General features: G+C 40.8%; 2 protein-coding genes and 2 long non-coding RNA genes across 5 annotated transcripts; 1 reads left to right on the forward strand and 3 right to left on the reverse strand.

Annotated features, from left to right (window-relative positions):
- Nucleotides 1-3260: 3260 nt before the first annotated feature.
- LOC139471218 (kielin/chordin-like protein) lies at nucleotides 3261-13816 on the reverse strand. Its single transcript, XM_071253509.1, has 5 exons — nucleotides 13759-13816; nucleotides 11606-11719; nucleotides 7176-7438; nucleotides 5600-5922; nucleotides 3261-3522 (listed from the first exon to the last, which is right to left on the reverse strand). The coding sequence occupies exons 1-5, from the start codon at nucleotides 13814-13816 to the stop codon at nucleotides 3261-3263; spliced, it is 1020 nt and encodes a 339-aa protein (XP_071109610.1).
- Nucleotides 13817-29178: 15362 nt separating this feature from the next.
- LOC139471365 (uncharacterized) lies at nucleotides 29179-33243 on the reverse strand. The gene is made up of 4 exons (XR_011653831.1): nucleotides 33154-33243; nucleotides 31381-31510; nucleotides 30471-30494; nucleotides 29179-29599 (listed from the first exon to the last, which is right to left on the reverse strand). It is a non-coding gene; the product is annotated as an uncharacterized lncRNA (long non-coding RNA).
- Nucleotides 33244-55500: 22257 nt separating this feature from the next.
- Nucleotides 55501-61550, reverse strand: LOC139471393 (uncharacterized). Of its 2 annotated transcripts, XR_011653838.1 has the most exons (4): nucleotides 61465-61524; nucleotides 60857-60998; nucleotides 59178-59307; nucleotides 55501-55522 (listed from the first exon to the last, which is right to left on the reverse strand). It is a non-coding gene; the product is annotated as an uncharacterized lncRNA (long non-coding RNA). The 2 variants fall into 2 exon arrangements; XR_011653837.1 differs by lacking the exon at nucleotides 60857-60998 and having other exon boundaries at nucleotides 61465-61550.
- LOC139471398 (E3 SUMO-protein ligase ZBED1-like) lies at nucleotides 57185-58504 on the forward strand. Its single transcript, XM_071253766.1, has 3 exons — nucleotides 57185-57483; nucleotides 57664-57820; nucleotides 57974-58504. The coding sequence occupies exons 1-3, from the start codon at nucleotides 57185-57187 to the stop codon at nucleotides 58502-58504; spliced, it is 987 nt and encodes a 328-aa protein (XP_071109867.1).
- Nucleotides 61551-69844: the final 8294 nt, after the last annotated feature.

Genomic DNA, 69844 nt, shown 5'->3' on the forward strand with positions numbered 1-69844 from the left:
TAACCCCAGGCAAACATACCAACACGAAGCCCAACCACTACCAAACAACCTATCCCTTCCATTATTGACCATTACATGGAGTGAGTGAATATGGTTTTACGCCCTTTTAGCAATATTCCAGCAATATGACTAACATGACAAACTTAAGGAAAAACTTTCAATCCTTGATCCATGGGCTTTTGTTACAAAACGTGGTGACCATATGTAGTGTTACATATCTATTTTCAGAGGTTAAAGTCAATTTGTCGAAAATGAAAGCAAATGTCATTTACTGAGAAAACGGACCGCCTCCGTGATCTAGTGGTAGAGCGTCCGCCCGGAGAGCGGAAGGTCAGGGGTTCGATCCCCGGCTGCGTCATACCAAAAGACGTTAAAGGATGGTACTTGTTGTTACCCTGTCTGGCGCTCGGCATTAAGGGGCTAAAACAAGGACTGGTCGGCTCGGAGTCAGTATACTGTGTCTGAGTGGGGTATTCATGTTCAACTGCGGCATGGTATCTCAGTGGGCTAGCACTTCAAATCGGTCATGTTTTTAAAATGGATTTCAGTGGGATGTGGTTATATTCACAAGGTACATCTTTCTTTAAAATTAGTTTTATTTGGATGTAAACTAGATGTAGTGACTGTATTGGGTTTTCTTTTCTTATTGGGTAAATGTTATATCTGCAAATGTATATGAAAGAAAGACCATCCTCACATAATTAGTTATAGAGAGGACCCGTGACGATCCGGGTTAGAATAGGTCTTCGGCAACCCATGCCGTTAAAGGCAACTATGCTTGTCGTAAGAGGCGACTAACGGGATCGGGTGGTCAGGCTCGCTGACTTGGTTGATGCATGTCATCGATCCCAAATGCGTGGATCGATGCTCATGATGTCAATCACTAGATTGTCCGGTCCAGACTCGATTATTTTACAGACCGCCGTCATATAGCTTGAATATTGCTTAGTGCGGCGTTAAAGAACAAACAAACAAACACTTATAAGGAGAGTTAAAATTAGGTTACGAAATTGAGTCAAGTAAAAACCGTGTATCAGAGCTTTATGTCAAGTGGCCGCGTATCATTCGTTGTTTGATAATTAACAATAATAGTAAATACTTTTGATTTTAAGTTTAACAGAACTAACTGTATACAAACATAAAAAGCATGAGTGTGTGAATGACTTCTTTTGTCTTTGTTACGTAACTAAATTTTATATATTGTTTTAATAATTTGTAGATGGGACTCCTGCTAGCCTTGGCAGGGGTGCTTCTCTGTACAAGGGATGTTTGGAATAGAAATGTGAATTAAAAAAACGATAATTTCCACCTCTTCCCACGCTTACGAAAGGATTGTCTAAAAAGCATTATGCAAATGATGATGACTTCACTTCTGCTGTAGCATACTGTTTAACTACCACGAGGAAGCCTTCTACACCGGCGGGATGGCACTACAGTATCGCTGGCAGAAGTGTGTGGACCTCGGAGGAGATCATGTAGAAAAAATAACTGACAGCCAACTCCACCAACGCAGGCCATCATAGGTAAGTTCAGAGCTGTTCAGCCTACGCCGACGATGAAGCAAGTTGCTGAACGGGCCTCCGCAATGGGAACATTAATATTGCCCCTTGGTCCCGGTGTTCGTTCTGTCACGTGCTCACTAACTTGTACCCCTCGGCCTAAAGCCTCCCCCTTGGGTTTCGTCTTTCATCTTCCGTTTGAGATTCATCTCCTTTTACTGGGAATCCGGATTAGAATAGGTCTCTAGCAACCCATATGTGTCATGGACTAAATGGATCGGGTGGTGACTTGGCTGACTGCGTTTCATCCTACCCCGATTAATCGTTATATGTCTGATCCAGGCTCAAATCATCTTCCCGAGGCAAGAGTATGGAATACTGTAAGGGACATTCTCGCGATGGCGAGAACGCGAGATATTGGCCAAATCTCGCGTTCTCGCAATCTCGCAATCTCGCATTCTCGTGTTTGGGGTATATTTACCTCGTTTCCAAAGGTCGGGATCGCGAGAATGTCCCTTACAGTATTCCATACAAGAGAGGTAACTGACTTTAAAAGTCCAGTTTCCACCCTTGCCGAACTAGGCTGGAATTCCTGGGCTTGGTCGTAGCGTTACCAGTGGCTATTACCATTTATGTCCCTTCTAAGCCCATCCTATGGACCAATCAGATTCCACCTCTCGTATCACTTTGCTTCAAACAAATTGGCAGCGCCAAGTCAGGACGATCTGCTCGATAATCAAGATTTATATTGTGCTAAAATGGGTCTTTCATGGCGAAATGCATCAAATGAAGTGAGCACCTTGATTAAAACATGAAAAGATTTAAAATATCTGTTGACAACGAGTTGGCGGTGCACATGCTTTGCAAATCCTGGAATCGACCGAAATCCGCACGACAGTTTACGGACAGGATTTCGATTTCGGTGCGCGATTTTGATTGGACTATGCATAGACTCGTGACTCCAGCCAAATTGTAACTCCATAATACCAGCCTAGTTCGGCAAGGGTGGAAACTGGACTTTTGTAGTCAGTTAACTCTCTTGCCTCGGGAAGATGGGCTCAAATATGTAGAGACCACTGTCATGTAGTCGGAATATTGCTGAGTGCGACGTTAAACAACAACTATAAAACAATATCTGGCAACTGTTTTGTCTTAATGGAGCCCCGAATGCGCAGGTCAGTGCTCAGATCTGTTTGTCTGGTCCAAACACGTAGTTGCGACAAAAAGTTCTCACTTCATAACACAGACGTCAACTGGCGTTTATGCAGTGTTCCATCAGTAATCAACATTTTGTAAATCTGAATCTTTGAACTGTTAGGTAGTAACAGAAAGGGGTGGCCTAACGGTTAAAGTAAATTAGCTCGTCACACTGTAGGCCCGGGTTCCATTTCCCACATGTGTTCAATGTTTGAAAGCCCATTTCTGTGTGGCCGTCGTGATATCGCAGGAATAATGCTAAAAGCGTCGTTAAACCTTACTCACTCATTCAACAATTACTGATAGAAGCAGAAATGAAAGACATTTTCAAAATGGCTGCCATGGTGACAATTAGGTCGGACCACGCAACTAGCTAATCGCGGTTCGAATCCGCTTGTATTGGTGGCTTTATCTCCTTTGTAAGCTGAAACGCCGTATATTACTGACATACTGGCGTGTACAAATCCACACACTTCTAAACTAATTGAAAGAAACCACTTGTAGTGAATTCGGACGCTCTGCTGGGTTCATTACAAGATAACTTACTGGAAACTTTAATATCACTCAACACTTGACATCAACAACCGGCACGCACTGACGTCCATACTCCACTTTAATGCTACACGCAGAACTGAAATCACCTGCGCAGTGAGCCGAAACACACCGGGCCAGCGCCCCCAACGTCACTTCCGGCGTCTCCTTAGCTCCGAGACAATGCCGGAACACCCCCGTACGGTCGGTAAAATCGACACATGCCTCCGCTGCAAGAACAATGGCCCTCTCTGTTTTACATCTCAGGGTCGATCTTGAAATGTTGCTGCATAACCTGTTATAACAAAATACAAAAACACTTTCAACAATCATAAGAGTGAGTGAGTGAGTTTTTAACATTAACTTTAACATTATTCCAGTTATATCACGGCGTGTCAGCTTAATGTGGGAGGAAAGCCCGAAGTGATGCAGGTCTCAGACGTTTACCACTTCGGCGAAACCCACGAGCACGGGTATGGTGCTGACAAACCTAGAAACATAATCGGGGCGAATTGGGATTCGAACCCACAATCATAGGTTTCTGGCGTGCCCAAGGGACGCAACTCTGTACAGCGAATCGCGGCGCCTTAGACGACTGGGCCCCCCGTGCCCCCCAATAATAATCATAAGAAATCTCTGCTTAGAACAGTGTCCGTTTTAAGATTGCTACTGTACATGTACCATAAGCATGTGTTTGATCACTATCAAATAATCATGATACATTATGTTCACGAAACGATGAGGGTATCCTGCTCCACTGGTTGCACCCTTCACAAACACATGCAAAGGCAAGTCAATTGTTCATCCGTAAAGAAACAACGGAACCATATCATCAATACGGACAACGCTTCGAAAAATACTCATTTTCATTAAGGTCGTTGTTTACGTACCTGTTTTTGTGGATGAGTCTGAAAAAATATCTGCTACATTGTTAGCTTGAAGTTTTGGTAAAAGATGTGTTATTTATTGATTTTGTGAAAAGCTGTCACATTTAAATGTCTGTAGTCGTTTAACACCTCACTCAACAATAATCCAACTATATTCATTATATATCATATGCTTGCGACCTGTTTCGTTGTTTAACCACCTAGTTTCATGTCCACTGAAACAGAATTATTTCTCAGTTTTGTGTTTTTCTACTTTTCAATAAACCCAAAAAACAACATATGGCATGCGTTTAAAGGTGGTCTGTGTGTGTCAACAATGAATGGAAGCATTAACCAAATGCGAAAAGATCGCGTTTCCTTCCATACAGATATATTGTGTAAATCATTCGTAAAATCCCACAATCCCGTATGTATGCCTGTCACGTTCTTGAGTGTCGCCTTGTGGTCCCCGGGGCCAAACACACTTAAATATATAATGGAACCCCAGAGAACGTTCGGATCTCTTGATTTAGAGTTGAACGTTGATGTGTTTAGGCTGCTACAACTGAAAGTTTATAAGTATATGTTGCTTAAGCTCAAAGTTGATGTGTTTAGGTTGCTACAACTGAAAGTTTATAAGTATATGTTGCTTGAGCTGAAAGTTGATGTGTTTAGGCTGCTACAACTGAAGGTTGGTAAGTATATGTTGCTTGAGCTGAAAGTTGATGTGTTTAGGCTGCTACAACTGAAAGTTTATAAGTATATGTTGCTTGAGCTGAAAGTTGATGTGTTTAGGCTGCTACAACTGAAGGTTGGTAAGTATATGTTGCTTGAGCTGAAAGTTGATGTGTTTAGGCTGCTAGAGTGAGTGAGTGAGTGAGTGAGTGAGTTTGGTTTAACATTCCTTTTAACTGTATTTTAGTCATATCACGACGTGTCAGCTTAATGTGGGAGGAAAGCCCGAAGTGATGTTTACCACTTCGGTGAAACCCAAGAGCGCGGGGGAGGTGCTGACAAACCTAGAAACATTATCGGGGCGAACCGGGATTCGAACAATCATAAGTTTCTGGCGTGCACAAGGGACGAGACTGCTTGAGCTGAAAGTCGATGGGTCGAGGCTGCTTGGGTGAGTGAGTGTAGTTTTACGCCGCTTTTAGCAATATTCCAGCAATATACCGGCGGGGAACACCAGAAATGGGCTTTACACATTGTACCCATGTCGGGAATCGAACCCGGGTTCGAGCTGAAAGTCGATGGATATAGGCTGCTTGAGCTGAAAGTCGATGGATATAGGCTCACATTGACCTCAGCAGTCCAGTTAGTTATAATTGTTATTCCCCAAAACGAACTTAAGGTGGAGACACGTCTCTATATTTATCTACATCTGCCATTAAAGGCTCCACGCATGCGCACTTATTACCATTTCGGCTTCCGCCTGTTGCCTAAAAGCGTTGACCTTGCCGCGCGACCCAACAGTGAAACCAGTTTATAAAGATTCAAACTTACGAGTTGTCGCTGTCAACCGTCGTCACAAGCTCATTGGTCAGATCTAAAGCCCGTTTCTGTCGAACACTGAAGTTGGAAGTCCCGAATACCTTCTTCCCCAACTCCACGAGCGCCGACCCGCTTCCCCCACACGTACCGCACGTGCTGTGCCCATAACTCGTTTGACTCCGGGGTGCGGCTAGCGTGATGACCCCCTGCCAGTGGAAGGCGACTTGGGTGTGGCACTGGGGGGAGGAGACGGTATAATACCACCGTCTGTCCTGGGAGAGATGCACTGAGAGGTTAGAATCACCAAGCGTCGCTGGCAAGGCGATAGGTGAGTCCTAAAATTCAAGATAGTCACACATATACAGTAAATCTCGGTTATAACGAACATGCTTATCACGAACTGACGGATATAACGAACTTACTTTTTTGGTCCCAACTATTTGCTGTAGTTATGATGTATATGTACTTATAACGAACTACGGTTATAACGAACTAAAATTAGTAGTCCCTTTCAGTTCGCTATAACCGTAATTTACTGTATATATATATATGCGTTGAAGTCAACACAAGCATTCATCATTAATCATGACACATTTGAAGTAGTTTTTTTAATCGAACGAAGCATGATTTGTGGCATGATAGATTCCTTTCATATGTTTTTTTTTATTTCTTCTTGTTATATTTTAATCATGTCATGTCATCAATAACATGCGTCAAATTCACACACGGCTGTATATCTGATGACTGATGAAGGCACATATGTTTTAAATTCAACGAAATATGTTAGTTCGCTGGAAGTTTTGTTCGAAACAGATTATTTTCTCAATCAGCCCTTTAAAACGTAACCCAATTATTATTTTTGTACCCACAGCACATAATTTTGCAGAACATCAACATGACAAATGAAGGCCTTTTGTCTTAGGAAAAATCAGATGACAAGGTTTTTTCCAGCATTTTGGGGAATATATTGTATTTCAAAGCAATCCCAGTTTTAACGCCGATTTGAAACCGAAGCGCTTTGTCACGACGTGTCAGCATAGTCGTCTAAAGTGCCACAATTTGTTGTCCAGAATAGGTCCCTTAAGCGTCCCAGAAACCACTAATCATGAGATCGAATCCCATATTAGCCCCGATTATGTTTCTAGGTTTGTATGCACCATACTGCTCGTAGGTTTCACCGAAGTGGTAAACGTCTGAGACCTGCATCACTTCGGGCTTTCCTCCCACATTAACCTGACACGCCGTGATAACTGAAACACTGTTCGACCCATGAAGATCCGGGGTAGAATAGGTCTTCAGCAACCCATGCTCGCCGTAAAAGGCGACTATGCTTGTCGTAAAAGGCGACTAACGGGATCGGGTGGTCAGGCTCGCTGACTTGGTTGATGCATGTCATCGATCCCAATTGCGTGGATCGATGCTCATAATATTAATCACTGGATTGTCAGGTCCAGACTCGATTATTTACAGACCGCCGTCATATAGCTGGAATATTGCTGAGTGCGGCGTTAAACAACAAACCAAACAAACCAATGAAACACTGTTCAAAGCGGTGTTACATCAAACTCACTCACTCAATAAAACCTACCGAGTCTACAAATATTCCATCCCCGGAAATACGGCCGCTGAATGACGTTGTTCCCCTCTGAATAAACCAGAACACCTCCGACTCGTACACTGCCGACACACCCGTACCCCTCCGTACGCTCGTACCGTACACAACCACAGGGCCACACGTATCCGTACCGTACTGTGCCAGCACGTGCGTACAGGGAAATACGGCATTCAGCTGGTCTCCCTGGAACGTACGGATATGCGGGTCCCCGTAGCTCGCGCACGCACATGACGTAGCTGAAAATATCAGAGTGAGTGAGTGAATTAGGTTTGGCGCCGCTAGCATTATTTGAATATATCACTTTTTAGGAAAGCCCTACATCTTGGGTCAAACGCCTGCTTATGATTAAATATGATGAAAAATCTCCCTAAAACCTGTAAAATCAGCCTTTTCGCACACGTTACCCTTGCATAATAGCCACGTGTTGAAATGAGCAAACTGTATTGATAATTCGTATGAATAATCATGTAACTATCATGACGATTTCTAAATGTTTAGTTCATTTTCCAACACATGCTCATGTAAACAGACCCGTTTGGCTCCAAATGAGAACGATGGATTGCAAAATCAAAATCAAAATCGGGAATAGTCTATTCCCTGTCAATATGGTATACGGCAATGAATACGCTGTACCCATCAATATCTGCTGTTTGTTATTTTTATTCCCATCACTGGAACAAGTTGTTAAGAAACTATTATATTGTTATGTGTACAAGCATTCGTCACCACTCGCCCCTTTCCGTAACATGCAAGAAGACTCGTTCTACATTCGCCACCACTCGTCCCTTTCCGTAACCTGCAAGAAGACTCGTCCCCCTATCGATGAAGTTATGTGCGAAGATGCGACAAACCAAATCATTATGCGTGTATGATTTCAAGTTCTTCGTCAAAGAATCCCTCAGAAATAATTTTTGATTTTACATATGCCTTGCATCTAAAAATATACCCAAGACACAGTTACATGTGTTCAATCATACTGTATAATTCCGCACGTCCCAATGTGCTTTAAATTGCATCTGAAATATATATAATACATGGGGAAATAATATGAGCACCATTACGCAACGAGTTGACAATTGTTTTAGGTATGCCCGTTTGCGCTAAGACGGAACCCGGTCGCACAAATGGCCATGAGAGGGGCACGAGTCGCTATTCGGCTTGTCCCGGAATAACACGAGTTGGTCACGAATGGTGTACAAGTTGACCTCTTCAACGGAGGGGTGCACATCGGTAGGAGGAACGGCGCAACGGCCAAACTGACTGTCGTACAATCTCATTAAAATCAGACCTTAGTTCTTGCTACCGAACAAAGCTTTGTTTAGCGGTAGCAAGAACTAAGGTCTGATTTTAATGAGATTGACTGTCGTAAAATCGTCTCTTTCGTCGAATTTATTTAAATACGGTCGCCGTGAACGAATAAAATACCTCGTCGAATAAAGACGCTCCTTCGACTACTTTGGCACAAAACACTACTAAAATGACCGCCTCCTATAGGGGTCAACGGTTCTTAGAGAGTCGATGGCAAGTAAATGCTAAATATGAAAATGACAAATAAAATATTTTATTAATATTTAGTATGCCGAACCCAAATGTCCAACCAAAGTGTAACACAAACGTTGTCCTTGAGACGTTTCCTCAGGCTACTATTCATTTCGAGTTGATGATGATACAGAGGATGACAAGCCACTGGCAACATTTCCTCCATCTCATTGACATTAATAACACGTGCAGTGTCAGTTTGGACACCAGTGTCCGAATACATTTCGTCGACTATTGTTATACTTCAAAGAAAACATTACCAATATTTATCTTTCATATGAAGGCCTTTGATGCCGACTCCTCGTCAGTGTGTCTATCATATTAAGAGGATATTAAAACCATTAGTACAGGTGCACTTTGCTGTTAATGGGCGTGTGAGTGGAATTTCCTGGAGTAGTTGTTAGGGAAGTAGTGTCGTTAGTGGTGGAGAAAGTAGTATAGGTAATGGTTTTGATGACACGTGATCGTGTCTGTACTGGCAGTAAGATTAAAAGGAAACGGTTTTCAATATGCGGAGGATTGACTTTTCGAACTCAAGAAATATGTCTTTGTCGGAGTGGAACTACACCTTGACTGGTGCACTGTGGAAGGTTTTCTCAAGGCAGAGTCCTTTTTTTCGTATTCTTACACAAAATCACAACTGAACTTTCATGAATAAAACCATGAATAAATATAGTTATAAAGGCTGACAATCCTTAAGTATCGCAATAATGTCTTGTATTTACGATGACCGCCTCCGTGGTCTAGTGGTGGAGCGTCCGCCCGGAGAGCTGAAGGTGCGGGGTTCGATCCCAGGCCGCGTCATACCAAATGACGTTAAAAGATGGTACTGGCTGGCTCGGTATTAAGTGGCTAAAACAAGGACTAGTCTCGGAATCAGCATACAGTGTCCAAGTGGGTTATTCATGTTAAACTATGACATGGTATCTCAGTGGCCTAACAATAAAATCGGCATTAGTCGGGACTATAGACTGACATTTAGTCTCTGAAATCTTATATTACACAATATCCTTCTTGACTCTAAAAATAATAAAAAAATCTCTCTGCTGTGGAATAGAGCTAGCTTGAGCTGGCTAGACTTGCTTTTGTATATATTTTTCTAGATTATTATTTTCATAAAATAAATATATTCCCCGGTCATGGGAGCAGGACTATCGGGACTAGTACAAACAGCCACGCACACACGTACGTGCACGTCAATTTGTTAGTGAAATAATCTTGAACGCGACATTTGACTTCATCTCACTTTATTAACAATGATCAGAATACATCTAACGGGAAATGCTTCTTTCAAAATGAGAATCTTGTGAAAAAATAGTACTTGATCGTTTTGAACGCTATGCTTCTGATGAGACGCGCAGCGAACAGGTTCACGCGACACACTCTACTTGGCATGAGAGGAGAAATTAGCACAGAAAAAATAAGTATATATCGTCAGCGTCGAGACGTTTTTTCACGGCAATGATTCAAGTTAATCAACCGTTGTACATAACTAATACATCTTACCTGACAGGCGACCTAGGACTGACATAAACGCCATTGTCACTTGATTGATATTCATCTCACCATCTGATAATTATCTTTATCGGTTTAAATTTCCAAGGTTAAGAGAAATTTATCGTAATCATCATTCTTCTGAGTGCGCGAGTTGTTTTACACCGCTTTTAGCAATATCACCTCGGGGCACACCTGAAATGGGCTTTTAGGCATTGTACCCATGTGAGGAATCGATCCCGGGACTTCGGCGTGACGAGCAAACGCTTTCACCACAAGGCTACCCCACCGCTCTTAATCGTTTGAATATTAAAGTAGGTCAAACGAATGAGAATGTATTCGAGTGTATGTAGTAAATAAGTAATGTTTTCGTCATATTACTTTTTCCAGCCATATTATGACAGTCCACACCAAACAAGGCATTCACACATTGCATCGATATAGGGAATCGAACCCGGGCCTTCGGCGTAACGAGAGAACGCATTATACTCACTGGGCTAACCAAGCGGTCCCCCATGCGTATGCGGTTATCCTGGTAGTAGTAGCAGTAGTAGTTGTAGTAGTTGGGTTGGTTGGTTTGTTTGTTGTTTTAACGCACCACTCAGCAATATTCCAGCTATATGACGGTGGTCTGTAAATAATCGAGTCTGGGCCAGACAATCCAGTGATTAATGTCATGAGCATCGATCCAAGCAATTGGGATCGATGACATGCATCAACCAAGTCAGCGAGGCTGACCACCCGATCCCGATAGTCGCCTCTTACGACAAGCAGAGTAGCCTAGTAGTAGTTCACGCGACGTTCACGTTTCGCACTGCACATAACTACATGTATAACGCCGAAATGTATTCATACCATTCGATCCCGAACAATCTACCAACTTTGAAAAGAACCCCAAGAACTAAAGAGTAACATCCATTTTAAAAGATTACATTTGTCTTTTTTTCTAATTTCTTTTGTAGCATGTCCTTTCTTGTGTAGCCTCGAGTCAGCACCAGCTATTGGGGTGGCCTCATGGTTAAAGCGTCACACCGAAAGGCCGGGATCGACACCCCACATGGATACAATGTGGGGAGCCCATTTCTGGTGTAAGCGGGACGGTCGGGTAGCCTAGTGGTTAAAGCGTTCGCTCGTCACGCCGAAGACCCGGGTTCGATTCCCGACATGGGAACAATGTGTGAAGCCCATTTCTGGTGTCGCCTTACCTTGATATTGCTGGAATATTGCTAAAAGCGGCGTAAAACCATACTCACTCACTCATTCTGGTGAAAGCCATTGTGATAATCTTAAATGGGGCATAATCACTCAGTCAGTCAGTCATTCACTCACTCACTCACTCACTCACTCACAAGCTCACAGCAGATACCCACCGTCAGGTTGGCACAGGTACTTTCCGTGTCCAACGTGTTCGTCGTCGCAGACACAGTGGTCGTCGTCACAGTGTGCGTTGTCAGCGCAGTCCTTGTTCGTGCTGCACGTGCAGGCTGTAAACGAGTGACATCGTGATAAATACAATTGTGGTCAACAAACATGCGTGGTTAGAATTGATTTTTTCACAAATGGAGAATTATAAGTGTCTTGGCAAACCTGTGCCTGAAAACTTCATAAACGAACCATGCCCTCGTATCGGGACATCAAACTAACCAACCAGCCGAGTCACAGAACCCGACTACCAGATGACTAGTAGTGGACTGAAGCCAGTATACTGTATCTGAGTGGGGTATTCATGTTAAACTGCGGCATGGAATCTCGGTGGGCTAGCACTATAAATCGGCATTAGTCCGGACTAGTACAAGCACGCACGCACGCACGCACGCACGCACGCACGCACGCGCGCGCACACACACACGTGCATGCACGTCGCTATATAAATGAATCAATCTTGAAGGCGACGTTATTCACCATTTCGCCTTACCCATGGCGACAGTAGCACGATCGTACACTATGATTGAGTGAGTGAGTGAGTTGGGTTTTACGCCGCTTCTAACAGTATTCCAGTTATATCACGGCGGGTCAGCTTAATGTGGGAGGAAAGCCCGAAGGTCTCAGACGTTTACCACTTGGGTGAAACCCACGAGCACGGGTATGGTGCTGACAAACCTAGAAACATAATCGGGGCGAACCGGGATTCGAACCCACAATCATAGGTTTCTGGCGTGCCCAAGGGACGCAATTCTGTACAGCGAATCGCGGCGCCTTGTGTGTGTGTATATATATATGTATATGTATCTTATGTGTTATTAATACACCAATGTATATAAATACTAGCACAATGCATTTGCTCTGAGAATATCAGAGATTTTGTATATCTTCGGATGTAACTTCTGGAGGAAATAAAGAATTTTATTCATTCTTGCATAAAGGCATAATCATATGATTATTGATGGATTAATTGCCAACTGGACCCTTGGATTTGGTAGGTTGGTTGGTTTGTTGTTTAACGCCGCACTCAGCAATATTCCAGCTATATGACGGCGGTCTGTAAATAATCGAGTCTGGACCTGACAATCCAGTGATTGACATCATGAGCATCGATCCACGCAATTGGGATCGCTGACATGCATCAACCAAGTCAGCGAGCCTGACCACCCGATCCCGTTAGTCGCCTTTTACGGCAAGCTTGGGTTGCTGAAGACCTATTCTACCCCGGGTCTTCACGGGGGTCTGGACCCGTGGAGTTTCTGGTACGAAACTAGATCTCCAGCAACCAATGCGTTTAAGAGGAGACTAAATGTGTCAGAGGGTCAGGCTTGGTGACTTGTCATCGTATCTAAATTGTGTGGATTAATTCTCATGATATCAATCACTGGATTGTCTGATCCAGGTTGGATAATTTGCACACCACCTTAATAGTAAGTGAGTGTGTATGGTTTTACGCCGCTTTTAGCACTATCCCAGCTATATCAAGGCGGGTGACACAAGAAATGGGCTTCACGCATTGTGCCCATGTGAGGTATCGAACCGGGGTCTTCGGCGTGACGAGCGAACGCTTTAACCACTAGGTTTCCCACCGCCCTAACACCTTACTTTTGCTTGAATATGTCGTAGGGTGTTAAAAAACCAATAAAAAAAACTTTTATAACTGAATATCTGCAATGAGTAAGATGACGATATGGAAGATATTGCGTACCAGATTGATAAATATCCTGTCTGGAGAAACAACACACGGGATGATTGGTCCCATTCAAATAGATATTTCATAACACATATAAAACATAACCTTACAAAGGTGTTTAAATTATAAAAAATAAATTAAATTGAAAATAATTATATGAACTCCTTCATTTATGGGTGTTCCTCTTAACTTAAACAGTTGAACATCAATACACTTTAAATCTTCAAAAAGGGAGTTTTGAGTTTGGATTTGTGTCTAAAAAGAAAACAAGAAAAATCGATTAAATGATCGCAGTTACTTTTGTCCACTGTTATTATTTTCGGTTATTGTAATGACGGCTTAGTCACGAATTTATTAATGTTTCAGTGTTTGATATGCAATGTCAAAATGTCTGTAGAAACGACTTACCTAGACTTATCTGCACGAACAACACCACAACGACCGCACACAAACACTCTCTATTCATACCTGCCGCTAACTAGAAAATGATTTTCTGCAACGCACTTTATTTTTTCGCTATTTCAATAACTGCCGCCTGGGGTGTAGACCCTATCACTCCAATCAATTGTCGGCAAGAACAAAGGCAACCCTGGGGCTCTCGTGAATAGATTAGCGGCAATCTTACATCACCTACAAATTATCTGCACTCGTATATTAGCCGTGAATTGCACACTTGTACTATTTAAAACGAAATGTGTATTTATAGCATTCGACTTTTAATGACTGGAATTATTTCATTTTAACTACATTCCTACATGTACAATATATATTCCACGTGATGCGGACGTTGTCCCGAAATGATGGGAACACAATGGCCCAGCGGTTCCAGGCGCTCACCGTAGGTTCGAATCCCAGCTTCCCCCTCGATTGTGTCTGTTATTCTGCCTAGCGCTTGGCATTTAGGGCCCGGTCGGCCCGTAGTCAATAAAGTGAGCTTTGGCGTTTCTTTGGGGTAGTACTTTAAAACTGGCATTAGCTCTGACTAGTACAAGCAGACGCACGCACGCGCAAACGCACACACACGTGCATGCACGTCACTATAAGTGCATTGATCTAGAACGCAGCGTTAAGCGATGAGCATGTACGCGTGTGTGTTTGTGTGGCTGCTTGTACTGGTCCGGACTGATGCCGATTTATAGTGCTAGCTCACTGAGATACCATGCCGCAGTTTAACATGAATACCCCACTCAGACACAGTATACTGACTCCGAGCCGACCAGTCCTTGTTTTAGCCCCTTAATGCCGAACGCCAGACAGGGTAACAACAAGTACTATCTTTTAACGTCTTTGGGTTTGACGCGGCCGGGTATCGAACCCCTGACCTTCCGTTCCCCAGGCGGACGCTCTACCACTAGACCACGGAGGCGGTCTTTTGTCTTTTAGACAGCAGCAGACACTTAATCTCTGACACTAAGCACAGTTGCCCAATGTTCATTTTTAAGGGCTAAGAATAGCCAATCACAAATATTGATATTACAGCGGCCTATAAAGGTTGGTATTAACAAATAAATGTTTATTTAAATAAATAAAAGTTCGCATTGTGACTAAAATAATGTCAAGATCCACTAATAACGGGTGTTTTTTTCCGGACAGCATAAACTGCAGTTACGTAACCCATACATTGGCATAAGGGATAATAAATGGCCAGTCCTTAAATTCTGTCGTCCACCCAACCAAAAATAAATAGCTGTTCCCAAACAATAGAGGATTATAAGTGAGTAAAATGATTTGAAGACAAGAAAGGTACTTGTAATAGTCAGCTGTCTTTTGTTTTATCTTCATAGGAGCTAGTGCTGTGAGTGACCAACGTATTAGGGATGGCAAAATTGATATCATCTATGCCTCTTCAGAAGCCTTAATTGGTGATACGGAGTGGATATCAGCCATACAAAAGTTAAATATTTCATCTATTGTTGTGGATGAATTTGATGATGTTGGGAAGGAAGTTAAAGAAATTACTATGTGTACAGGGTGCAGAAGAGGAGCCATCATGTCATCCTTCTTAAACCCTGAAGACATGGAGAAACTGAAGGAAACTACTCGAGTCCATGCATGTTGTGATGCTTGTGCAACACATTGTGCTTGTGGTGTGTGCACTTCTCTGCCGATTGAAGACATGTTTCATTCAATAGATGGTTGTAAGGACGCAAATGACAGTGTAGACAGTGACGTCACCGTCGATTATCAATGCATTTCACGCTTTGATGATAGTTTTGATATTGATTTGTAACTGCATTGATACATCTGTATGTGTGTCTTATTGCCATGATTAAAATCAAATCTGACTGTTGCACTCTTTCAGTCTTTGACAATCTAAACACTTTTAGCAGTCCGAATGAGGAATGAGAAATGTTTTTTATGCTGCTTTTAGCAGTATTCCAGCAATATCACGACAGGGAGACACCAGAAATGGGCTTTACAGAAGGAGATCAGGACTCGTTAACATTTAAGAATATGTCTATTTTGTTGTTTGGTTTGGTTTGTTTGTTGTTTAACGCTGCACTCAGCAATATTCCAGCTATATGACAGCAGTCTGTAATTAATCAAGTCTGGACCAGTCGGTCCTATTTTGTGGGGTGGTAGGGTAGTCCAGTGGTTAAAGCGATGGCTCATGACACCAAAGACCCGGGTTCGATTACACACATGGGTACAATGTGTCAAACCAATTTCTGGTGTTCCCCGCCGTGATATTGCTGCAATATTGCTAAAAGCGGCGTGAAAACATACTATGTATTTGTCTTAATTATTCGGCATTCATATTTTCAGATTAAATAGTAAATAACAGTTTTATCTGATTCTGATTTAAAAATAACAAAACTTCTATGTCTCATGCCAAGTAACATAAAGAAATTTAACACATGAACATTCACTTACTTTCATTTAATGTTGTACTAGTAAGGGTGTATATTATTCTCAAGTGACAACAGGAAACTGATTACATATTGATGGAACAAAATAAACCTGTTACGTTAACATCAGTCTACATAATTTGAAGGAGCGCAGGAGTTGTGACAATAATCCACGATCACTAATATCAGAAGTGTTTCTTCTACATGTACCTATTTAGCCATGTACCTAACTGAAACAATAGTTTTTTGGGTCAAAGTTCACATATGAATCGTTTTCTTTGGATACACAATAGAAACATAACTTTGTTTATCGGTAGCGAGAACTAAGGTCTGATTTTAATGAGATTGAAGAATAACGTGCGTCATATATATCACGGGCTCTCGGAAGTTAATATGGGGGCACAGCCCTGAAGATGTATACCCAGAGGACCCAGCAGTAATAAACTATATTTAATAGTCCGTCCGCATGTAAGAGTGGGATGGGGAAGGCGATATTATCAGCCCTCAGTTTATTCTGCTCATCAATGCAGAGGAATAAGACATAAATATCCACCGCATACCTTGATGGGTTACGTCCCGGACAGAGAACAGTATTTATGTGTAAATAGCGTGTGACATGAATATTTCATGAATCACGTATTTTTTCTTGGGATTCTTGACAGTTGCCCACACATAGTGTTAATGATCACCGTTTGCGGCAATCAGTTGGATCGCCGGATGGAGTTATTGCCCTTTTATCAAAGGGAGGCTACTCCAGCCCATGGGCATCTTAGCCGCTTTCCAAAGTCACTCGTCCCGTTGTCTCATCAGCTCAGCTATGCCCCTGACTTTCGGTAACTTAAACCATCTTTTGACAATGATGATAATTATCTGAGATAAAAGGTAATGTATTGTATATAAATTTATTTCGTTTATTTTTTATTTACTTATTTGGTATGTGCTTGTGTATGCTATCATTATTTTGACCAATATGATATTGTAATATTCAGTTCATTTGTAATATATGGTGTTTCATTTTGTTCCTTTGCAAATCTATGTTGTTCCTCTTATACATGGTATAACAAATTTAGCCGTTTTGATTGCCCGATAACCCTGCATATTACCCTGCATTATCAACATATATATGGATCCGGGGTAGAATAGGTCTTTAGCAACCCATGCTTGCCGTAAAAGGCGACTAACGGGATCGGGTGGTCAGGCTCGCTGACTTGGTTGATGCTTGGCATCGATCCCAATTACGTGGATCGATGTTCATGATATTATTCACTGGATTGTTTGGTCCAGACTCGATTATTTAAAGACCGCCGTCATATAGCTGGAATATTGCTGAGTGTGGCGTTAAACAACCAACCAACCAACCAAATCTTTTAAGAACACTGCTTGTGTAAATGTAATTTATATGTGGTCTTCCCCTTCGTAATATTTCCAAAATTGTTTTGAATAAAGTTTTAAATTATCTATATCGTGTTGTCGACTTGTCACGGTGGCGCCGCAATTTCCGTCACGTGCCTTTGTCGTGCCTGGATCCCTTCTCGTCGGTTCGAATCCAAGGTTTCACTTTGTAAGCACCAGTTGCTGACTGGTTTTACCAGTGCTAAACGTGTACGACCAGCATCAGTTCAGGCTTTCCTCCCACATCAAGTCGACAACCCGTGATATCACTGGGATACTCTTCAACACAGCGTTAACCTCCTGAAATGGGTCCTTGACAACAGTGGAGAGTGGTGTAAATTTAAGGAAGCAAATGTTATGTTCAATGTACCAAATTCCTTACCTGAAATATCAGCAAAACATTATCTCCGGAACAAGCAGAGTAGGAAAAACGAATGATAAAATGTGCTACATAAAACATATAATTTGTTATGTATTCACATCTGAACATAAGTTCATCTGTATTACATTGACATTGACATAAGTTCATCTGGATTACATCGACATAGACATAAGTTCATCTGGATTACATCGACATAGACATAAGTTCATCGGGATTACATCGACATAGACATAAGTTCACCTGGATTACATTAACATAAGTTCATCTGGATTACATCGACATAGACATAAGTTCATCTGGATTACATCGACATTGACATAAGTTCATCTGGATTACATCGACATAGACATAAGTTCATCGGGATTACATCGACATAGACATAAGTTCATCGGGATTACATCGACATAGACATAAGTTCATCTGGATTACATCGACATTGACATAAGTTCATCTGGATTACATCGACATAGACATAAGTTCATCGGGATTACATCGACATAGACATAAGTTCATCGGTATTACATTGACATAGGCATAAGTTCATCTGTATTACATCGACATTGACATAAGTTCATCTGGATTACATCGACATAGACATAAGTTCATCGGGATTACATCGACATAGACATAAGTTCATCTGTATTACATTGACATAGACATAAGTTCATCTGGATTACATTGACATTGACATAAGTTCATCGGGATTACATAGACATAGACATAAGTTCATCTGGATTACATTGACATAGGCATAAGTTCATCTGTATTACATTGACATAGACATAAGTTCATCTGGATTACATTGACATTGACATAAGTTCATCGGGATTACATCGACATAGACATAAGTTCATCTGGATTACATCGACATAGGCATAAGTTCACCGGGATTACATCGACATTGACATAAGTTCATCTGGATTACATTGACATAGACATAAGTTCATCGGGATTACATCGACATAGACATAAGTTCATCTGGATTACATCGACATAGGCATAAGTTCACCGGGATTACATTGACATTGACATAAGTTCATCTGGATTACATCGACATAGACATAAGTTCATCTGGATTACATCGACATAGACATAAGTTCATCTGGATTACATTGACATAGACATAAGTTCATCTGGATTACATCGACATAGACATAAGTTCATCTGGATTACATTGACATAGGCATAAGTTCATCTGGATTACATTGACATTGACATAAGTTCATCTGGATTACATCGACATAGACATAAGTTCATCTGGATTACATCGACATAGACATAAGTTCATCTGGATTACATCGACATAGACATAAGTTCATCTGTATTACATTGACATTGACATAAGTTCATCTGGATTACATTGACATAGACATAAGTTCATCTGGATTACACTGACATTGACATAAGTTCATCTGGATTACATTGACATTGACATAAGTTCATCTGGATTACATTGACATTGACATTAGTTCATCTGTATTACATTGACATAGACATAAGTTCATCTGGATTACATCGACATTGACATAAGTTCACCGGGATTACATTGACACTGACATAAGTTCATCTGGATTACATTGACACTGACATAAGTTCATCTGGATTACATTGACATTGACATAAGTTCATCTGGATTACATTGACACTGACATAAGTTCATCTGGATTACATTGACACTGACATAAGTTCATCTGGATTACATTGACATAAGTTCATCTGGATTACATTGACACTGCCATAGGTTCATCTGGATTACATTGACACTGACATAAGTTCATCTGGATTACATTGACACTGACATAAGTTCATCTGGATTACATTGACATAAGTTCATCTGGATTACTTTGACACTGACATAAGTTCATCTGGATTACATTGACACTGACATAAGTTCATCTGGATTACACTGACATAGACATAAGTTCCTTTGTCTTGAAGTGACTGAGGGAAAACGTGTGTGATTGTGGTTCTACGCTTCACGTATTATCCTGGAAAAAACGAGGAGGGCGGTACCGTGAATATGCCCTCCCTACACGGGTGTTATATTGCTGGAAAATTGTTACCTATGGCGTAAAACCTACTCACTCACTCACTCACTCACTCACTTAAGCGAGAGTTCTTTGAGGTTCGGTTAGCCTGGAGCACAATCGATCGATGCATGGCTGATTTCCTTGATCGCGACAGAACGAACACAACATGGATAAATAGGCAGGGGAAAGTTTTCCTGCAAGTGTGTGTGTGTGTGTGTGCGTGTGTGTGTGTGTGTGTGTGTGTGTGTATATATTATATGTGATACGTGAATACAGTTAACGTTCTCCTTGAAGTCATTGTGAAATTCTCATGTGCAATTGGTCGAATGCCGAAAAACAATATTTTTATTGTCTTTTGAGGTTTTACCCCAAAGGACGTGTGTTGTTTGTGTACCCCTATTTTAATTCAGCGATATTTAAATTTTTGTATTATCAACCAATTCTTGCGCAAGGTTTTGATTATTAACGACTGCTGTTGAATTATAAAAATTGCCACCTTAAAAAGCCATTTTCACAGAATGCTTTGCAGAGTATTTAATTGGCTCTCAAACAGGTCATCGTGGCTCTATACGTGGCTCTATACAAGCATCATGTTCATGTAGCAATATGTCGATTGTGGAAGTTTATTTGCATATTCGTGTATGACGTTCATCCCTTCGTGACTTAAACATCTAATGTCCAACATATTAGGTTGAGCTAGAAATGTGGCTCTTCAAAAAAATGTAAAAATATTTATAAATGTTTTATTAATATACTTTTGTTTTGTAATAGTTTTTACTGAAAATCAAAACGCTTTGGCTTAGGATTGTCTCTTATCATTAAGATTTCAAAAGTCAGTGAACTTGTTATTTTCTTTTAACATTTAAACTGGCAAATCTTGTTAGGTATGACAAGATCCTTTTGGCCCCGCAAATCTGCATAATTACAGAAACAAGCGTATAGTCTTGACGACGAAGTCATCTATATCCCCCGCCCATTTTAACACCTTATGGCCCCAAACCAGGAAACTGACCCGACATTTCTCTTAGCCATTGTCAAAATAGCTGCAATGGAAATTTGAGTTACGCTCCGGAAACGAACACCACCCTAATAGAACCTAAGTCCAACTTGTTGCCATTGAAACGTAAAAAATAAAAAATTCTAAAATTCCCAAATATCAAAAGGCACCAGTTCAGCATGAGTCTGATAGACATGCAAAGTTTCGTAGAGAAATATTAAACGGTTTTTGAGTTATGCTCCGGAAACGATATGGGGACGAACACACACACGCACACGCGCACGGACGCACGGAACCCATTTCTATATACCCCGCCAACTTCGTTAGGGCGGGGGATAAAAATAAGAAAGCGTTTTGAATATGGGTTTGAAAGTTATCGTACGTGGTTATGTGTATGACGTTTTTATTTCCAGTGAGTGAGTTTAACTTAAAGTCACATCAGGCAGTATTTCAGCCATGCCGTGACTACAAGTTATACGTTAATAAAACATTAAGAATATATAAAACCTGTGGACAAAGAGCAGTAAAATAACTAGACTATCATATTTATATTTTAAACCTTGTATGGAGCCAAGCAAGATGGCACAATACAAAACAATACACAATATAAAAACGGACTTTGGATCACCAGCAACCAAAGCAAGCCATCAATCTACAGACCAGGGGGACCCGTGAAGATTCCGGGGTAGAATAGGTCTTCAGCAACCCATGCGTGCCGTAAAAGGTGACTAACGGGATCGGGTGGTCAGGCTCGCTGACTTGGTTGATGCCTGTCATCGATATCCCAGTTGCGTGGATCGATGTTCATGATGTCAATCACTGGATTGTCTGGTCCAGACTCGATTATTTACAGACCGCCATCATATAGCTGTAATATTGCTGAGTGCGGCGTTAAACGATAAACCAACCAACCAACCAACAGACCATGGGGTCTTACGGTATCTCCGCCACACTCATGGTACCCCATCAGGATTTACACCATCCCTCTAGCTACCGGCGATTGTCATCAAGTTTATCCAAAATTACAACAAACAGTGATTCTACGACTACAATAGTAGTAGGTGAGGTGAGATGGGGTTTAACGTCGCGTCCAAGATTATTGCACTTATATAGCGACGTGCATGCACGTGTATGTGTGTGTGTGGCTGCTTGTACTAGTCCGGACTGACGCCGATTTATAGTGCTAGCTCACTGAGATACCATGCCGCAGTTTAACACGAATACCCCACTCAGACACAGTATACTGACTCCGAGCCGACCAGTCATTTTACGCTACTTCAGCCCCCTTTGAAGACACAACGACGAACAATCTCACTTACAAATTTGACTGACTGATTGACTGACTGACTGACATTGAATATTGTTTTCACTTTATGTTCTTTATATATACCACTTTCGCATTCTCTTCGACAATCTGATCTACGGACTCTGTATAATCAGCTCCTGAGCACCGAGTTATCATGGGAGATATAGATGGCCATAGTGAGAGACTGAGTATGGTTTGACGCCGCTTTTAGCAATATTCCAGTAATAGAAATGGGCCTCACACATTGTACCCATGTCGGGAATCGAACCCGGGTCTTCGGCGTGACGAGCGAACGCTTTAACCACTAGGCTTCCCGACCGCCCCTACAAATTAGACAGTTAATAAGAGTAAGAATATGGTCACTTCCCTGAGGTTATCGTGGACTGTCGATTCAAGTTCAAACAGGAAATTAGAATCTACAACTGATAAGTCTAGACAAGAGTAAGTAAGAACCATTAAAAATGCATAAATCGTTATTTAAGAAAAAATATTCAAGTAATTTTCCTTTTGTATTGGTTTCATTACCACTGCAAAGAGGGCTATGGGTACAATGTGTGAAGCCAATTTCTGGTGTCCCCCGCCGTGATATTGCTGGAATATTGCTAAAAGCGGCGTAAAACTATACTCACTCTCTCACAATGCCATCTATATCTCCCATGATAACTGGTGCTCCGGAGCTGATCATACAGTGCCTATAGAAAGGGTTACCAGACTCCCGTCCTCCACAGACCCAGGGCTGCCACCCACGGCAAACAGGTTTCCCAAAACCGGCCGATTTTTCCGACCAGCAATGTGGTGCTGAGGTTACATTCTACCCTGGGTTCTCACTGGGAGATATTATTTCTGAACATAATGTTACAGCTAGAATAAATGTGTGAAAATAGCGTATTTTAGAGGTTTTGTGCAGCGTTGTTCAATTGTTTACAAAATATTTGTTGCTTTATTCAATTGTTGGGAGCAAATAAATTTAACGAAGCATATAAAAAAGTTTACCTGGGTGATGTCTGTCATTAAAGTTCGAGATATCTGAAATTAGTGAAATAAAAAAACATATTAATCAATTGATGAAATATGTGCATCTAATTAAAACTTTCACAAAGGGTAAATCATGTATACTTACACATTTCGTTTTCATGTTAGTTTATCATAGTTAACACATTATGGTATCAGGAGCCAGTTTTCAGAAATGATGCCTAAATAACACATGAATAGACCCACGAAGGTCCGGGGTAGGAAAGGTCTTCAGCAACCCATGCTTGCCGTAAAAAGCGACTATGCTTGTCGTAAGAGGCGACTAACGGGATCGGGTGATCAGGCTCGCTGACTTGGTTGATGCGTGTCATCGATCCCAATTGCGTGGACCGATGCTCATGATGTCAATCACTGGATTGTCATGATTATTTACAGACCGCCGTCATATAGCTCATATAGAGTGCGGCGTTAAACAACAAACAACCATAACACAAAACTGAATTAAGCAAATGTCAACAAAGATACATTATCCGTCCTCCGTCTGGTGTTTTGTTGCCGTCATCCATACAAAATTAATACCAAACATGAATTGCAATTTATTTTTGTAGAAAGAAAGAGGTACAGCAGAAAGTTGGCGAAAAGATTGGGAAATCGCAAAAACACAACCGCTAGGGGGCCTGGCGCAATAACACACCAATATGACACGCGCTTGCAACTCCACTTGTTGGGCTATAAAACGTTGGGTTTGGGTTGGATTACGTGAAAGAACCATCAAGGCCACCTCTACAACTACGGCAATACCGGGAATGCGTAGGATACAAGCCCAGATGGTGTGGAACCATTTACGCGCTGAAGCTATTCGTGCCAGATCCCCAGTTCGAGGTGTCATTTTGACGCACCTGCATCGTCGGTTGCGACGTCTGTGGCGTCAAGGTTACAGACTATGACCACAATTACAATGGAGACAAGTTTGGTTAACTGCTTCGTCGTGCGGTTGGTAGACGTCGTGTGTACAGGCGACGCGGGGAACGTTATGCACGAAACTGCATACAGGAAGTGGACAGAACTGGTGGTGGTAGTGTGATGATGTGGACATCAACCTCCTACACTGGTAGAACATCTTTGTGCATGTTCTGGGGATGTTAACGGCACAACGTTATACGGATGAGATTCTTAGGTCACGCGTCCTTCCCTTGATGCAACAAGCGAACGTCATTATCCAACAAGACAACGCCCACACGGCAAGACTGACAACAGGCTTTTTCACGAATTAAAACATCCAGGTCCTGCCATGGCCCACCAGACTTAAGCCCAGTCAAACATTTATAGGGTGCACTGAAACAACCACAGAACCTACAACAGTTGGCACATGCGCTGCAGGCCGAGTTGGTGAACATTAATCAGGCCACAATTCGGGATCCGATTGCTCCTATGGGACGACGATGCCAGTCAGTTTTTGGATTCCAATTGTGGCCATACAAGATATTGAGAACAGACACCTTGACAATCTTCTGTTCCGTGTGCTATATTGATCCAGGGTCAATGAAAATGATGTGTGCCATTTTGAACAATCGATTACTATCTGTTTATTATCTACAAATGTATAATTATGATATATTTGCGTTTCTTTATTTGCAGAGTATATCAATACCTTGCCGATCCGCAAACAGCGTGACTCCGTCCCTTTCTAGCCCCAGATTAGGAAATGGCGTGATTCCGTCCCTTTCTAGCCCCAGATTAGGAAACAGCGTGACTCCGTCCCTTTCTAGCCCAGATTAGGAAACGGCGTGATTCCGTCCCTTTCTAGCCCCAGATTAGTAAAAGGGCGTGACTCCGTCCCTTTCTAACCCCAGATTAGGAAAGGGCGTGATTCCGTCCCTTTCTAGCCCCAGACTAGGAAAGGGCGTGATTCCCTCCCTTTGTAGCCCCAGATTAGGAAAGGGTGTGATTCCGTCCCCTTCTAGTCCCAGATTAGGAAAGGGCGTGACCCCCTCCTTCCCTAGCCCCAGATTAGGAAAGAGCGTGATTCCGTCCCTTTCTAGCCCCAGATTAGGAAAGAGCTTGATTCAGTCCCTTTCTAGCCCCAGATTAGGAAAGGGTGTGATTCCGTCCCTTTCTAGCCCCAGACTAGGAAAGAGCGTGATTCCGTCCCTTTGTAGCCCCAGATTAAGAAGGCGTGATTCCGTCCCTTCCTAACCCTAGGTTAGGAAAAGGCGTGATTCCGTCCCTTTCTAGCCCCAGATTAGGAAAGAGCGTGATTCCGCCCCTTTCTAGCCCCAGATTAGGAAAGGGCGTGATTCCGTCCCTTTCTAGCCCCAGATTAGGAAACAGCGTGATTCCGTCCCTTTCTAGCCCAGATTAGGAAACGGCGTGATTCCGTCCCTTTCTAGCCCCAGATTAGGAAAGGGCGTGACTCCGTCCCTTTCTAGCCCCAGACTAGGAAAGAGCGTGATTCCGTCCCTTTGTAGCCCCAGATTAAGAAGGCGTGATTCCGTCCCTTCCTAACCCTAGGTTAGGAAAAGGCGTGATTCCGTCCCTTTCTAGCCCCAGATTAGGAAAGAGCGTGATTCCGCCCCTTTCTAGCCCCAGATTAGGAAAGGGCGCGATTCCGTCCCTTTCTAGCCCCAGATTAGGAAACAGCGTGATTCCGTCCCTTTCTAGCCCCAGATTAGGAAACGGCGTGATTCCGTCCCTTTCTAGCCCCAGATTAGGAAAGGGCGTGACTCCGTCCCTTTCTAACCCCAGATTAGGAAAGGGCGTGATTCCTTCCCTTTCTAGCCCCAGATTAGGAAAGGGCGTAACTCCGTCCCTTTCTAGCCCCAGATTAGGAAAGGACGTGATTCCGTCCCTTTCTAGCTCCAGATTAGGAAACGGCATGATTCCGTTTCTTCGTCGCCTAGATTGAGCAAATGGCGACACTTCGTTTCCCCCAAGCCGCGAATCCGCGACCTGCTCCGACATGTCATCCAACATATCTGCATAATTCCAGAAATAAGAAAAACCTTTTGAATGGGTTTGAAAAATATTGTATCGATGACGTTATTATATATTATTATATCGAATTGCCGCGCCTTAGACGACTGGGCCACCCGTGTCTCTATTAACTAATTGATGAAACAGATGTATCTAGTCACAACTTTGACAAAGGACAAATTGGCCCAGTCGTCTCAGGCGCCGCGATTCGCTGTGCAGAGTTTCGTCTCTTGGACACGCCGGAAACCTATGATTGTGGGTTCGAATCCCTCTTCGCCCCGATTATCTTTCAAGGTTTGTCAGCACCATACCCTTGCTCGTGGGTTTCACCGAAAAGGTAAACGTCTGACGTTAAACCCAACTCACTCACTCACCCACTTACTCATGTTATCATGTTAGGCTGTCAAACACACCAGACTATAAGAATGGGAATTACGGCTTACAGAACTGATAATACAATGTTAAATGAAGCAAACGTCAACAAAGGTAAATTTATCCATTATCCATCTGATGTTTTGAACGTCAATAACTTCATCTACAGCATAAATACCTAGCGGCTCCGCGTCCGGCATCCATTGGGCCGATCCTCACCACGGAGACGCGACCGGCACCGAGATGAAGTCGCCAATAGCACACAGCGCCAATGCAACTATCATCATCCCCGCGACGTTGCGACGTTGAGATTTCTAAACAAATATGTTTTTTTTAATTGTGAAGTTAAAGGTTATACATAAGAAGTAATATTTATTGAAATAATAAAAACAGGTACCAGAAGTTTCTTCACAAAAACAATTCTCACTGCATGAACATTAATTTAACACCAATACAAGAATAAGAGGCCCAAAATATCACGTTCATATTGATTGTCATGGCAGCCCAAAACATCAACGTCTATTAACTAGTCAAAAGTTATTAATTGTAAACAAACGAACGTTAAGCTAGTGAATTATTAGTCACTTCAAGTACAGTATACCTTGATTAATGTAACAAAATATACAAGGTGAGGTGAAATGGGGTTTAACGTCGCGTCCAAGATTATTGCACTTATATAGCGACGTGCATGCACGTGTGTGTGTGTGTGTGTGTGTGTGTGTGGCTGCTTGTACTAGTTCGGACTGATGCCGATTTAGAGTGCTAGCACACTGAGATACCATGCCGCAGTTTAACATGAATACCCCACTCAGACACAGTATACTGACCCCGAGCCGACTAGTCCTGGTTTTACCCCCTTATGCCGAGCGCCAGACAGGGTAACAACAAGCGTCATCTTTTGGTATGACGCGGCCGGGGATCGAACCCCGGGCATTCCGCTCTCCGGGCGGACGCTCTACCACTAGACCACTAGATAACTTTGACGCGATGCATCAACGTGGAATCCAAATCAAAATGTTTAATCAACACAGGCATGTTTAAAACAATATGAACATTATTTGTTTCAATTAATTCCCCGTTTTAAACTTACACCATGTTTTTGATGCGAATACCGCCCTTACAAACTGAATTTGACCTCGTAAATCAGTGCAGTAGCCTATTCAGGCAAGAACTAAGTAAAGCTGCATTATTACCGTACACTTTCTAACAAATGTTATCCATTTCAGGGTTTAAATAACAATTAACAACATTATTGGAATTATAACATCTTGTAGTACGAGTGTACATGTACTTTCTATCTAATTACTCATAAATTAAGTCCCATAGACTTTTTAGAAAGCTATTACCACTGGATCTCTGGGATGTAATCGTGTGCATGTGTACGCACGCAGAGTTATGTCCCAAGAGCATGCCAGAAACCTATGATTGTAGGTTCGAATCCCCGTTCGATTATGTTTCTAGGTTTGTCAGCACCATACCCGTGCTCGTGGGTTTCACCGAAGTGGTAAACGTCTGAGACCTGCATCACTTCGGGCTTTCCTCCAACATTAAGCTGACACGCCGTGATATAACTGTAATACTGTTAAAAGCGGCGTTAAACCTGACTCACTCATATTCTTATCGGATTCCGCTGGTGGTGACTAGATGTAACCACAGAAATCACACCAGCTTATCCTGGATGAGATAAACCAGTGATTCAAAGCATGAGCAACGTCCCATGCCAGCGGCAGGTCGACACACAAATCGTGTGTCAACAAGGTCAGAACTTCTATGCGAGTCGATACCAAACACGTTTCTGTCTCTCTCATTACTAGGGTAAGTTATGACAGTTAAAATGGATAGGAAAGTTTATATAGATCACTTGATAAGAAATTAACCTTGCCAGTTGGATTGCCTTGATTATTGTCCACTAACAAAAAATGTAGCCACGCTAGACCTACTCTGATCCTGATTCACTGGGATGCTTTGAGCAGGAATCAACTTCGGTGTAAAACTGCAAATTAATATCTATCGCTATCACTACGAACCTTACTTGTCAAAAAATGAATAACAGATTTTAGAAAATTGAAAATATAAGAATATAAATCTGCTCAACAACTAACGTAAACCGATCTCTCTAATTAAACTCACCGTCTGATGTTCACCAGCAGGATGAGACGTCGATGCTGTTATTCAAGTAGACGTGTCCGTCTCACAAATGAAGTCGTAGTTTCCAAGACGAGGCTACAAATGAGCTCGTATTTTTCCAGACAAGACTATCATGTCAGATACCTACTTCTCATGGCCAACGTGAATGTGTAATATTATCCTCAAGAGCGTCATACTTGTTATTCTTCGTCGAAGTGGTGTGGACACTCTATACTGCTTAAGACACCGCCAGGGATAATGTTTCATAACTTTCCTTGCATGTTTCCTTATCGCCTGTGCCAATTCCTTGGGGCGCGTGGTGATATTGCAAGCGGTGTCTGTGCTGTACAGCTTCTCCATTGGTTTTGATAACAATAAATCACACAACATTTATGTTTGAATAAAACAATTCTTTATTTGCGGTCACCACTGAACATCATCATCTCTACATCGGCATAATCTGCATTTTTTAAGATGAAAACTGCATTTATTGATAAAAAAAAAGTTCGTCATAGAATATGCATAGGTATTGTTTTATTGATGTTAACTACGGATCCAATGACATGAATCCTTTGAGTGAGTGAGGGAGTATGGTTCTACATCGTTTAATGCATGATCCTAGGAAAAACGCGGGTGTGGCTACCAAACAATTACATTCCCTATAAAGGGTATTTTGTCACTAACGTCATAAACCGCTACTCACTCACTCACTCACTCGTGTGTAGTTATCGTCTCGCCATATTTAGTGACTTTCTGATATCAAGGAACAAACTCGATCGATGCATGGCCGATTTCTTTGTCGGCGACAGAATGCACACCTCATCGACAGCAGGAGAGAACTTAAGGGGCCTGTAAAATAAGATGTTTAATTATATGGTGAATGAGTGTCCACACAAGTATACAGTTTAAGTTTTACGTTAGAGGAAAACACGGGCACAATGCGATATTTGTGTGATGAAGATCAGACTTTTCGTCAGCCGCTGAAGATCACTTCATCAAGCTATCACTTCAAAAGGTTTAAGATTCGTAACGACATCCACACGTCTTCATGATTAAGGGTCTGTGGAACGTTCGTGAGCCATTAATTTGATCTTTAAGGTCAAACCGATTGTCAGCTCACCTAGTATGAAAGCGTTAAATTTTCAACATTTTAACAAGGTTAAGATTGAACATACTTGGTCCAAATCATAATGAAAATATGTTTGCACATTGGTCGCCTCTATTCTACCATATGAATTGGATGTGCAGCGAGTATTAACTTGGTATCCGATTTGTTTGTTTGTTGTTTAACGCCACACTCAGCAATATTCCAGCTATATGACGGCGGTCTGTAAATATTCTAGTCTGGACCAGACAATCCAGTGAGTGACACCATGAGCATCGATCCACGCAATTGGGATCGATGACATGCATCAACCAAGTCAGCGAGTCTGACCACCCGATCCCGTTAGTAGCCTCTTACGACAAGTATGGTTGCCTTTTACGGCAAGCAAAGGTTGCTGAAGACCTATTCTACCCTGTACCTTTACGGGTACCTTTAGTTTGGTATCCGAAATAGAATCAGTTCAGATTTTGAATCTTTTGACATGTATCCTCCACTCTGACGTGTCACCTTCATCTGTTAAGGATAAGGTAGGATGTTTGGACCACTGAAAATTCACAGAATTTAAAGTCTATATGGGATATCTATCATAAATATATAGCTGATAAAACACATTACCTGTTCTACCTCTGACTGAGGGGTCTGAAATACCGAAAACAAAGGCATCAACAAATTGACAAAAAAGATGCATTTAATCAATATGGATAAATGATGTATATTCCAAAAAAAACATTCCATCATCAGCAATTTACAGATATGATAAACAAAATGAAGGATTAACTTTAAGCAAATGTAGGTCTATCATTACATGTTGCCTTAGTATTTGCCTCAGATTTCACATCTTCCACATGCTAGGGTGTTAACTGACTATAAAAGTCCAGTTTTATCCCTTGCCGAATTAGGCTGGAATATTGGAGTTACTTTGGAGTACTTTGGCTTGACTAACGAGTTTATACATCTTCCAATGAAAATTGACAACCGGTTCGTGAGCTGGCGTTAAGATTTCGGTCGATTACAGGATTTTCAAAGCATGTGTACCGTTATCTTAACGTCAACAGACATCTTCCAAATCATTTCATGTTTTTAATCAAGGTGCTCACATGATTTGATACACTTTGCGAAGTAAGACCCGTTATATTACAATATAGATCCCGATTATTGGTCAGGGCGTTATGACCGGGGGCCACGATTTTGTTTGAAGCCAATGCATGTGATATGAGAGATGGAATCTGATTGGTCAATAGGAGGGACTTAGAAGGGACATAACTCGTAATAGTCACTGATGGCGCTTCGATCGAGCCCAGAAATTCCGGTCTAGTTCTGCAAAGGTGGAAACTGGACTTTTACAGTCAGTTAACTCCCTTGCCCCATGAAGATGCATATTTCACAACTCACATAATAATTGTCCACTGAGTGTGTCTCAGAATACTAAAGGATTCTAAGGCATTAAGTTGACGGAGAAAGAGGATGACTTTACCATTGCCTCATGCTGCCTGATCGTCTGTAACTTTATCTACAGTATAAATACCTTGCTTCGGAATACCAGCCATCACTCTGTTGCTTCCAAAGCCCGGGATAAAGTCACCAATGACACACAGAATCAAGGCAACAGACAGCACGTGCCTCTTCATCATTCTGGCTGTGTTCTCTGGAGATTTCTAAATGAAATGTTTTTGGAGTAAAGTTACATACAAAATATAGTGCACAAGGCCATGTAGCTCATCAGAACTATTCTGGAATATTGTAAAATCTGTAAAGTGAAAGCAAAAATATGCTTTCAGATGTCCTCATGTTTGTTTATTTGTTTGTTGTTTAACGCCGCACTCAGCAATATTCCAGCTATATGACGGCGGTCTGTATATAATCGAGTCTGGACCAGACATTCCAGTGATTAACATCATAAGCATCGATCCACGCAATTGGAACACGATGACATGCATCAACCAGGTCAGCAAGCCTGACCACCCGATCCCGTTTGTCGCCTCTTACGACATTCATAGTCGCCTTTTACGGCAAGCAAGGGTTCCTGAAGACCTATTCTAACCCGGGTCTTCACGAGTCTGTCCTCATCTAAATTACATGATGCATAGGAATCGTTCAGAGAAGATGGACAAAATCACATGTTCAGCATGTTTGTTTTGCTGCAACAGCAATACACGGGGTATGCCAAATATCACAACATGTAACTTGTTCAATTTGAGCAACGATCTATGCCATTTCAGAAAGTTAAATACAGTCACCGAGTCTAAACACCAATCCATTTCCGTAGGCTAATACCCCAAGCATCATATAAAGGGAGCCTATTTTGATGTGTATCTCAAATACCATAATTCGACTTGAAATGAATCATAGTTGGTGATATATGACTATTTTAGTTAATGCTTTGTTTCCATGAGCGAAGTAACGTGATCCTTTACGTGATCGTTGATGACTCTTCGAACTGATCCATCATAAACTCTTACTGGTGTGATGCTAAATGTTTGTATTCACGTAAAGGGACCACTGGCCCATTATGCATGTATATATCATTAATTGTACGTAATTAATTATACTTGAACAGAACGCTGTATGCACACACGCTGAATGGATATTATATTCATACATGACACAACAGAAGTTGATTATACCTTATGGTTATATATAACAGGATTATTTTGAAGAAAATTATTTCGTTTCATAGCAAAGTTACAAATTATACAAACTTATTAATAATGCTTATTCTGTTACAGAAATACTCTGTATGGGGTAGATATGTAATAATATCGACAGATCGCACACTAGAGAAAGAACACAGGCGTAACATAGGCCTTGATATTCGATAATATCTGCCATTTTCTATCACAAGTTAGTGTCTGGATGAGCAAGATCTGACAACATTCAGTTTAAATGTTTCTACATCGATATACATGATTATGATAGTGGATGAACAAGCACAAGATTGTGGAAAACATATATAGACGACATCTCACTCACTCACTCACTCATTCACTCACTCACTCACCTTATTTTCAGGGATCAGGATCAAATTACTGTTATTAACGCATTGAAACGAACTAATGTCAACAGGTCTTGATTATTTTCCACTTACAAAAAATGTAGCCACGCTAGACCTACTCTGATCCTGATTCACTGGGATGCTTTGAGCAGGAATCAACATCGGTGCAACTGCAAATTAATATCTATCGCTATCACTACGAACCTTACTTGTCAAAAAATGAATAAATGATTTCAGTAAATTGAAAATATAGAATATAAATCTGCTAAACAACTAACGTAAACCGATCTCTCTAATTAAACTCACCGTCTGATGTTCACCAGCAGAAGGAGAACGTCAATGTTGTTATTTAAGTAGACGTGTCCGTCTCACAAATGAAGTCGTAGTTTCCAAGACGAGGCTACAAATGAGCTCGTATTTTCCCAGACAAGACTATCATGTCAGATACCAACTTGTCATGGCCAACGTGAATGTGTAATATTATCCTCAAGAGCGTCATACTTGTTATTCTTCGTCGAAGTGGTGTGGACACTCTATACTGCTTAAGACACCGCCAGGGATAATGTTTCATAACTTTCCTTGCATGTTTCCTTATCGCTTGTGCTAACTGGGGAATATCATTGCAGGCTGCATTTAAAGCCGTACATGCATGTAATCAACAGCTGTTTTTGATAACTGTAATAACATATCACATGCAGAGGAACTAGTTATTGGTCAGTAAATAATAATATATACCCCCTATATGCACGTAGAGAAAAGGAGTGTCACTCGCCATCTTGTCGGTGTCGGAATCGTACATAGAATAGGGGGAGTAGTTTAAGCCTGATATTAAAGAATTGTACATAGAATAGGGTGGAAAGTTTGGGCCTGATATTAAAGAATCGGATGTAGAACAGGGGGAGTAGTTTGAGCCTGATATTAAAGAATCGTACATAGAATAGGGGGAAAAGTTTGGGCCTGATATTAAAGAATCGGATGTAGAACAGGGGGAGTAGTTTGAGCCTGATATTAAAGAATCGTACATAGAATAGGGGGAAAAGTTTGGGCCTGATATTAAAGACGTCTTATAGCATTGAGGGAAATACACTTCCAGTTTCAGCAACGTTAGGACTACAATCTGCTACCGTATCCAGGATTTTATCATTTGGATAACTGGAATAAGATGTGGTTGTGAATGAGTGAGTGATTTTTATTTTATGCCGCTTTTAGCAATTTTCGAACAATATGACGGCGGGGGACACCAGAAATGGGCTTCACACATTGTACCCATGTCGAGAATCGAACCTTGGTCTTCGACGTGACGAGCGAACACTTTAACCACTAGGCTACCCCACCGCCCGAGAAGGTAACCTGGGGCGACCGTGTAGGCGCTTATTTTGCACACTGGATCTACTCTGTTCCTGGCTCCATGTTGATCCTTCGAGGGGCAATAAACATCGGTGGAAACGAGCACATTAATATCTCTCGCTGACCCGTGAAGATTTGTAAATTTGTAAAGTATACACATATCTCAAAAGTACAGAACCATTCATATTCGTTATGAGAGACATAGAATAGGTCTTCAGCAACCCATGCTGGCCGTAAAAGGCGACTATCCTTGTCATAAGAGGCGACCAACGGGATCGGGTGGTCAGGCTCGCTGACTTGGTTGATACATGTCATCGATCCCAATTGCGTGGACCGATGCTCATGATATTAATCACTGGATTGTCTGTTCCAGAATCGATTATTTACAGACTGCAGTCATATAAGCTGGAATATTGCTGAATGCGGCGTTAAACAACAAACCAACCAACCATTAATTACCATCTGGTTCTTATTATTATACATATTATGAATGTGTAACGAGTTTTTTCCACCTGAATGAAAACACTATAGCTTATCATTTCAAAACAAAATAGTGAAGTAGACCAATTATTACATTAATTTGAGAAAGTTTGATGAAATTGGAGCTCATTGGCTAACGGTTGTTTATATCCTGAGATATGTATAGTGTCGTTGTTTGACAATCTCATCTTGGTCTTGTTTTCAAGGTTGTTTTTAACAAAAAGTTAATGACCAGTAATGTTACTGCCCTTTGGTGAAAACAACTGTATTACTTTGTCTAGTCACAATATGGCTGGAATATTGCTGATGTGACTATAACTCACCCACTCACTCACTCACTCACTCACTCAATATTGTGTTATATAATTTCAGCGAAATTGGATGTGAACCGATTGGCTGATCGTACAACTCACCTTTATTTACATCGATCAGGATCAAATTACTGTTATTGACGCATTTAAACGAACTAATGTCGAAAGGTCTATCTGATAAAACACACCGTTTGATGTTCACCAGAAGAAGGAGAACATCAGATGTTGTTATACAAGTAGTATACAAGACTCACATAGAAGTCCTATTTTCCAAGACGAGGCTAGCAGGTCAGATACCAGCTTCTCGTGGCCAACTAATGGGGTGGGTACCCGGGTAGTAAATTTGGACTCGTCCCAGCCCCACACGCTAGACCTACTCTGACCCTGATTCACTGGGATGCTTTGAGCAAGAATCAACATCGGTGCAAAACTGCAAAATAATATCTATTGCTATCACTAAAAACCTTACTTGTCAAAAAATGAATAAATGATTTCAGTAAATTGAAAATATAGAATATAAATCTGCTAAAAAACTAACGTAAACCGATCTCTCTAATTAAACTCACCGTCTGATGTTCACCAGCAGGATGAGAACGTCGATGTTGTTATTCAAGAACGTGTCCGTCTCACAAATGAAGTCGTAGTTTCCAAGACGAGGCTACAAATGAGCTCGTATTTTGCCAGACGGGGCTATCATGTCAGATACCAACTTGTCATGGCCAACGTGAATGTGTTATATTATCCTCAGAGCGCCATGCTTGTTATTCTTCGTCGAAGTGGTGTGGACACTCTATACTGCTTAAGACACCGCCAGGGATAATGTTTCATAACTTTCCTTGCATGTTTCCTTATCGCTAATTCCTTAGAGCACGTGTTGATATTGCAAGCGGTGTCTAAAGCTTGTATGTGCTGTAAAGCTTCTCCATTGGTTTTGATAACAATAAATCAGACAACATTTCTGTTTGAATAAAACAATTCTTTATTTGCGGTTACCATTGAACATCATCATCTCTACATCAGCATTATCTGCATTGCATTTTTGATGAAAACTGCATTTTTTATTTCATAATGCCAAAATAAAACAAAAGTTCGTCATAGAATATACATTAGTATCGTTTTATTGATGTTAACTACGGATCCAATGACATGAATCCTTTGAGTGAGTGAGAGAGTATGGTTACGGCGGTCTATAAATAATCGAGTCTGGAGCACACATCATGAATTGATATCATGAGCATCGATCCACGCAATTGGGGGACACAATGACATGCATCAAATTAGTCATCGTTTAATGCATGATCCTTTGAAAAACGCGGTGTGGCTACCAAAAAAATACATTCCTATACATGGTATATTGCTGGAATATTGTCACTAACTGCATTCTTTATTTCATAATGCCAAAATTATTCCTCGGGATAAAACAAAAGTTCGTCATAGAATATACATTAGTATCGTTTTATTGATGTTAATTACGGATCCAATGACATGAATCCTTTGAGTGAGTGAGTATGGTTCTACATCATTTAATGCATGATCCTTGGAAAAACGCCGGCGTGGTTACCGAATAATTACATTCCTATACATGGTATATTGCTGGAATATTGTCACTAACGTCATAAACCGCGACTCACTCACTCACTCGTGTGTAGTTATCGTCTCGCCATATTTAGTGACTTTCTGATATCAAGGAACAAACTCGATCGATGCATGACTGAATTCTTTGTCGGCGACAGAAGGCACACCTCATCGACAGCAGGAGAGAACCAAAGTGACCTGCAAAATAATTTGTTTAATTATATGGTGAATGAGTGTTCACACTAGTATACAGTTTAAGTTTTACGTTAGAGGAAAACACGGGCACAATGCGATATTTGTGTGATGAAGATCAGACTTTTCGTCAGCCGCTGAAGATCACTTCATCAAGCTATCACTTCAAAAGGTTTAAAATTCGTAACATCCACACGTCTTCATGATTAAGGGTCTGTGGAACGTTCATGAGCCATGAATTTGTTCTTTAAGGTCAGATCGATTGTCAGCTAACCTAATATGAAAGCGTTAAATTTTCAACATTTTAACGAGGTTGAAACTGAACATACTTGGTCCCAATCATAATGAAAATATGTTTGCACATTGCTCCGATTTTACAGACCACACCGGCTCTATTATACCATGTGAAATTGGATGTGCAGCGAGTTTTAATTTTGTATTCGATTTGTTTGTTTGTTTTACGTCGCACTCAGCAATATTCCAGCTATATGAAGGTGGTCTGTAAATAATCGAGTCTGGACCAGACAGTCCAGTGATAGACATCATCAGAACCGACACACGCAATTTGGACACACTGACATGCATCAACCAAGTCAGCAAGTCTGACCACCCGATCCCGTTAGTCACCTCTTACGACAAGAATAGTCGCCTCTTACGACAATAATGGGTTGCTGAAGAACTATTCTACCCCGAGCGTCACTGGTACTTTTAGTTTGGTATCCGAAATAGAATCAGTTACAGTTTTTGAATCTTTTGACATGTATTTTCCACTCTGACGGGTCACCTTCATCTGTTAAGGAGAAGGTAGGATGTTTGGATCACTGAAAATTCACAAATATAAAAGTCTATTTGGGATATCTATCATAAATATATAGCTGATAAAACACATTACCTGCAATTTTGTCTGTGTCTGAAATACCTAAAACAAAGGCATTAACAAATTGATAAAATAGATGCATTTAATTGAAATGGATAAATGATGTATACTCCAAAAAAACCCATCCAATCATCAGCAATTTACAGAAATGATAAACAAAATGAAGGATTAACTTTAAGCAAATGTAGGTCCATCATCACATGTTGCCTTAGTATTTGCCTCAGATTTCACATCTTCCTGAGGCTAGGGTGTTAACTGACTATAAAAGTCCAGTTTTAACCCTGGCCGAATTAGGCGGGAATGTATTGGAGTTGTACTTTGGCTGCACTAACGAGCTTATTCATCGTCCAACCAACATCGCGTAACGAAACGGACATCCGGTTCGTGAACTGGCGTTAAGATTTCGGTCGATTACAGGATTTGCAAAGCATGTGTACCGTCAACTTAACGTCAACAGATATCTTCCGAATTGTTTCATGTTTTTAATCAAGGTGCTCATATGATTTGATACACTTTGCGAAGTAAGACCCGTTATATTACAATATAGATCCCGATTATCGGTCAGGGCGTCTTGACAGGGCGCCGCCATTTTGTTTGAAGCAAATGCATGTGATATGAGAGGTGAAATCTGATTGGTCAATAGGAGGGACATAACCCGCAATAGTCACTGATGGCGGTACGATCGAGCCCAGAAATTCCAGTCTAGTTCTGCAAGGGTGGAAACAGGACTTTTACAGTCAGATAACTCCCTTGCCTTAGGAAGATGCAGATGTCACAACTCGTATACTAATTGTCCACTGAGTGTGTCCCAGAGTATTAAAGGATTCTAAGGCATTAAGTTGACCGAGGAAGAGGATGACCTTCCTATCGTCCCATGCTGCCTGATCGTCTGTAACTTCATCTACAGTATAAATACCTTGCTTCGGAATAACAGCCATCACTCTGTGGCTTCCGAAGCCCGGGATAAAGTCACCAATGACACACAGAGCCACGGCAACAGACAGCACGTGCCTCTTCATCATTCTGGCTGTGTTCCCCGGAGATTTCTAAATGAAATGTTTTTGTAGTAAAGTTACATATAAAAAATAGTGCACAAGGCCATGTAGCTCATCAGAACTATTCTGGAACGTTATAAAAATCAGTGTAGTGAAAGCAAAAATATGCGAAATAAGTTTCAGATGTCCTCATTTTTGTTTGTTTGTTGTTTAACGCCGCACTCAGCAATATTCCAGCTATATGACGGCGGTCTGTAAATAATTGAGTCTGGACCAGACAATCCATTGATTGACATCATGAGAATCGATCCCAGCAATTGGGATACGATGACATGCATCAACCAAGTCTAAGGACTAGCACAGTCGCCTTTTACTGCAAGCATGGGTTGCTGAAGACCTATTCTACCCCGGATCTTCGCGGGTCTGTCCTCATCTAAATTACGTCAAACAGTGATGCATAGGAATCGTTCAGAGAAGAGGGATAAAATCACGTGTTCAGCATGTTTGTTTTGCTGCAACAGCAATACACGGGGTATGCCAAATATCACAACATGTAACTTGTTCAATTTGAGCAACGATCTGCCATTTGTGAAAGTTACATACAGTCACCGAGCCTATACACCAATCCATTTCCGTAGGCTAATACCCCAAGCATCATATAAAGGGAGCCTATTTTGATGTGTATCTCAAATACCATAATTCGACTTGAAATAAATCATAGTTGGTGATATATGACTATTTTAGTTAATGCTTTGTTTCCATGAGCGAAGTAACGTGATCCTTTACGTGATCGTTGATGACTCTTCGAACTGATCCATCATAAACTCTTACTGGTGTGATGCTAAATGTTTTTATTCACTTAAAGGGACCACTGGCCCATTATGCATGCATATATTATTAATTATACGTAATTAATTATACTTGAACAGAACGCTGTATGCACACATGCTGAATGGATATTATATTCATACATGACACAACAGAAGTTGATTATACCTTATGGTTATATATAACAGGATTATTCTGAAGAAAATTATTTCGTTTCATAGCAAAGTTACAAATAATGCAAACTTATTAATAATGCTTATTCTGTTACAGAAATACTCTGTATGGGATAGATATGTAATAATATCGACAGATCGCACACTAGAGAAAGAACACAGGCATAACATAGGCCTTGATATTCGATAATATCTGCCAGTTTCTATCACAAGGTAGTGGCTAGATGAGCAAGATCTGACAACATTCAGTTTAGATGTTTCTACATCAATATACATGATTATGATAGTGGATGAACAAGCACCATTTCAAAATACCTTTTAGCAGCATTTGCTACAAAAGTTGTGAGAACATTGGATGCAGTAGAAATAGAATTTGCATAAAACATGTTGTTTATAACATGTTTTGTGTGTTTGACATTATGAGGATTGATCTATGTAATTGGGATACGATGACATGCATCAACCAAGTCAGTTAGCATTGATTACCCGATCCCGTTAATCGCCTCTAACGACAAGCATTGGTTGCTGAAGACCAATTCTACCCTGGAATCTTCACGGGACTTTATAACATGTGCTACTCTAAATCCAAAGTCTCTCCACGTGCACAAAGCACTGAACATTCATCTGCCGGTATATATATTATTGTAGTTACCACATTCATATAAGAGGGATATCCCTGGATAGATCACGTTTGTTACCTGGTCGCAGATTGACCAATGCATGGTTGGTTGGTTGGTTGGTTAGTTGGTTTGTTGTTTAACGCCGCACTCAGCAATATTCCAGCTATCTGTAAATAATCGAGTCTGGACCAGACAATCCAGTGATTGACATCATGAGCATCGATCCACGCAATTGGGATCGATGACATGCATCAACCAAGTCAGCGAGCCTGACCACCCGATCCCGTTAGCCGCCTTTTACGACAAGCATAGTCACCTTTTACGGCAAGCATGGGTTGCTGAAGACCTATTCTACCCCGGAATCTTCACGGGTCTTTATAACATGTGCTACTCTAAATCCAAAGTCAATCCACGTGCCGAAGCACCGAACATTCATCTGCCAGTATGTTGTAGTTACCACATTCATATAAGAGAGACATCCCTGGATAGATCACGTTTGTTACCTGGTCGCAGATTGACCAATGCATGGTGTGAGAGTGGAGCCCAAGTGCCACGCACATATCGATCAACGACCTGGCCACCAATCGTGATCTATCTAGGGATATCTCGAGTAATTGAAAGAAAGCGGTCTGTAACATTTCGTCACAAACCTGATGTCACTATATATTTGAAATTTCGTCAGTTTGCAATAGCACCGACATTAATCAACATGTCACATAAAATATCTGAAATGTCGAACGATACCAACACTGAAGACAAGAGAGTGGAGCTCACCGATTAACGACCTGGCCACCAATCGTGGCCTACCTAGGGATATCTCGAGTTATTGAAAGCGGAAGGTGGTCTGTACCATATTGTCACAAACTTGACGTCACCATATATTTTAAATTTCGTCAGTTTGCAATAACACCGACATCAATCAACATGTCACATAAAATATCTGAAATGTCGGTCGATACCAAAATTGAAGACATTACATTGTCTAAACTGGAGGTGATTGAGATCTGACAATTTCTCAATTGAGGCGTACATGTATGATGCAGATATGACGTAGAATGTTGAAAACATATATAGACGACATCTAGCCAACAAGGGTGACCAGGACACCCGAATCAGCAAGTGAGTGAGTATGGTTTTACGCCGCATTTAGCAATATTCCAGCAATATCACGACGGGAACACCAGGGCTTCACACATTGTACCCATGTGGGGAATCGAACCCGGGTCTTCGGCGTGAAGAGCAAACACTTTAACCACTAGGCTACCCAATCAGCTCAGAATCATTGGTGGTAATAAAACTTAGGGGGAGCAGTTTGAGCCTGATACTCAAGAATTGGACATAGAATAGGGGGAGTAGTTTGAGCCTGATACTCAAGAGTCGGACATAGAATAAGGGGAGCAGTTTGAGCCTGATACTCAAGAGTCGGACATAGAATAGGGGGAGCAGTTTGAGCCTGATACTGAAGAGTCGGACATAGAATAGGGGGAGTAGTTTGAGCCTGATACTCAAGAGTCGGACATAGAATAGGGGGAGTAGTTTGAGCCTGATACTCAAGAGTCGGATATAGAATAAGGGGAGCAATTTGAGCCTGATATTTAAGAATCGGGTGTAGAATAGGGGGAGTAGTTTGAGTTTGATACTCAACAGTCGGACATAGAATAGGGGGAGTAGTTTGAGCCTGATACTCAAGAGTCGGATATAGAATAGGGGGAGTAGTTTGAGCCTGATACTCAAGAGCCGGATATAGAATAGGGGGAGCAGTTTGAGCCTGTTACTCAAGAATCGGACATAGAATAGGGGGAGTAGTTTGAGCCTGAAACTGAAGAATCGGATGTATGATACAGGGAGTCTTCTTAAAATAAATTATAGGTTAGGAAAAGTATCCTGATTTAAGGGAGGCACCTTGAATTTTCCAACTAAAGTTGAATATAAAACTATAATAACATAACTTGTACTAAAACATCGGACACAATATTGGGTAACACTTGTAACCTGACATTTCAGAAAAGAAAATTAGGAAGAGGGGTTGAAAACCTTTATAATACAAGATATGTTTGATCTATTCTGTAATCATTTTGTTTCGAAACAAGGGGAATCATTTGGGCCCTGTAGGGGAGTTAGCTGAGCCCAGAGGGAGTGTTTTGAACCTGGCTAGGGGAGTCATGTAAGCATAGGCCCATATGACTCTAGAGTCAAATTTAGGGGGAGTCGTTTGAACCTACTACAACGGTTTCTCACTCGCCATCTTGCCGGCTTGTTTACATTCGATATCCAGGTCGATTTCTTTATGATACACTTATTGACAAGCACATATCTGGCCGAAATATATATATAACACATTTCTACACATGTACAAGTCATCTAAATGTGATTAAAGTGGTTTACTTACCCAAATATCCACAGTTTATTTCGTGAGCTGGAAAAATGTTACGAACCCCAAGCGGATGTACAATGTAGATTTCAGCCGCGGGCAGAATCTACTTTTATTATGTTCATTCGTCTTTTCCCACAAAAAAGTTTCTGCCATATGATATTTGCCATTTAAAATCTACAACATAAGGCGTTTTAAAAAGTATTTTTTATAAATTCAAATACATCTCGTTCACACATGTTGTTTACGATGTAAGCATACAAACAAGAACACCGGGATACCTTATAGTGAAACAATAGCGTAGTCGCGGTATAAAACGAATTCTATGAAAGAGGGCGAGACATCAAAAGACAACGACATTGACGGTTGTTTAAAAAAGTAAGACAGATGCTCACTTGAGTCTTTTAAATAGACTTTACTTGTTGTAGAATACGTTTACACAGACTGTTGTTGTTGAGAAAGTACATACCGACAAGAGTTTTGGGGTGTTTTTCGAAGTCATGAGAGCTGGGCCCACTTGCACAAAGTCATCTTAGCGCTAAGCCTCTCGTAAGCCTATGTTAAAGTATGGGAGTTACGTTCATCTTAGCGCTAAGATCGCTTTGTGCAAGTGGGCCCTGGTGACTTTGAGGCGACTGAAGGAACACTGTCGGCACGTTTTATATCAACAACAATTCCAAGTCATTTTGACTTCATTGTTGTACTATTAGATATCAATCAAAATGTGTAATAACCGCCAAAATTCATTACATTGCATTAACTGAAGAATTAATGCCGGTCAAAGGTAAGATTTCGCATTCGCAGAATCTTAGTGTTAAGTGTAGACTTTCTGTGATCAGGTAACATTCCACGAATTCGATGCCGTTTCATGCGCGTGTCTGGACCCCTGGACCCTGGACCCTGGACCCTGGACCTACCCATGACAACCCCCCTACCCACCTCTGGATCCAAATGTGAAATCCATTTTCATCAGCATTAGCCAACTATCTAGATATCAGCCTATTTCAGATTTAATTAGCCACCTGTTTACCCTGACAAATACAAGCAGACATCAGGTAGCAAAGAGGGAAATATACTTCCAGTTTCAACAACGTTAGGACTACAATCTGATACCATATCCAGGATTTTATCATTTGGATAACTAGAATAAGATGTGGTCGTGAATGAGTGAGTGAGTTTGATTTTATGCCGCTTTAAGCAATATTCCAGCGGGGGACACCAGAAATGGGATTCACACATTGGATCCATGTCGAGAATCGAACCTGGGTCTTCGACGTGACGAGCGAACACTTTAACCACTAGGCTACCCCACCGCCTCAGAAGGTAACCTGGGGCTACCGGGTATATACTTATTTTGCACACTGGATCTACTCTGATCCTGGAATATTGCTATTGGAGTGCGGCGTTAAACAACAAACCAACCAACCAACCAGTAATTACCATCTGCTTCTCACTCCAAGAACATATTTTAAATGCGTACAACGAGTTTTGATTTTACACTATAGCTTATCATTTCAAAACAAAATAGTGAAGTAGACCAGTTATTACATTAATTTGTGTTAGTTTGATGTAATTGGAGCTAATTGGCTAACGGCTGTTAATAACCTGAGAATTGTATTGTGTCGTTGTTTAACAATCTCACCTTAATATTGTTTTCAAGGTTGTTTCTAACAAAAAGTAAATTACCAGTAATGTTCCTGCCCTTTGATGAAAACAACTGTATTATTTTGTCTAGTCACAACATGGCTACAATAGTGCTGATGTGACTATAACACTTACTCACTCATTCACTCACTCACTCACTCACTCACTCACTCACTATTTTGTTATATAATTTCAGCGAAATTGAGTGTGAACCGATTGGCTGATTGCACCAACTCACCTTTATTTACATCGATCAGGATCCAATTATTGTTATTGACGCATTGAAACGAACTCATGTCAAAAGGTCTATCTGATAAACACACCATTTGATGTTCACCAGGAGAACGAGAACATCAATGCTGTTATACAAGAAGGATACAAGTCTCACAAATGAAGTCGTATTTTCCAAGACGAGACTATCATGTCAGATACCAGCTTCTCATGGCGAACTAGTGGGGTGGGTACCCGGGTAGTATATTTGGACTCGTCCCAGCCCTACACGCTAGACCTACTCTGATCCTGATTCACTGGGATGCTTTGAGCAGGAATCAACATCGGTGCAAAACTGCAAATTAATATCTATTGCTATCACTACGAACTTTACTTGTGAAAGAATGAATAAAAGATTTCAGTAAATTGAAAATATAGAATATGAATCTGCTAAACAACTTACGTAAACCGTTCTCTCTAATTAAACTCACCGTCTGATGTTCACCAGCAGAAGGAGAACGTCGACGTTGTTATTCAAGTAGACGTGTCCGTCTCACAAATGAAGTCGTATTTTCCAAGACGAGGCTACAAATGATCTCGTATTTTCCAAGACGAGACTATCATATGAGATACCAACTTGTCATGGCCAACGTGAATGTGTAATATGATCCTCAAGAGCGTCATACTTGTTATTCTTCGTCGAAGTGGTGTGGACACTCTATACTGCTTAAGACACCGCCAGGGATACTGTTTCATAACTTTCCTTGCATGTTTCCTTATCGTCTGTGCCAATTCCTTAGGGCACTTAGTGATATTGCAAGCGGTGTCTAAAGCTTGTATGTGCTGCACAGCTTCTCCATTGTTTTTGATAACAACTAATCACACAACATTTCTGTTTGAATAAAACATTTCTTTATTTGCGGTCACCACTGAACATCATCATCTCTACATCGGCATTATCTGCATTGCATTTTTTTTATGAAAACTGCATTTTTTATTTTATAATGCCAAAATTATTCCACTGGATAAAACAAAAGTTCGTCATAGAATATACATAGGTATTGTTTTATTGATGTTAACTACGGATCCAATGACACGAATCCTTTGAGTGAGTGAGGGAGTATGGTTCTACATCGTTTAATGCATGATCCTAGGAAAAACGCGGGTGTGGCTACCAAACAATTACATTCCCTATAAAGGGTATTTTGTCACTAACGTCATAAACCGCTACTCACTCACTCACTCACTCGTGTGTAGTTATCGTCTCGCCATATTTAGTGACTTTCTGATATCAAGGAACAAACTCGATCGATGCATGGCTGATTTCCTTGTCGGCGACAGAAGGCACACCTCATCGACAGCAGGAGAGAACCAAAGTGACCAAAGTGACCTGCAAAAATTTGTTTAATTATATGGTGAATGAGTGTTCACACTAGTATACAGTTTAAGTTTTACCTTGGACGAAAACACGGGCACAATGCGATATTTGTGAGATGAAGATCAGACTTTTTGTCAGCAGCTGAAGATCACTTCATCAGTCTATCACTTCAAAGGGTTTAAGATTCCTAACGACATCCGCACGTCTTCATGATTAAGGGTCTGTAGAACGTTCACGAGCCATTACTTTGATCTTTAAGGTCAAACCGATTGTCCGGTCACCTTATATGAAAGCCTTCAATTTTCAACATTTTAACAAGGTTGAAATTGAACATGCTTGGTCCCAATCATAATGAAAATATGTTTGCACATTGCTCCAATTTTACAGGCTACACCGGCCTATTGTACCATGTGAAATTGGATGTGCAGCGAGGATTAATTTGGTATCCGATTTGTTTGTTTGTTGTTTAACGCCGCACTCAGCAATATTCCAGCTATATGACGGCGGTCTGTAAATAATTGAGTCTGGACCAGATAATCCAGTGACTGACATAATGAGAATCAATCCACGCAATTTGGACCCGATGACATGCATCAACAAAGTCAGCAAGCCTGACCACCTGATCCTGTTAGTCGCCTCTTACGACAAGAAGAGTTGCCTTTTACGAATATAATGAGTTGCTGAAGAACTATTCTACCCCGAGCGTCACTGGTACTTTTAGTTTGGTGTCCGAAATAGAATCAGTTACAGGTTTTGAATCTTTGGACACGTATTCTCCACTCTGACGTGTCACCTTCATGTGTTAAGGATAAGGTAGGATGTTTGAATCACTGAAAATTCACAAATATAAAATTCTATATGGGATATCAATCATAAATATATAGCTGATAAAACACATTACTTGTTCTACCTCTGACTGAGGGGTCTGAAATACCGAAAACAAAGGCATTAACGAATGAAACTAACGAGCTTATACATCGTCCAATCAAAATTGCGTAACGAAATGGACATCCGGTTCGTGAACTGGCGTTAAGATTTCGGTCGATTTCAGGATTTGCAAAGCATGTGTACCGTCAACTTAACGTCAACAGATATCTTCCGAATCGTTTCATGTTTTTAATCAAGGTGCTCATATGATTTGATACACTTTGCGAAGTAAGAGTGAGTGAGGTTTAACGCCGTTTTAACAGTATTCCAGTTATATCACGGCGTGTCAGCTTCATGTGGGAGGAAAGCCCGAAGTGATGCAGGTCTTAGACGTTTACCACATCGGTGAAACCCACGAGCACTAAGTCTATATGGGATATCTATCATAAAAATAAAGCTGACAAAATACATTACCTGTTGGACGACGTGTGACTGAGGTGTCTGAAATACCGAAAACAAAGGCATTAACAAATTGATAAAATAGATGCATTTAATTAAAATGAATATATGATGTATACTAAAAAAAACAACCTATCCCATCATCAGCAATTTACAGAAATGATAAACAAAATGAAGAATTAACTTAAAGCAAATGTAGGTCTATCATCACATGTTGCCTTAGTATTTGCCTCAGATTTCACATCTTCCTGAGGTTTGGGTTTTAACTGACTATAAAAGTCCAGTTTTAACCCTGGCCGAATAAGACTGGAATATTGGAGTTGTACTTTGGCTGGACTAACGAGTTTATACATCGTCCAATCAAAATCGTGTAACGAAATTGACATCTGGTTCGTGAACTGGCTTGTAGATTTCGGTCGATTTCAGGATTTGCAAAGCATGTGTACCGTCAACTTAACGTCAACAGGTATCTTCCAAATCATTTCATGTTTTTAATCAAGGTGCTCACATGATTTGATACACTTTGCGAAGTAAGACCCGTTATATTACAATATAGATCCTGATTATCGGTCAGGGCGTCTTGACTGGGCGCCGCCATTTTGTTTGAAGCAAATGCAAGTCATATATGAGAGGTGAAATCTGATTGGTCAATAGGAGAGACATAGGAGGGACATAACTCGCAATAGTCACTGATGGCGCTACGATCGAGCCCAGAAATTCCAGTCTAGATCTGCAAGGGTGGAAACTGGACTTTTACAGTCAGATAACTCCCTTGCCTTGGGAAGATGCAGATTTCACAACTCGTATACTAATTGTCCACTTAGTGTGTCCCAGAATATTAAAGGATTCTAAGGCATTAAGTTGACCGAGGAAGCTGGATGACTTTCCCATTGTCATGGAGACATAGGAGTCACATAACTCGTAATAGTCACTGATGGCGCTACGACCGAGCCCAGAAATTCCAGTCTAGTTCTGCAAGGGTGGACACTGGACTTTTACAGTCAGATAACTGCCCCAGGAAGATGCAGATTTCACATCTCGTATAGTAGTTGTCCACAAAGTGTTTCCCACAATATTTAAGGATGCATTAAGTTGACCGAGGAAGAGGATGACCTTCCCATTGCCCCATGCTGCCTGATCTTCTGTAACTTCATCTACAGTATAAATACCTGGCTTCGGAATAACCGCCATCACTCTATTCCTTCTGATGCCTTGGATGAAGTCACCAATGACACACAGAGCCATGGCAACAGACAGCACGTGCCTCTTCATCATTCTGGCTGTGTTCTCTGGAGATTTCTAAATGAAATGTTTTTGGAGTAAAGTTACATATAAAATATAGTGCACAAGGCCATGTAGCTCATCGGAACTATTCTGGAACGTTATAAAAATCAGTATAGTGAAAGCAAAATTATGCGAAATAAGTTTCAGATGTCCTCATTTTTGTTTGTTTGTTGTTTAACGCCGCACTCCAGCTATATGACGGCGGTCTGTAAATAATCGAGTCTCGAGTCACAATCCAGTGATTTACATCATGAGCATCGATCCAAGCAATTGGGATACGATGACATGTATCAACCAAGTCTAAGGACTAGCACAATCGCCTTTTACTGCAAGCAAGGGTTGCTGAAGACCTATTCTACCCCGGATCTTCGCGGGTCTGTCCTCATCTAAATTACGTCAAACAGTGATGCATAGGAATCGTACAGAGAAGAGGGACAAAATCACGTGTTCAGCATGTTTGTTCTGATGCAACAGCAATACACGGGGTATGCCAAATATCACAACATGTAACTTGTTCAATTTGAGCAACGATCTATGCCATTTTTTAAAGTTACATACAGTCACCGAGGCTATACACCAATCCATTTCCGTAGGCTAATACCCCAAGCATCATATAATGGGAGCCTGTTTTAATGTGTATCTCAAATACCATAATTCGACTTGAAATGAATCATAGTTGGTGATATATGACTATTTTAGTTAATGCTTTGTTTCCATGAGCGAAGTAACGTGATCCTTTACGTGATCGTTGATGACTCTTCGAACTGATCCATCATAAACTCTTACTGGTGTGATGCTAAATGTTTGTATTCACGTAAAGGGACCACTGGCCCATTATGCATGTATATATTATTAATTATACGTAATTAATTATACTTGAACAGAACGCTGTATGCACACACGCTGAATGGATATTATATTCAAATATGACACAACAGAAGTTGATTTTGCCTGATGGTTATATATACATGTTACAGGATTATTCTGAAGAAAACTCTTTCGTTTCATAGCAAAGTTACAAATAATGCAAACTTAATAATAATGCTTTTTCTGTTAAAGGAATACACTGTATTGGATAGATATGTAATAATATCGACAGATCGCACACTAGAGAAAGAACACAGGCGTAACATAGGCCTTGATATTCGATAATATCTGCCAGTTTCTATCACAAGTTAGTGTCTGGATGAGCAAGATCTGACAACATTCAGTTTAAATGTTTCTACATCGATATACATGATTATGATAGTGGATGAACAAGCACAAGATTGTGGCGTAACATAGGCCTTGATATTTGAATCTTCACTGGTCTTTATAACATGTGCTACTCAAAATCCAAAGTCAATCCACGTGCCGAAGCACTGAACATTCATCTGCCAGTATGTTGTAGTTACCACATTCATATAAGAAGGCCATCCCTGGATAGATCACGTTTGTTACCTGGTCGCAGATTGACCAGTGCATGGTGTGAGAGTGCAGCCCAAGTGCCAAGCACATGTCGATCAACGACCTGGCCACCAATTGTGGTCTATCTAGGGATATCTCGAGCTATTGAAAGCTGAAAGTGGTCTGTACCATATTGTCACAAACTTGACGTCACCATATATTTTGATATATCAACAATCAATCAACATGTCACATAAAATATCTGAATTGTCGAACGATACCAAAATTGCAGACATACCTTGTCTAAACAGGAAGTGAATGAGATCTGACAATTTCTCAATTGATGCGTACATGTATGATGCAGATATGACGTCGATTGTGGAGAACATATATAGACGACATCTAGCTAACAAGGGTTACCAGGACACCCGAATCAGCAAGTGAGTGAGTGGTTTTACGCCGCATTTAGCAATATTCCAGCAATATCATGACGGGAACACCAGGGCTTCACACATTGTACCCATGTGGGGAATCGAACCCGGGTCTTCGGCGTGAAGAGCAAACTCTTTAACCACTAGGCTACCCCATCAGCTCAGAATCATTGGTGGTAATAAAACTCAGTTCTCTAATAACACTGCCGGTATTGAAGGTTCCTTCACGAATCACTGTAACCGCGCCGTTAGGATGCACTCTGCTGGCATCGATGATCAGGAAATCATTATATTATTACAGGACACCGCAGGAAATATACAGGAAATATAAACGCCCGTCCGAGTCCATGGTGACTGACATAGAGAATCTACGCCGACGAAAATTAAAGGGCAAAAGACTTCATTCCCTGAAAATCAGAACTGTATTTTCAACTTTGAATAAGCTACAAATGTAATGTCATTCACCGGTAACTGAGTATACAATCGCGAGATATGCAACACCAGTTTTTGTAGCATTTTTTCTGGGTAATACCTTTTTTGTTATAAATGTTAGTTGTATAAGCATACTCGTCACGATATGGCTGAAATACTGCCGATGTGACGTTAAATATTAACTCACTAACTCACTGTATAAGCATAACTGACCGCAGCTATGGCTTCAATTTCAGTTGTGATCGGTCTAAAAATCGCAATTTAATGTTCCACCACCCGAATTGTACATCACACTTTTCTTTCACAGCTATTGAAGATGCAATGTGTTTTTTAGATGTCCATATTATGATTTACGTTTTTAATTAACATGGATCTGCCTCCTCACTGTTATTCCTGACAATGTGTAATACTGTTTAATTTGTTTCCTCTGTAACTCGAAGGTCCTCGATTTCCAAGAAACTTGGTGTGTGGCTTGCTGCTGCCAATCTCTGCTGAACGGCAAACGCCCGTGGTTTAAGAAGAAACACTTCAGGTAAGATCAAAGGAAGCGACACCTGATCGTGGTACAAATTATACATGGAACCTCTACTCATCACCAAGACGCGAGTTTCTTTTATCATATCATATGCAGAGGAACTAGTTATTGGTGAGTAAATATAAATATATACGTATTTGTACGTAGAGAAAAGGAGTGTCACTCGCCATCTTGTCGGTGTCGGATTCGGACATGGAATAGGGGGAGTAGTTTGAGCCTGATTTGAAGAATCGGGTGAAGAATAGCGGGAGCAATTTGAGCCATAAACTCAAGAGTCGGACACAGAATAGGGGGTAGCAGTTTGAGCCTGATACTCAAGAGTCGGATATAGAATAGGGGGGAGTAGTTTGAGCTTGATATGAAGAATCGGGTGAAGAATAGGGGGAGTAGTTTGAGCCTGATACTCAAGAGTCGGACATAGAATAGGGGGTAGCAGTTTGAGCCTGATACTCAAAAGTCGGATATAGAATAGGGGGAGCAGTTTGAGCCTGATACTCAAGAGTCGGACATAGAATAGGGGGAGTAGTTTGAGCCTGATACTCAAGAGTCGGATATAGAATAGGGGGAGCAGTTTGAGCCTGATACTCAAGAGTCGGATATAGAATAGGGGGAGTAGTTTCAGCCTGATACTCAAGAGTCGGACATAGAATAGGGGGAGTAGTTTGAGCCTGATACTCAAGAGTCGGATATAGAATAGGGGGAGCAGTTTGAGCCTGATACTCAACAGTCGGATATAGAATAGGGGGAGCAGTTTGAGCCTGATACTCAAGAGTCGGATATAGAATAAGGGGAGCAGTTTGAGCCTGATACTCAAGAGTCGGATATAGAATAGGGGGAGCAGTTTGAGCCTGATACTCAAGAGTCGGATATAGAATAGGGGGAGCAGTTTGAGCCTGATACTCAAGAATTGGATGTATGATACAGGGAGTATTCTTAAAATAAATTATAGGTTAGGAAAAGTATCCTGATCTAAGGGAGGCACCTAGAGTTTTCCAACTAAAGTTGAATATAAAACTATAATAAAATAACTGGTACTAAAACATCGGACACAATATTGGGGATCACTTGTAACCTGACATTTCAGAAAAGAAAATTAGGAAGAGGGGTTGAAAACCTTTATAATACAAGATATGTTTGATCTATTCTGTAATCATTTTGTTTCGAAACAAGGGGAGTCATTTGACTCTAGAGTCATATTTAGGGGGAGTCCTTTGAACCTACTGCAGCGGTTTGTCACTCGCCATCTTGCCGGTTTGTTTACATTCGATATCTAGGTCGATTTCTTTATGATCCGCTTATTGACAAGCACATATCTGGCCGAAATTGATAGATAACACATTTCTACACACATACAAGTCATCTAAATGTGATTAATGTGGTTTACTTACCCAAATATCCACAGTTTCTTTCGTGAGCTGGAAAAATGTTACGAACCCCAAGCGGATGTAGATTTCAGCCGCGGGCAGAATCTACTTTTATTATGTTCATTCGTCTTTTCCCCACAAACAAGTTTCTACCATATGAGATTTGTCATTTAAGATCTACAAAATCAGGCGCTTTTAAAATGTATTTTTATAAATCTAAATAAATCTCGTTCACACATGTTGTTTACGATGTAAGAATACAAACAAGAACATCGGGATACCTTATAGTGAAACAATAGCGTAGTCGCGGTATTAAACTAATTCTATGAAAGCGGGCGAGACATCAAAAGTTAACGACATTGACGGTTGTTTAAAAAAGTAAGACAGATGAGTCTTTTAAATAGACTTTACTTGTTGTAGAATACGTTTACACAGACTGTTGTTGTTGAGAAAGTGCATACCGACAAGAGTTTTTGGGTGTTTTTCGAAGTCATGAGAGCTGGGCCCACTTGCACAAAGTCATCTTAGTGCTAAGCCTCTCGTAAGCCTATGTTAAAGTATGGGAGTTACGTTCATCTTAGCGCTAAGATCGCTTTGTGCAAGTGGGCCCTGGTGACTTTGAGGCGACTGAAGGAACACTGTCGGCACGTGTTTGAATTTTATATCAACAACAATTCCAAGTCATTTTGACTTCATTGTTGTACTATTAGATATCAATAAAAATGTGTATCAATCGCCAAAATTCATTACATTGCATTAACTGTTGAAGAATTAATGCCGGTCAAAGGTAAGATTTCGCATTCGCAGAATCTTAGTGTTAAGTGTAGACTGTCTGTGATCAGGTAACATTCCACGAATTCGATGCCGTTTCATGCGCGTGTCGGGACCCCTGGAGCCTGGACCCTGGACCCTGGACCCTGGACCTACCCACGACAAGCCCCCTACCCACCTCTGGATCCAAATGTGAAATCCATTTTCATCAGCATTAGCCAACTATCTAGATATCAGCCTATTTCAGATTTAATTAGCCAGGTGTTTTCCCTGACAAATACAAGCAGACGTCTGGTAGCAAAGAGGGAAATACACTTCCAGTTTCAACAACGCTAGGACTACAATCTGATACCATATCCAGGATTTTATCATTTGGATAACTAGAATAAGATGTGGTCGTGAATGAGTGAGTGAGTTTGATTTTATGCCGCTTTAAGCAATATTCCAGTAATATGACAGCGGGGGACACCAGAAATGGGCTTCACACATTGTACCCATGTCGAGAATCGAACCTGGGTCTTCAGCGTGACGAGCGAACACTTTAACCACTAGGCTACCCCACCGCCCGAGAAGGTAACCTGGGACTACCGTGTAAGCGCTTATTTTGCACACTGGATCTACTCTGATCCTGATTCACTGGGATGCTTTGAGCAGGAATCAACATCGGTGCAAAACTGCAAATTAATCTCTATTGCTATCACTACGAACCTTACTTGTCAAAGAAAGAATAAAAGATTTCAGTAAATTGAAAATATAGAATATAAATCTGCTAAACAACTAACGTAAACCGATGTCTCTAATTAAACTCAACGTCTGATGTTCACCAGCAGAAGGAGAACGTCGATGTTGTTATTCAAGAAGACGTGTCCGTCTCACAAATGAAGTCGTATTTCCCAAAGGCTACAAATGAGCTCGTATTTTCCCAGACGAGACTATCATGCCAGATGCCTACTTCTCATGGCCAACGTGCATGTGTAATATTATCATCAAGAGCGTCATACTGTTATTCTTCGTCGAATTGGTGTGGACACTCTATACTGCTTAAGACACCGCCAGGTATAATGTTTCATAACTTTCCTTGCATGTTTCCTTATCGCCTGTGCCATTTCCTTAGGGCACTTGGTGATATTGCAAGCGGTGTTTTAAAGCTTGTATGTGCTGTGCAACTTTTCGATTGGTTTTTTATAACAATAAATCACACAACATTTATGTTTGAATCAAACAATTCTTTATTTGCGGTCGCCACTGAACATCATCATCTCTACATCGGCATTATCTGCATTGCATTTTTGATGAAAACTGCATTTTTAATTTCATAATGCCAAAATAAAACAAAAGTTCGTCATAGAATATACATTAGTATCGTTTTATAATCCTTTGAGTGAGTGAGGGTGTATGGTTACAGCGGTCTGTAAATAATCGAGACTGGACCAGACATTTCGTGATTGATATCATGAGCATCGATCGACGCAATTGGGACACAATGCCATACATCAAATTAGTCATCGTTTAATGCATGATCCTAGGAAAAACGCGGTGTGGCTACCAAACAATTTTATTCCTATACATTGTATATTGCTTGAATATTGTCACTAACGTCATAAACCGCTACTCACTCACTCACTCGTGTGTAGTTATTGTACCATGTGAAATTGGATGTGTAGCGAGTATTAATTTGGTATCCGATTTGTTTGTTTGTTGTTTAACGTCGCACTCAGCAATATTCCAGCTATATGACGGCGGTCTGTAAATAATCGAGTCTGGACCAGACAGTCCAGTTATTGACATCATGAGAATCGATCCATGCAATTAGGACACGATGACATTCATCAACCAAGTCAGCAAGCCTGACCACCCGATCCCGTTAGTCGCCTCTTACGACAAGAATAGTCGCCTTTTATGACAATAATGGGTTACTGAAGACCTATTCTATCCCGGATCGTCACTGGTACTTTTAGTTTGGTATCGGAAATAGAATCAGTTACAATTTTTGAATCTTTGGACATGTATTCTCCACTCTGACGTGTCGCCTTCATATGTTAAGGATAAGGTAGGATGTTTTCACAAATGTAATAGTCTATATGGGATATCTATCATAAATATATAACTGATAAAACACATTACCTCTTGTTCTGCCTGAGGTGTCTGAAACACCGAAAACAAAGGCATAAAAAAATTGATAAAAAAGATGCATTTACTTAATATGGATAAATAATGTATACTCCAAAAACATTCCATCATCAGCAGTATACAGAAATGATAAACAAAATGATCTAACTTTAAGCAAATGTAGGTCTATCATCACATGTTGCCTTAGTATTTGCCTCAGATTTCACATCTTCCTGAGGTTTGGGTTTTAACTGACTATAAAAGTCCAGTTTTAACCCTTGCCGAATTAGGCTGGAATATTTGAGTTGTACTTTGGCTGAAATAATGAGTTTACACATCGTCCAATCAAAATCGTGTAACGAAATTGACATCCGGTTCGTGAACTGGCTTGTAGATTTTGGTCGATTGCAGGATTTGCAAAGCATGTGTACTAGGGCTGCACAGGTTCGATTCGGTGCACCGAGAACCGGTACTTGTCGTCTCGATTCGATCTTCGATCTACAATGTCTAGATTTCGATTCGTTTCATTCCAATTTTTGTAATAAATTTAAAATTAACCAAAATAACCTACCTCGTTGACGAAAAAAGTTAAAAGACTTGCGTTCATATCGACGAAGTGAAAATGTCCAAAATTGCATTTGTTTGAAATTTTTGACGACTGTCACTTGAAAACGAAAATTGATTAGAGTGACCTCCCTTTGAAAGCATGGCAGACGACGTGCTGTCACCAGCCCCATGTCATCTAAAATCTAAGGTTTTGGGCTCATTTCGGGTTTAGGCAACAGTCGAAAGATGCTGCAACTTGTAAAGTTTGTTACAAGGACATTACGTACAAGGCCGGAAACACAACTAATCTTTCAATCCATTTGAAATGAAAGCATGGACTCGATGTCAACGCGAAGAATAAGCAGTTCAAAAACGAAAGTAAGCCAGTTTCATCTGGTCAAAATAAACTCACAGAAGTTATGCGACAGGCAAAATTGACTACTTATCAATCCACACTTATATCTCAGGCCATCGGAGGATACTTAGCTTGTGACATGCGACCTTTTTCAACTGTTCAGAATGATGGATTTAAACACATGATACATGTTTTAGAGCCCAGATACAATTTACCATCCCTGACTTATTTCTCTAATACTGTACTGCCTTACATAATGAAAACTGTAGTGGCAAGAGTGAAACGTCAGTTGAAAGAAGCTGAAAATGTATCTATAACGACAGATGCATTGACTTCGAGGGCTACTGAAAATTATGTAGCAGCCACTGCTCATTTCATTGACAAAGATTGGCAAATACAGAACTATACCTTACAAAAAAAGAAATTCAGCGAATCTCTCACAGCAGAAAACCTAGCTGCAAGTCTCTCAGTGACCATTTCCGAGTGGGACCTTACTAGAAATGGGTGTGGTCCTGCTATCACTACAGACAATGCAAGCAACATTGTCAAAGCGGCCGAGGAAGCTGGTTTACATCCACACATTGGATGTTTTGCTCATACAGTTAACATTGCCACTCAACGTGGTCTCAAAGTTAACCACATGGAGAGGCTTCTTGGGAGAGTGAGACGTGTAGTTAACTTCTTTCACAAGAGTACATCGGCCACAAGCTCTCTTGCACTGAATCAGAAAAAAACTTAAACTCCCCAACCACAAACTGATCAATTATGTTCCAACAAGATGGAATTCCAGGTACGATATGTTAGAGAGATACATTGAGCAACAGACCGCTGTGTTTGCTACTCTTACTCACATTAGAAGAAATGTCAAGGATATTGTTACACTGAATGATGATAACATTCACAACATTGAAGACATCATCAAGGTATTAAAACCTCTGAAAACCGTGGCAACATTGATGTGTAGCAAAAAACACCCAACTGCGTCTCTCATTCACTCACTGAAGGAGATGTTGCTGAAACAACTTGAAGTCTGTCCCAATGACAGAGGCCTGGTGTCTGATGTGAAACAAGCAATCAACAATGATCTCAATCGCAGGTATGTATAACTGCATTAATAAATTTGTCATTTTTTGACAAGTCACTTTTTTTTAAATTGTTTGCAAATTAATTGACATATAAAGTTGATTTGATCCGTATTTTTGATCACCGCTTATTCTTCAGATCATTTTATTTTTTTAATATCAAATTTTCAATGTTTATTATTTCCACTTTTCAGATATTCCAAGGATGATACGTTGAGTTTCCTCCAAAATTCTTCTGCCCTTGATCGCAGATTTAAGGCACTGCCTTACATTGATTCAGCATCTAGACGGAACGTCTACCACTCCATCGGTCAGAGTACTGTTGAGCTCCACACCATTTTACAGTCACAGGTATACAAATAATAAAAGTAAATTCATATTTGTAGAATGTAAAATGAATTGTGCTTTTGGAAATTTATATAATATATCCAACTAACAATGAAGTATTTTAAACTATTTGCTTCAGGTTACAGTGAAAACTGAGTCTGTGATCCCTCAACTAAGCCCACTGAGACTTGGACTGAGCCCAATCTTCCAATGATCACAGAAGCAACTCCATCAACATCTGGTGCAGGATCTGGTGAAGTAACTAATGTTCATGATGATGATGATGATGATGATGATGGTGATGCAGAACCACCTGCTAAAGTAAAAGCCAAGGGCGACAAGGAGAGTTGTGCATTATCTGATCTGTTTGGTGATGTCTTTGTGACCCATGTGGAGGAAGCTAAAAGTCTGTATGAACGTACAGAGAGTGAGATCAGTATGTATAAAGAAGATGAGGTGCCCAGCCTAGAGTCTGACCCACTGAGTTGGTGGAGGGTGAGAGAGGGAAAGTATCCCTTGTTGTCAAAATATGCCAAACAGTGCCTTGGCACACCTGCCACAAGTGTGGCTAGTGAGAGGGTCTTTTCAACAGCCGGGGATGTTGTGACTGCTCAGAGGGCTTCCCTCAGTAGTGACAATGTGGACATGCTGGTTATTTTATCCAAAAACATGATCATCCCTGATGACCTGATTGACCTCACAGTCTGAGGTGATGAGTTTGTCCTGTTGGTGCACAGTGTCGCACTGTTCAATACACGTTTTGTTACTTATTTATGCATATTATACATGAATCATTGCATATTATTAGACTAATGAATCGAATCGAATAGAAATAATCGAGCATCGAACCGAATCGAAGAAGTGGTGAACCGTTGCAGCCCTAATGTGTACCTTCAACTTAACGTCAACAAATATATTCCTAATCGTGTCATGTTTTAATCAAGGTGCTTACATGATTTGAAACACTACACGAAGTAAGACCCGTTATATTACAATATAGATCCTCATTATCGGTCAGGGCCTCTTGACTGGGCACCGCCATTTTGTTTGAAGCAAATGCAAGTGATATGAGAGATGGAATCTGATTGGTAAAATAGCAGGGACATAGAGGGGACATAACTCGTAATAGTGACTGATGGCGCTACGATCGAGCCCAGAAATTCCAGTCTAGTTCTTCAAGGGTGGGAATAGGACTTTTACAGTCAGTTAACTCCCTTGCCTCAGGAAGATGCAGATTTTACAACTCGTATACTAATTGTCCACTGAGTGTGTCCCAGAATATTAAAGGATTCAAAGGCATTAAGTTGACCGAGGAAGAGGATGACTTTCCCGTTGTCCTATGCTGCCTGATCGTCTGTAACTTCATCTACAGTATAAATACCTTGCTTCGGAATAACAGCCATCACTCTGTTGCTTCCAAAGCCCGGGATAAAGTCACCAATGACACACAGAGCCATGGCAACAGTCAGCACGTGCCTCTTCATCATTCTGGCTGTGTTCCCCGGAGATTTCTAAATGAAATGTTTTTGGAGTAAAGTTACATATAAAATATAGTGCACAAGGCCATGTAGCTCATCTAAACTATTCTGGAATATTGTAAAATCAGTATAGTGAAAGCAAAAATAAGCGAAATAAGTTTAAGATGTCCTCACGTTTGTTTGTTTGTTGTTTAACGCCGCTATAAGCAATATTCCAGCTATATGACGGCGGTCTGTATATAATCGAGTCTGGACCAGACATTCCATTGATTGACATCATAAGCATCGATCCATGCAATTGGAACACGATGACATGCATCAACCAGGTCAGCGAGTCTGACCACACGATCCCGTTAGTCGCCTCTTACGACATCCATAGTCGCCTTTTACGGCAAGCAAGGGTAGCTGAAGACCTATTCTACCCCAGCTCTTCACGAGTTTGTCCTCTTCTAGATTACATGATGCATATGAATCCTTCAGAGAAGATGGACAAAATCACATGTTCAGCATGTTTGTTCTGATGCAACAGCAATACACGGGGTATGCCAAATATCACAACATGTAACTTGTTCAATTTGAGCAACGATCTGCCATTTGGGAAAGTTACATACAGTCACAGAGCCTAAACACGAGCCATTTCCGTAGGCTAATACCCCAAGCATCATATAATGGTGGCCTATTTTGATCTGTATCTCAAATACTATAATTCGACTTGAAATAAATCATAGTTGGTGCTATATGACTATTTTAGTTAATGCTTTGTTTCCATGAGCGAAGTAACGTGATCCTTTACGTGATCGTTGATGACTCTTTGAACTGATCCATCATAAACTCTTACTGGTGTGATGCTAAATGTTTTTTATTCAGTTAAAGGGACCACTGGCCCATTATGCATGTATATATTATTAATTATACGTAATTAATTATACTTGAAGAGAACGCTGTATGTACACACGCTGAATGGATATTATATCCTTATGTGACACAACAGAAGTTGATTATACCTTATGGTTATATATAACGGGATTATTCTGAAGAAAACTATTTCGTTTAATAGCAAATAATGCAAACTTATTAATGATGCTTATTCTGTTACAGGAATACTCTGTATGGGCGAGATGTGTATACTATCGACAGGTCGCACACTAGAGAAAGAACACAGGCGTAACATAGGCCTTGATATTTGATAATATCTGCAAGTTTCTAACACAAGGTAGTGGCTGGATGAGCAAGATCTGACAACATTCAGTTTAGATGTTTCTTCATCATTATACATGATTATAATAGTGGATAAAGAAGCACCTTTCAAAATACCTTTTTGCAGCATTTGCTACAAAAGTTGTGAGACCATTGGATGCAGTTGAAATAGAATTTGCATTTAAAGTGTTGTTTATAACATGCATGTTTTGTGTGTTTGTTTGTTGTTTCAGTAATATTCCAGTTATGTGACGGCGGACTGAAAATAATCGTGTTCGGACTCAAATAATCGACTGGACAATCCAGTGATTGACATCATGAGGATCGACCTACGTAAATGGGATACGATGACATGCATCAACCAAGTCAGTTAGCCTTGACCTACCGATCCCGTTACAAGCATGGGTTGCTGAAGACCAATTCTACCCCGGATCTTCACGGGTGCTACTCAAAATCCAAAGTCTCTCCACGTGCACAAATCACCGAACATTCATCTGCCAGTATGTTGTAGTTACCACATAACATATCTGAAATGTCGAACGATACCAAAATTGACGACATTGCCTTGTCTCAAACAGGAAGTGAGTGAGATCTGACAATTTCTCAATTGAGGCGTACATGTATGATGCAGACTTTGACGTAGATTGTGGAAAACATATATAGACGACATCTCACTCACTTACTCACCCACCTTATTTTCAGGGATCAGGATCAAATTACTGTTATTAACGCATTGAAACGAACTTATGTCAACAGGTCTTGATTATTTTCCACTTACAAAAAATATAGCCACGCTAGACCTACTCTGATCCTGATTCACTGGGATGCTTTGAGCAGGAATCAACTTCGGTGCAAAACTGCAAATTAATATCTATCGCTATCACTACGAACCTTACTTGTCAAAAAATGAATAAATGATTTCAGTAAATTGAAAATATAGAATATAAATCTGCTAAACAACTAACGTAAACCGATCTCTCTAATTAAACTCACCGTCTGATGTTCACCAGCAGAAGGAGAACGTCAATGTTGTTATTCAAGTAGACGTGTCCGTCTCACAAATGAAGTCGTAGTTTCCAAGACGAGGCTACGAATTAGCTCGTATTTTCCCAGACGAGACTATCATGTCAGATACCAACTTGTCATGGCCAACGTGAATGTGTAATATGATCCTCAAGAGCGTCATACTTGTTATTCTTCATCGAAGTGGTGTGGACACTCTATACTGCTTAAGACACCGCCAGGGATAATGTTTCATAACTTTCCTTGCATGTTTCCTTATCGCTTGTGCTAACTGAGGGATATCATTGCAGGCTGCGTTTAAAGCCGTACATGCATGTAATCAACAGCTGTTTTTGAAACTGTAATAACATATCACATGCAGAGGAACCAGTTATTGGTCAGTAAATAATAATATATAACTCCTATATGCATGTAGAGAAAAGGAATGTCACTCGCCATCTTGTCGGTGTCGGAATCGTACATAGCATAGGGGGAGTAGTTTGAGCCTGATATTAAAGAATCGGATGTAGAACAGGGGGAGTAGTTTGAGCCTGATATTAAAGAATCGGATGTAGAACAGGGGGAGTAGTTTGAGCCTGATCTTAAAGAATCGGATGTAGAACAGGGGGAGTAGTTTGAGCCTGATATTAAAGAATCGGATGTAGAACAGGGGAGTAGTTTGAACCTAATATTAAAGAATCGTACATAGAATAGGGGGAGTAGTTTGAGCCTGATATTAAAGAATCGGATGTAGAACAGGGGAGTTGTTTGAGCCTGATATTTAAGAATCGGATGTAGAAAATGGGGAGTAGTTTGAGCCTGAAACTCAAGAATCGGATGTAGAATAGGGGGTGCAGTTTCTGATACTCAAGAATTGGTTGTAGGACACAGTAAGTATCCCGATTTAAGGGAGGCACCTTGAGTTTTCCAACTAAAGATGTCAGCCTATTTCAGATTTAATTAGCCAAGTGTTTACCCTGACAAATACAAGAAGACGTCTGGTAGGAAAGAGGGAAATACACTTCCAGGTTCAGCAACGTTAGGACTACAATCTGATACCATATCCAGAATTTTATCATTTGGATAACTAGAATACGATGTGGTTGTGAATGAGTGAGTGGGTTTGATTTTATGCCGCTTTTAGCAATATTCGAGCAATATGACGGCGGGGGACACCAGAAATGGGCTTCACACATTGTCGAGAATCGAACATGGGTCTTCGACGTGACGAGCGAACACTTTAACCACTAGGCTACGCGACCGCCCCAGAAGGCAACCTGGGGCTACCGGGTATGCGCTTATTTTGCACACTGGATCTACTCTGATCCTGTTCCACGGGGATCCTTCGAGGGGCAATAAACATCGATGGAAACGAGCACATTAATATCTCTCGCTGACTCGTGAAGATTTGTAAATTTGTAAAGTATACACATATCTCAAAAGTACAGAACCATTCATATTCGTTACGAGAGAATAGGTCTTCAGCAACCCATGCTGGCCATAAAGGCGACTATGCTTATCATAAGTGGCGACTAACGGGATCGGGTGGTCAGGCTCGCTGACTTGGTTAATGCATGTCATCGGTCCAAATTGCGTGGACCGATGCTCATTATATGAATCACTGGATTGTCTGGTCCAGACTCGATTATTTACAGACCGCCGTCACATAAGCTGGAATATTGCTGAATGCGGCGTTAAACAACAAACAAACCAACCATTAATTACCATCTGGTTCTTATTATTATACATATTATGAATGCGTACAACGAGTTTTTTCCACCTGAATGAAAACACTATAGCTTATCATTTCAAAACAAAATAGTGAAGAAGACCAGTTGTTACATTAATTTGTATTAGTTTTGTGTAATTGGAGCTAATTGGCTAACGGTTGTTTATAACCTGAGATATGTATAGTGTCGTTGTTCGACAATCTCATCTTGGTCTTGTTTTCAAGGTTGTTTTTAACAAAAAGTAAATTACCAGTGATGTTACTGCCCTTTAATGAAAACAGCTGTATTACTTTGTCTAGTCACAATATGGCTGGAATAGTGCTGATGTGACTATAACTCACTCACTCACTCACTCACTCACTCACTTACACAGTATTGTGTGAACCGACTGGCTGATCGCACCAACTCACCTTATTTTCAGGGATCAGGATCAAATTACTGTTATTAACGCATTGAAACGAACTAATGTCAACAGGTCTGTCTAAATAAACTCACCGTCTGATGTTCACCAGCAGGATGTGAACGTCGATGTTGTTATTCAAGTAGACGTGTTCGTCTCACAAATGAAGTCGTATTTTCCAAGACGAGGCTACAAATTAGCTCGTATTTTCCCAGACGGAGCTATCATGTCGGATACCTACTTGTCATGGCCAACGTGAATGTGTAATATTATCCTCAAGAGCGTCATACTTGTTATTCTTCGTCGAAGTGGTGTGGACACTCTATACTGCTTAAGACACCGCCAGGAATAATATTACATAGCATTCCTTGCATGTTTCCTTATCGCCTGTGGTAATTACATGGGGGATATTATTGCAGGCTGCGTTTAAAGCCGTCCATGTATGTAATCTGCAGCTGTTTTTGATAACGGTAATCACTCAACATTTATTTATTGAGCAAATCTGTATTTGCTGTCACCATTGAACATCAACATCGGCATAATCAGTGTGTCAACATTCATTATGTGTATGTGTATGTGTGTGTGTGCGTGCGTGTGTGTGTGCGTGTTTGTGTGTGTGTTGATGTGCGTGTGTGTGTATGTGTGTGTGTGCTTTAGCGTGAGTATGTTTGCGATAGAGTCTGTGATTGCAAGTACATGTATGTGTTAGTGGGAGTGTGTGTGTGTGTGTGTGTGTGTGTGTGTGTGTGTGTGTGTGTGTGTGTGTGTGTGTGTGTGTGTGTGTGTGTGTGTGTGTGTTTTAGTGTATGTTGGCGAGAGTGTCTGTGAATGCAAGTATGTGTTAGTGTGAGTGTGAGTGTGAGTGTGTGTTGGTGTGTGTGTGTGTGATAATGTTGGCGTGAGAGTCTGTGAATGCAAGTGTGTGTTAGCGGAAGGGCGTGTGTGTGTTGGTGTGCGTGTGTGTGTGTGCGTGTGTGTGTGTGTGTTTGCGAGAGTGTCTGTGAATGCAAGTATGTGTTAGTGGGAGGGCGTGTGTGTGTTGGTGTGTGTGTGTGTGTGTGTGTTTGTGTGTGTGTGTATTTTAGTGTGAGTATGTTTGCGAGAGAGTCTGTGAATGAAAGTATGTGTTAGTGGGAGGGCGTGTGTGTGTGTGTGTGTGTGTGTGTGTGTGTGTGTGTGTGAGAGAGAGAGAGAGTGAGTGAGTGAGTGAGTGAGTGAGTGAGTGAGTGAGTGAGTATGGTTGTACGCCGCTTTTAGCAATATTCCAGCAATATCACGGAGGGGGACACCTGAAATGGGCTTCACACGTACCCATGTCGGGAATCGAACCCGGGTCTTCAGCATGACGATCGAACGCTTTATCCACTAGGCTACCCGACCGCCCCTGGTGAGTTTGAGGTGACTTAAGGAACACTGTCGGCACGTATTCCTTCATTTCGAGGGGCAATAAACATCGGTGGAAACGTGCACATTAATATCTCTCACTGCCATCTGGTTCTCATTCCAAGAACATATTATAAATGCGTACAACGAGTTTTGATTTTCTCCCCTAAAGGAAAACACTATAGCTTATCATTTCAAGACAAAATAGTGAAGAAGACCAGTTGTTACATTAATTTGTATTAGTTTGATGTAATTGCAGCTAATTGGCTAACGGTTGTTTATAACCTGAGAATTATATAGTGTCGTTGTTTGACAATCTCATCTTGGTCTTGTTTTCAAGGTTGTTTTTAACAAAAAGTAAATTACCAGTGATGTTACTGCCCTTTAATGAAAACAGCTGTATTACTTTGTCTAGTCACAACATGGCTGGAATAGTGCTGATGTGACTATAACTCACCCACCCACTGACTCACTCACTCACTCACTCACCATGGCTGGAATATTGCTGATGTGACTATAACTCACCCACTCACCCACTCACTTACTCACTCACTCACTCACTCACTCACACAATATTGTGTGAACCGATTGGCTGATCGCACCAACTCACCTTATTTTCAGGGATCAGGATCAAATTACTGTTATTAACGCATTGAAACGAACTAATGTCAACAGGTCTGTCTAATTAAACTCACCGTCTGATGTTCACCAGCAGTATGAGACGTCGATGTTGTTATTCAAGAACGTGTCCGTCTCACAAATGAAGTCGTATTTTCCAAGACGAGGCTACAAATTAGCTCGTATTTTCCCAGACGGGGCTATCATGTCAAATACCTACTTCTCATGGCCAACGTGAATGTGTAATATGATCATCGAGAGCGTCATACTTGTTATTCTTCGTCAAAGTGGTGTGGACACTCTATACTGCTTAAGACACCGCCGGGATAATGTTTCATAACTTTTTTTCCTTGCATGTTTCCTTATCGCCTGTGACAATTCCTTAGGGCACGTGGTGATATTGCAAGCGGTGTCTAAAGCTTGTATGTGCTGTGCAGCTTCTCCATTGGTTTTGATAACAATAAATCACACAACATTTATGTTTGAATAAAACAATTCTTTATTTGCGGTCACCACTGAACATCATCATCTCAACATCGGCATTATCTGCATTACATTTTTATGAAAACTGCATTTTTTGTTTCATAATGCCCAAATTTTTCCTTGGGATAAAACAAAAGTTCGTCATAAAATATACATTAGTATCGTTTTATTGATGTTAACTATGGATCCAATGACATATATCCTTTGAGTGAGTGAGGGAGTATGGTTCTACATCATTTAATGCATGATCCTTGGAAAAACGCGGTGTGGCTACTAAACATTGCTATTCCTATACATGGTATATTGCTGGAATATTGTCACTAACGTCATAAACCGCTACTCACTCACTCACTTACTCGTGTGTAGTTATCGTCTCGCCATATTTAGTGACTTTCTGATATCAAGGAACAAATTCGATCGATGCATGGCTGATTTCTTTGTCGGCGACAGAAGGCACACCTCATCGACAGCAGGAGAGAGACAAAGTGGCCTGTAAAATAACATGTTTAATTATATGGTGAATGAGTGTCCACACAAGTATACAGTTTACATTTTACGTTAGACGAAAACAAGGTTGAAATTGAACATACTTGGTCCCAATCATAATGAAAATATGTTTGCACATTGCTCCGATTTTACAGGCCACACCGGCTCTATTCTACCATGAGAAATCGGATGTGCAGGGAGTATTAATTTGGTATCCGATTTGTTTGATTGTTGTTTAACGCCGCACTCAGCAATATTCCAGCTATATGACGGCGGTCTGTAAATAATCGAGCCTAGATCAGATATTCCTGTGATTGACATGATGAGCATCGATCCACGCAATTGGGACACAATGACATGCATCAACCATGTAAGCGAGCCTGACCACCCGATCCCGTTATTCGCCTCTTACGACAAGCATAGTCACCTTTTACGGCAAGCAGGGGTTGCTGAAGACCTATCTACTCCAGATCTTCACGGGCACTTTAAGTTTGGTATCCGAAATAGAATCAGTTACATGTATTCTCCACTCTGACGGGTCACCTTCATCTGGTAAGGATAAGGTAGGATGTTTGGACCACTGAAAATTCACAAGTTTTATAAGTCTATATGGTGAGTGTGTGAGTGAGTGAGTGTGTGAGTTTGGTTAACGCCGTTTTAACAGTATTCCAGTTATATCACGGCGTGTCAGCTTCATGTGGGAGGAAAGCCCGAAGTGATGCAGGTCGTGAAACCCACGAGCACTAAGTCTATATGGGATATCTATCATAAAAATAAAGCTGACAAAATACATTACCTGTTGGACGACGTGTGACTGAGGTGTCTGAAATACCGAAAACAAAGGCATTAACAAATTGATAAAATAGATGCATTTAATTAAAATGAATATATGATGTATACTCAAAAAAACAACCTATCCTATCAACAGCAATTTACAGAAATGATAAACAAAATGAAGAATTAACTTTAAGCAAATGTAGGTCCATCATCACATGTTGCCTTAGTATTTGCCTCAGATTTCACATCTTCCTGAGGTTTGGGTTTTAACTGACTATAAAAGTCCAGTTTTAACCCTTGCCGAATTAGACTGGAATATTGCAGTTGTACTTTGGCTGGACTAACGAGTTTATACATCGTCCAATCAAAATCGCGTAACGAAATTGACATCCGGTCCGTGAACTGGCTTGTAGATTTCGGTCGATTTCAGGATTTGCAAAGCATGTGTACCTTCAACTTAACGTCAACAGGTATCTTCCAAATCATTTCATGTTTTTAATCAAGGTGCTCACATGATTTGATACACTTCGCGAAGTAAGACCCGTTATATTACAATATAGATCCTGATTATCGGTCAGGGCCTCTTGACTGGGCGCCGCCATTTTGTTTGAAGCAAATGCAAGTCATATGCGAGGTGGAATCTGATTGGTAAAATAGGATGGACATAGAAGGGACATAACTCGTAATAGTGACTGATGGCGCTACGATCGAGCCCAGAAATTCCAGTCTAGTTCTGCAAGGGTGGAAACAGGACTTTTACAGTCAGATAACTCCCTTGCCACAGGAAGATGCAGATTTTACAACTCGTATACTAATTGTCCACTGAGTGTGTCTCAGAATATTAAAGGATTCTAAGGCATTAAGTTGACCGAGGAAGAGGATGACCTTCCTATTGTCCCATGCTGCCTGATCGTCTGTAACTTCATCTACAGTATAAATACCTTGCTTCGGAATAACAGCCATCACTCTGTGGCTTCCAAAGCCCGGGATAAAGTCACCAATGACACATAGAATCAAGGCAACAGACAGCACGTGCCTCTTCATCATTCTGGCTGTGTTCCCCGGAGATTTCTAAATTAAATGTTTTTGGAGTAAAGTTACATATAAAACATAATGCACAAGGCCATGTAGCTCATCGGAACTATTCTGGAATATTGTAGATTCTATAAAGTGAAAGCAAAAATAAGCGAAATAAGGCTTAGATGTCCTCACGTTTGTTTGTTTGTTGTTTAACGCCGCACTCAGCAATATTCCAGCTATATGATGGCGGTCTGTAAATAATCGAGTCTGGACCAGACAATCCAGTGATTGACATAATGAGCATCGATCCACACAATTGAGATACGATAACATGCATCAACCAGGACAACGAGTCTGACCTCCCGATCCCGCCAGTCGCCTCTTAGGACAAGCATAGTCGCCTTTTACGGCAAGCATGGGTTGCTGAAGACCTATTCTACCCCGGATCTTCGCGGGTCGGTCCTCATCTAAATTACGTCAAACAGTGATGCATAGGAATCTTTCAGAGAAGAGGGACAAAATCACATGTTCAGCATGTTTGTTTTGATGCAACAGCAATACACGGGGTATGCCAAATATCACAACACGTAACTTGTTCAATTTGAGCAACGATCTGTCATTTGGGAAAGTTACCGAGCCGAAAAACCAATCCATTTCCGTAGGCTAATACCCCAAGCATCATATAATGGTAGCCTATTTTGATCTGTATCTCAAATACTATAATTCGACTTGAAATAAATCATAGTTGGTGATATATGACTATTTTAGTTAATGCTTTGTTTCCATGAGCGAAGTAACGTGATCCTTTACGTGATCGTTGATGACTCTTCGAACTGATCCATCATAAACTCTTACTGGTGTGATGCTAAATGTTTTTATTCACTTAAAGGAACCACTGGCACATTAAATCGTCTGCTATATCTTCATGTAAACAAGAATTTCAACATTCCTATCCCCGATTAAAGTGAACGATTTTGTCAAGATTGACGGAAATTTGCTTGGAAGAATAGTGAACATGACATACTCACTGAACAGCTTTATCGTCTAGCTGAGCGACAAGTCCCTCGTTTTATACTAAATGCAAGACATTCCGGAAAGAAGACAAACAAGAACATCGGGATATCTTATAGTGAAACAATAGCGTTGTCGCGGTATAAAACGAATTCTATGAAAGAGGGCGCGACATCAAAAGACAACGACATTGACGGTTGTTTAAAAAAGTAAGACAGGTGCTCACTTGAAAGAGTCTTTTAAATAGACTTTACTTGTTGTAGGATCAGTTAACACGGACATTGACGGTTGTTTAAAAAAGTAAGACAGGTGCTCACTTGAAAGAGTCTTTTAAATAGACTTTACTTGTTGTAGGATCAGTTAACACAGATTGTTGTTGCTGAGAAAGTGCAGACCGACAAGAGTTTTATTGGGTTTTTTCGAAGTCATGAGAGCTGGGCCCACTTGCTTAAAGTCATCTTAG

This window comes from Haliotis cracherodii, unplaced genomic scaffold (assembly GCF_022045235.1).
Source record: "Haliotis cracherodii isolate W230 unplaced genomic scaffold, xgHalCrac1.p SCAF_22, whole genome shotgun sequence".
In the NCBI taxonomy this organism is placed as follows: Eukaryota; Metazoa; Mollusca; class Gastropoda; order Lepetellida; family Haliotidae; genus Haliotis; species Haliotis cracherodii.

What these genes read in the sequence shown, in the direction of transcription:
- LOC139471398 (XM_071253766.1), top strand. Translation starts at nt 57,185, where the DNA reads ATGTTAGAGAGATACATTGAGCAACAGACCGCTGTGTTTGCTACTCTT. An exon ending in AACAATGATCTCAATCGCAG is followed by an intron (nt 57,484 to 57,663) that starts GTATGTATAACT and finishes TCCACTTTTCAG; the next exon opens with ATATTCCAAGGATGATACGT. An exon ending in ACACCATTTTACAGTCACAG is followed by an intron (nt 57,821 to 57,973) that starts GTATACAAATAA and finishes CCCTCAACTAAG; the next exon opens with CCCACTGAGACTTGGACTGA.
- LOC139471218 (XM_071253509.1), bottom strand. Translation starts at nt 13,816, where the DNA reads ATGAATAGAGAGTGTTTGTGTGCGGTCGTTGTGGTGTTGTTCGTGCAG. An exon ending in GTACCTGTGCCAACCTGACG is followed by an intron (nt 7,439 to 11,605) that starts GTGGGTATCTGC and finishes TGATATTTTCAG; the next exon opens with CTACGTCATGTGCGTGCGCG. An exon ending in ACGGTTGACAGCGACAACTC is followed by an intron (nt 3,523 to 5,599) that starts GTAAGTTTGAAT and finishes TTGTTATAACAG; the next exon opens with GTTATGCAGCAACATTTCAA.